The following is a 72,089-nucleotide window of genomic DNA, read 5'->3' as shown; positions in this document are numbered from 1 at the left end:
TTATTTAATGAGCGCCGTTACCAGTTTCGAACCGAGTGGTTTATCTTCAGACGGCTAGTTCACGTTTTCCATTAGATTTCGCCGTTTGTTTCCCCGACGAAATTTCCTTTGCTTTACGTTATGTACATATTTACACACAAAAAGTGCATTATATAGTTTTCTCTGCTGCAAGATGATAAGCAGCACTGGGACAAAATGGCGCGGATTCTTCATAGTAAGTAACCGAAACATCTTCCCCTTAATAATAATTTTTTTACATCACCTAAAATCGTTGTGAGGGTCAATTACAGTTAAAAAGACGTTGTCACATCTTGTTTGGTTGTAGGACACCACCACTTCGAGAAAATTTCGTCAGTTGAGGAAACAAAAGGCGAAATTTAACGCAAAATGTCAACTATCCGTCTGAAGATGAACCTGTCGGTTCGCAACCGGTAGCGGTGTTGTTTAAAAATAAATAAATACCATTGTAAAAAGTGGCTGGTTGGCGTAATCTTCTTTGTTAGAGTCAACCTATATTTTGGACATCGCAACACGCTCCAAATGTCAGTTTCTGACAAAATATATTAATTGAAATCGGTTCTAAAGCTAATACATAACACTTATATCAGATTTGCCTACTCAAAAGAAACGTTAGTATACGAGAGAAATGCAGATGTACTTCGTTCTACCAGTATAAACGCTAACAGACTAGAGAGAGAGCCGGCCGCTGTGACTGGGCGGTTCTAGGCGTTCAGTTCGGAACCGCGCAGCTGCTACGGTCGCTGGTTCGAATCCTGCCTCGGGCATGGATGTGTGTGATGACCTTAGGTTAGTTAGGTTCAAGTAGTTCTAAGTCTAGGAGACCGATGACGTCAGATGTTAAGTCCTATAGTGCTTGGAGCCATCTGAACCAGAGAGAGAGATCCGAGCAGAAACGCTCTTCAATTACTTTCTGAAACAAAACAAGCGCATTACAATCGATCTCAGTCAGCCACAGACCGACTGCCACTCTATTTTTGAAATATTGTATATGGAATAATAATTATATTTCACAAAATTAATTGACGTAATTTATTTAGAGTTGTACTTATTTAACAGATAAGAGCATATTTTGGTGCTTGCCGTGGTTTTTGCGACGATAAATTTAGATAAAATTATGTGGATCTATCCACATAATGCTTCAGACTAACAAACAATGGTAAAGTATTGATATCTGTAGTTTACGCTGGAGGAGTTTACCGATGCGATCACGTTTGTGGTTATGGATATTCTAACAGGCCACGGGATATGTTTAAGTTTGCATTACTAACCTGAGTAATATGACCACAGTACTTAAGAAATATTTGCTACAGGAAGTTAATTACAAAGGGAAAATCAATGTTCAACAGAACAAGCACACATAGAACGAAGTCAGCGTTGCAGTATAACTCAGCAGCTGTATAAAGACACATCGCTACATAACATGGCACACTACATTTCAATGCGGTAACTACTTAACGCAAAGTAATAATATTTTCTCTTTAAATAATAAGTTTTAAGTTAACTAACCGCAGCCCATAAACATGTATTAGTCACTTTCAATAGTACTGTAATTTCGAAGGACGTTATATATAAGAACATGGCCGCTTCTACGTCTACATCTACACTCCGATAGCCACCAAGCGGTGTGTGGCGGAGGGCACAATTAGCGCCAAAGTCATATTTCCTCCCCTCTGTTCCACACGCGGATCGCACGAGGGAATAACGCCTCAATACGAGCTCTAATTTCCCCTATCTTTGGATGGTGATCATTTCGCGATTTGAAAGTTGGTGGTAATAATATATGCTCTACATCATCGGCGAAGATCGGATTTTGGAATTTAGTGAGCAGCCCCTTCCGTTTAGCGCGCGTCGTCTATCTGCAAGTGTGTCCCACTTCAAACTTTCTATGAGATTTGTAACGCTCTCGCCATGGCTAAATGTACCAGTCACGAATCTTGCAGCTCTTCTTTGGATCTTTTCAATCTATTGAATGAGGCCCAACTGGTAAGGGTCGCGTACAGACGAACAGTACTCTAAGACTGGGCGAACTAACGTATTGTAAGCTATTTCCTTTGTTGCAGGACGGCATCGCTTCAGGAATATACCAATAAACCGCAATCTAGAGTTGGCCTTGCCCGTTACTTGTGTAATCTGATCATTCCATTTGAGAGCATTTCGAATAGTCACACCCAGATACTTTACGGATGTTACCTCTTCCAAAGACTGGGCATTTACTTTGTACTCGAACATTAATGGGGATTTTCGCCTTGTTATACGCAGTAGGTTACACTTACTAATATTGGGAGATAACTGCCAGTCATTACACCACGCATTTATTTTCTGAAAATCATCATGGATTTGTTCAGAACTATCGTTTGATACTACTTTCCTGTAGACTACAGCATAATCGGCAAACAGTCTAATGCCGCTGTCAATACCATCAACCAGATCGTTTATGGAAATCGTAAAAAGCAGCGGACCTACTACGCTGCCCTGGGGCACACCTTAAGTTAAGCTTGTTTCTGTTGAAGTCTCCCCATTCAGGTCGTCGCACTGCTCTCTGCCTGTTAGAAAAATTTCTATCCAATCGCATATGTCATCGATGTCATCGGATAGACCGTAAGCGCGTACTTTTTGGAGAAAGCGACAGTACGGAACTGGGTCGAACGCTTTTCGAAAGTCGAGAAATATGGCATCAACCTGGGAGCCGGTATCTAGAGCCTGTTATATATCATGCACAAAGAGAACCAGCTGTGTCTCACATGAACTCTGTTTCCAAAAACAGTGAAGTACTTTTACATAATTGATTTTATTGTTTACATGTGTAGTGCTTAAATTTCATGCTTTATTCTCAGTACAATTCCAGTACAAGTACTTACAGCTCGTTGTTGAAAATATCCCTTGTAAATCTGCTTTATTTTATATCGGGCTCGAGTCCACACTGGATCATTATTTATGTTTTGCTTACACCAGTTAGTTATCGGTATTATCATCATTGCAACTTTACCACGTCATTTATGCTCAAGATGGTGAGGGAGGCAGTAGCTTCCTGTCTTCTTATCAGTGCAACTATCATTACACGCTATAAAATAATCTTCATTGTGGTTGTAGAATAACCGTTCGTAAAGTTGCGATAAATAAGACCATTCCTTTTACTGAAGCATCGAAGAAAATATTACTGAAACCTGTAGCTGTTATAAACTAACCTGAACTGAACACTAAAGTGACAGAGGTCATGGAATATCTCCTATTATTGTGTACGACTTCCTTTTGCTCGACATAGTGCAGCAAGTCGACGTGGCATGGACTTAGCAAGTCGTCGGAAGTCCCCTGCAGAAATATTGAGCCGTATTGCCTCTATAGCGGTCCATGAATTATGAAGGATATTGTGCACGAACTGACCTCTCAGTTAGGCCTTATACGAATTGACCAGAATTGTTCAGAACGGCCCGTTGACTTAACATCGTTGTTTGGGAAAGAGATGTCCATGATTGACTGAATGGTCTCCCAGTAGCCGAACATAACAATTTCCAGCTAATGATCGGTTCTGTCCGAACCCATTCCATTCTATGTAAACACAACCCCCACCATCATGGAGCCACCACCAGCTTGCACACTGCAAAGTTGACAATCTGTATCCATGGCTTCTTGGGGCCTGTGCCATACTCGTCAGCTCTTACCAACTTAATTCGGGACTCATCTTCTCAGGCCACTTTTTACAGCCGTCTAAGGTCCAAACTATATGATCATGAGCCTAGGAGAGATGTATTGCTTTTAGTAAAGGAAATCGCGTCGTTCGTCTGCTGCTGTAGGCCATTAACGCCTACTTTTTGGCGCACTGTCCTACTGGATACGTTCGCCGTACGTCCATATTGATTTCTTTGGTTATTTTAGGCAGTGGTACTTGTCTGTTAGCACTGACAAATCTACGGAAAAGCCGCTGCTCTTGGTCGTTACATGTAGGCTGTCGGCCATTGCGTTTTCCGTGGTAACAGGTAATGCCTGAAATATTTTACTTTCGGCCCACTCTAGACACTGTAGATCTCGGAATACTGAATTCTCCAACGATTTCCGGAATGCAATGTCCCATTGGTCTAGTTCCAACAGCAGTTCTGTAGCGTTCAAAGTCTTTTAACTCCCGTCGTGCGGCCATAATAACGTCGGAAACCTTTTCACACAAATCGCCTGAGTGCAAATGACAGCTTCGCTCATGCACTGCCCTTTTATACCTTGTGTACGCGATACCACGATGTTGTATACGTACATATCGCTATTCCATGATTTTTGACACCTCTGTATATTTGAACTAATAAAGGTCGGCGAACGTTGGAACATTATAATGCCACTGACACACAGGATCAAATGCTGCAATTGCATCTCACAATTAACCTGTTAAACAGCTGGAAAAAGGTAAGAATGATGTAAACTAAATTACTTTCATAAACACAAATATGCTGTTATGTTAGTACTAAATACATACAAAAATGTCTGTGAAAGGTCATGTGTCCCTAAGCTTACACACTACTTAAGCTAAATTATCCTAAGGACAAACACACACGCCCATGCCCAAGGGAGGACTCGAACTTCCGCCGGGACCAGCCGCACAGTCCATGACTGCAGCGCCTGAGACCGCTCAGCTAATCCCGCGCGGCTACTAAATACACACACTGATGATTGAAAACACAGTGATAACTGCACACCGCGAGATTGAGTGCCACCTGGTAACGTTTCCGATATATTATGAGGTACACATGCGGAGCAGAGACGAATGGGGTTTCATTCTAGCGACGATGAAATGAAATAAAATGAGCGTATGTCATCGTTGGCCGGGAGTCCTCTATCCGGGGAAGTTCGGCCGCCGAGTGCAAGTCTTATTTCAGTCGACGCCTCATTGGGCGACTTGCGCGTCGGTGATGCGGATGAAATGATGATGAAGACAACACAACACCCAGTCCCCAAGCGGAGAAAATCTCCAACCCGGCCAGGAATCGAACCCGGGCATGCTTGCATGGTAGGCGAGCATGTTACCACCCAGCTAAGCAGAAGGACTCTAGCGACGATAAAGGCCGCGTATGGCCTTATATCAGTATGTCTGATTGTTGTGGCCCCTGTTCCATCTAGACGCATATGAAGAACGGAATAGCTGGTAGACCGCTCGCGAGCTACAATCGTGGACTTCTGTGGGAAGCTGTTCAGGCCGCTGAAACCACGAGTACGTGAGTAATCACTGCACTTCCACACGTTACCACGGAATAGGGAGTGTGAAGGTTTGCCCGCTCTGTAAAGCGGGATAGGCGGTGGCTTGTGAGAAATCTGACGACAGAGTACAACGCTGGTGCAGGCGGAAGCATTCCGGAGCACATGGTTCAAAAAAATGGCTCTGAGCACTATGGGACTTAGCATCTGTGGTCATCAGTCCCCTAGAACTTAGAACTACTTAAACCTAACTAACCTAAGGACATCACACACATCCATGCCCGAGGCAGGATTCGAACCTGCGACCGTAGCAGTCGCGCGGTTCCGGACTGAACGCCTAGAACCTCTAGACCACCGCGGCCGGCACATGGTTCAGCTTTAGCTGTTTAACACTGGGCTCTTAGTTACTATGTTGACCAGGCGACATCGTCATCACCTAGGATTTCATCGCGCACGGGGTCATTCACATGGAGCCGTGGATCACTGGAAACGTGTGGCCTAGTTGGATGAATACCAGTTTTTACTACACCAGGTCCATGATCGAGTCCGATCGCGCTGTCATCGAGTCGAATTCTGACTGCTTGTACAGGATTTATTGTAAGAATCGAAAGCATCGTGTCATTTGTGGACTAGGTGAACATTATTGTGGACCTGCTATGTTTGATGCCAATGGCTCGTAATTTCATGAAATTGCGTGATCTTGTAAGGAAGAAAACCTGCCAGTGAATTATCTAGCAGTAGGTGCGAGCCTTAGCCTCTGGAACAATCTGCAATCTCTCGCTTTTTCGACGGGTAGAGCATTGTCGGGTGACGACATGAGGGAAATATTTCTTTGGAATAAAAAGATTGAATCGTCCATGGCTTTGTCTGGTGTGTATGAATTTTATCAAAGTGAATGACTGCGATATAGTTAGGTTTGTCTTCCATTGTTTGAAGGTGAAAAAATTAAGTTGAAGCACGTCGTCTTTTATTTCAGAAGAACCATACCATCTTTTACGATCGCTTTCTAAGTAAATGATTACAGTTATGCCAAATACATCCAAGCTGCAGTTTCTTTTTTATGTGATAGTAGCTGAAGCAAGTCTCTCTTGCAATAGTCTGATTACTTATCTTTAGGAACCACAGGCATCATGGCTAAAATTATGTGTCGGGAGGAGAGAAGAGCTTACCACCTGTGCGTCTTGTGCCACGTATCTCCAAATATCTGTCAAGTACCTGATTTATCAGTGTATACAAGTATTACAATTTTAGTGGAAGACGGCTCCATGAAACTATGAACAGCTGCTGCCAATAAGACGCAACCTCTTCACAGAAACTCAGGGGCCTGCGAGAAAAACCTCTTCACCGCAACACAGGTGCGTACGAGAATGTACGTTAGTGACCGTATGAGATACGCCAGGACATCTTATTTGGAGGAGGCATGAAATTGGGTTGTCAGTAATCCAGCTTCCACTAAGTCTGTGTGATGCCTGGACATATACCAATCAGTTTTTAGCAGTTTTACATGCATAACAATTAAACCCATAATAACAGTCGTTGCTGTCACTGAGCGTAGCAGGCTTTTCACGTAGACTAGAGTTTTAAAAACGTATTTCCACAGCAATGTCTGCATACCACGCTATGGCTACGTGGGTGAGGCAATGGCTACAAGAAAAGTCACGTTCATCAGTAGGAATAGCACAGTATCGGATGGCGATCGTGTGAACAACAGTTCACAGTCAAACAACGGTCTGGTTCCCGGAATGAATCTTTCACTATACAACGTAGTGTGCGATGCTTTGAAACATCCTGGCTACTTAAAACTGAGCAGAAAAACTTCTTATCCAAGATCGCAATAAAACACTATATCGTGGATAACCGGTTTCGGTAAACTATGCTACCATCATCAGATATGAAACAATATTAAAAAAAGGTGCTAAAAATTGTTGAACAAATAATGCCGGATTAACTCGTAGAGTAATCAATGACAACATACCTTCGTACAGATTATTATAAACATCTTGTGCCAGATGCATACAAAATTCTCCCTTACATCTCCAGACGCACAAAAAATGACATGAATGATGTGTTGGCACATCACAAGTAAAAGTTAAAATTACTTTCTACACAAATCGCCACAACACTGCATCCCCATAATCAGACGTCATACCTACTAGGACGCTACAAGTCCGACTGTCAACAGCCAAAGCATGAGATGAGCTGACAACAGATTAGACAGGCGTTGCTGCAGCGCATACTTTCTACCAGTAAAAGTAAAATACGCAATTTAAAATAACCATGATTCAAAATATAAAAGTTCTGAAAGCTAAAAACCTTCTTGATGATTTCTTCCTAACAAAACGTACTTAAGACATCATATATATCATTGAAAGGGTACAGTACCGCCCGACATTGAACATAGGTACAACATACTTCATTATTTTTGTCAGAACAACACTTTTTTTTGTAAAATAACTCAATTTCAATTAATACAGCGAAGCCAGATACCAGTGTGAGAAATAATGACAATTTATTGATTTAATTGATCACATGTGCACTCCCTCAACATAAACCCCTACATCCAGTTTGGTGAGATCTGTGAAATGAAAGAATGTATGGTCGTCTGCTAACCACAGATAGTGAATGTGAATATATGATCATCTTTGAGACGATCCTTTGGCCACCTTTGGTGGGACCAAAGAGATGAAATTTACCTGAGCTTTGAGCGCCTGAAATGTGGCTGACCAATACGGTAGCAAGGGGCTCCCCCACTTCGGCAGAGGTGCGAGAGGACCTGAAGAACGGCCATGTTTCGAAACTCTGCCGCTTGATCTTGTGTTGGTAAGACCTGTCTTAGATGTGCTCCGTAAAGACAAAAGAGTGGAGACATGGTATGCATGTGGAATATTTAAGAGTAGTTTGAAATAATAATTTCTCTATTTCAGCAACTTTTGTGGGGAGAATTAAATGTCAGCCAGGTAATATTAATGGGATCGTAGTAATCTTCAGAAGTGACCAACGGTCACAATGAAACCACATGTAGCAATAAGTTGCAATACTTCTGTGTGCTTAAGTTAAGCTGAATTACTAGCGTGTGTACTATAAGTTGAAATATTTAAGAAATAGCGTGTGCAGGACTTGAAATTAGAGGCGAGTACTGTGAGTACTGTGTGAGTCTCAATCTGTGTAAGAGACAAAGGATAAAGAGAAGTACTCATCCATGGTATCAGTTGAGGACTCGTGTGTGTGATGAATATGTTCTTAATATTACTTTGCGTGATATGTTTCCGTGTGACGCTTGATTCAAACTATAATACTCTGAGAGAGAAGCAAGGTGAGTCGGCCGTCTATCCAGCAACGCCACTTGGCTTGCATTGCACAGGAAGACGTGCATATATCTCCAGAGCTCATAGTAGGAAAGTAGAATTACGAAGTGGGGCAGTGTCGTGTGAAACTGGGATAAATATTAATTGAAGTGGGAAAGCTGAAAGTGATAATGTTGTGACTATTCTCTGTGTAGTATTTCATGTTGTAGTGTGGTGTATGTCATGTAATTTAAGTATGTGTGGTTTGCATGGAAGAGTAGCAAGGTACTTTCAGAGGTAGTGGGTTATGCGTGTTCCTTATGTACCGCTCGGTCTGGAGGAAAGTTTCGTGATGATGATTGTGAGAGTCGAAGTGTGAGAAATAATAAAAGATCCACCATCCTGTCCAGAAAGTGCACTGTAGCGTTAAATAATTACGAGACCATAAGATAGAGATTCACCAATGTAAAGCCATACCCACTGGGCGGAATTTCTCATGTGTTATTGTTGTAGGTTATAGAATTTGTGTGTTTAGGTTATAGAATTTATCGGAATAAATAAGATAGTGAAAAGAAAAAGATTGGTGGCCTTGTCCTTCGAATTGAATGTTGTCATGATATCCAGAATTTATAATGTGTGCGCCACTCATATTCAGTGTGATGGGCACGTGTTGATAAAAGCCGTTAAATAAAAAAAAAAGAAAATGTGGTATTGCCAGTGCGTAGTGAACAGTCATAGTTCTGTAAATTACTGATAGTCAGATGTGAGTTTCCGTTTCGTATTATTCATACAGGAGGATAATTTGTAACTTAATTGTGAGTACGAGAGTTCATGTTACTCGATAAATAAGAATGAATCCACTCGCTTGGCAGACCACTCATCTTGCAGGCCTGACTGCTTGATGCCACAGTATGAGCAAGGCATGTGGGTGCCTCTCATCATATTTATGATAAATGCATTATATCATCATCAAACTGCAAGTTCCTTTATGAAAGCCCAGCTAAGTAAGCGCCAACATAAATACTAAGGAAAACTAAATTTTTTAAACATTATAAAAGGAAGTTAGACTGAATTCCAGAAAAAAATTTAGGAAATTATTAAAATACAGTGGTGTTCAACCCAAAGTCTGGAGCTAATGCAACAAATCTTAAAATTAAACTGTTATAGTGCAACACATCATGCTTAGAGCATGGAAAGATTAGGCGATGTGATTGCCTATATCAAGGCCATAATTACTAGTGGATTGCCAACAGAAAGCGGTCAAAAATGTTACAGCCTCCTTCTTAGATTGATTATATGGACGTCTTTAGCCAAATAATACTGAACAAAAAAAACAAAATTTGATCCTGAATCACAACCCTACGGAAGTTCATGCATTTCATAACATAAATATAAATTACGACCTAATATATAGCGATACCTAGGAACATTGCTATGTAGCCAACTTCATCTATCAACCTACAAAAAGGAAATCCAGTGTGGTTGGGACTCTGAATAACTCACAGGATACGCCAGAGACCAACATGGGCTCAAATAATTAATACTAGAATACTTGGAGGCTACCCTTAAAAATCATTCGATTAGCTTATTTTAGGTCGAATTCCAAGTGCGTGAGCATATATTCGCAGGTACTAAAGAGCTAACAACACCAAACACTTGGCACCTGCTTGCAGCAAGGCAAGAACTGCCTTCTACCCGTAGAGCAGAAGGCTATAAAGGTGCTAGAGACCTAGCTATTAAATATATCATTACTCATACGACTTATAAACAGCTACGTAGCTCGAGGTCTACTTCTCAATCACAGAAATAAATTTTAAACAGTACGAGACATTCATTGGCCTACACAACTGCGTCTGTTGCCTTCTATCTACTCCAAAATGTACATAGGATATGAGGAGATATACAATTATGTTTCGATAGTACAGCAGTGCAGCTTAGTGCCTACATTCTTCAACATAAAGTTGGAAGTAATTCCACGACAAACGACTTGAATCTGGAACACAATAACGACCTGGCTCATGTATGCAATAGAACCTTACTGTCATATTTCTAACAAGTATAACGTAGATACATACAAACGTAGCTCGAAATCTCCGTCACGTTAATGTCCAACAATTCCTGAAGGACGAACAGTTATAGTCTGAAACCATTCCACTTCCTAGCAACTGAATATCGTCCTGTATATGAACAGAAGACGGCCAAAACATCGTAAGAAATGTGCCTATGAAATACACTCCTGGAAATTGAAATAAGAACACCGTGAATTCATTGTCCCAGGAAGGGGAAACTTTATTGACACATTCCTGGGGTCAGATACATCACATGATCACACTGACAGAACCACAGGCACATAGACACAGGCAACAGAGCATGCACAATGTCGGCACTAGTACAGTGTATATCCACCTTTCGCAGCAATGCAGGCTGCTATTCTCCCATGGAGACGATCGTAGAGATGCTGGATGTAGTCCTGTGGAACGGCTTGCCATGCCATTTCCACCTGGCGCCTCAGTTGGACCAGCGTTCGTGCTGGACGTGCAGACCGCGTGAGACGACGCTTCATCCAGTCCCAAACATGCTCAATGGGGGACAGATCCGGAGATCTTGCTGGCCAGGGTAGTTGACGTACACCTTCTAGAGCACGTTGGGTGGCACGGGATACATGCGGACGTGCATTATCCTGTTGGAACAGCAAGTTCCCTTGCCGGTCTAGGAATGGTAGAACGATAGGTTCGATGACGGTTTGGATGTACCGTGCACTATTCAGTGTCCCCTCGACGATCGCCAGTGGTGTACGGCCAGTGTAGGAGATCGCTCCCCACAACATGATGCCGGGTGTTGGCCCTGTGTGCCTCGGTCGTATGCAGTCCTGATTGTGGCGCTCACCTGCACGGCGCCAAACACGCATACGACCATCATTGGCACCAAGGCAGAAGCGACTCTCATCGCTGAAGACGACACGTCTCCATTCGTCCCTCCATTCACGCCTGTCGCGACACCACTGGAAGCGGGCTGCACGATGTTGGGGCGTGAGCGGAAGACGGCCTAACGGTGTGCGGGACCGTAGCCCAGCTTCATGGAGACGGTTGCGAATGGTCCTCGCCGATACCCCAGGAGCAACAGTGTCCCTAATTTGCTGGGAAGTGGCGGTGCGGTCCCCTACGGCACTGCGTAGGATCCTACGGTCTTGGCGTGCATCCGTGCGTCGCTGCGGTCCGGTCCCAGGTCGACGGGCACGTGCACCTTCCGCCGACCACTGGCGACAACATCGATGTACTGTGGAGACCTCACGCCCCACGTGTTGAGCAATTCGGCGGTACGTCCACCCGGCCTCCCGCATGCCCACTATACGCCCTCGCTCAAAGTCCGTCAGCTGCACATACGGTTCACGTCCACGCTGTCGTGGCATGCTACCAGTGTTAAAGACTGCGCCGGCCGCGGTGGTCTAGCGGTTCTAGGCGCTCAGTCAGGAACCGCGCGACTGCTACGGTCGCAGGTTCGAATCCTGCCTCGGGCATGGATGTGTGTGATGTCTTTAGGTTAGTTAGGTTTAAGTAGTTCTAAGTTCTAGGGGACTTATGACCACAGCTGTTGAGTCCCATAGTGCTCAGACCCATTTGAACCATTTTTTTTAAAGACTGCGATGGAGCTCCGTATGCCACGGCAAACTGGCTGACACTGACGGCGGCGGTGCACAAATGCTGCGCAGCTAGCGCCATTCGACGGCCAACACCGCGGTTCCTGGTGTGTCCGCTGTGCCGTGCGTGTGATCATTGCTTGTACAGCCCTCTCGCAGTGTCCGGAGCAAGTATGGTGGGTATGACACACCGGTGTCAATGTGTTCTTTTTTCCATTTCCAGGAGTGTATATCGTACATAATGCAGAAAACACTGTCGGAGTAATACCGAAATAAGACATATCCGACTGCGTAGACAAAGCCTTTGTTAGGAAAACACCTTCCTCTATCCATACAATCAATTGGAAGGGATATTATGGGGTATTCAACAATCTGCCATTTATACAGCGCTGCAGTTAGAGATTAACCTTCAAAACGCTAAGTTAAAATATTGGAGATCTAACGCGTTATACACAAAACACTCTGACAACTTAGCTTCAGTATACAACCGGACAGAACTGTCCCCTAACTAGAAGAAGTAAAGCGGACACACAAACACACACCAGCGTCGCTCGAGATCTACTTCCAAACCGTAATCCAAAAGGTACTGAATCCTACAGTTGCATATATGAGGCTGCTCCATTCCTTTAAACAACAAATAGTTGTACCAGGCTATTTAAGAATTTCGTCAAAACCTTTACACAGCAACGTAGCTCCAGGTCTACGTATGATAACATAACGTAAAATGTTCAGAAGTCCTAACCACAAGAGATCTAGATACTACTGGCGCCTAGCATCTGTATGCTATCAGATATTACAATTCACTACTCTGTAAGTGGAAGCCTATAAGTTCGCCTTGCATTTACATATAAGTAATATCGTCACTAATAAGTCATGTACAATGCTCCGCAGGTCGAGCCCTATGTTCGACGCCGTTATACCACAGGGAGCTAAACTAGTTAGAATCTATTATATTACAAGTAAACTGAGTGAAAAAGAGTCAATATTCGATACATCAATATACTTGAATTCTAACTAAGTACTTGCAGTACCACATCTACCCAAATCTAAGTACGATGGCACAAAATGTAGCCAAGATGAAATAACAAGGTCCAAAGGGCAAAGAGAATTTTATATCTGGAGGTCCAAGGGGCAGACAGAAATTTTCATTTTTTTGCCGTGAAGAAACAGTTGATGCATAAGTGTGGAAAATGTGATACGTAGCAGAATCTAATTAAACACACACAGAATTTATAGAATATCTTGAAATATTCTGAAGAAATTGATATCAGCAAACTCTAACTGATCGTTAACAACATTTTCTTTGTATAGTTGTCTGTGGCTGTATATCTTCATGGTTTCTAAAGTATCAGGTGTCTTACCTTTACCGACGTTGTGTAAGACAATGAAATTCTGGTCAATGCCAGTCATATTATGGAATGAGATTTTCACTCTGCAGCAGAGTGTGCGCTGATATGAAACTTCCTGGCAGATTAAAACTGTGTGCTGGACCGAGACTCGAACTCGGGACCTTTGCCTTTCGCGGGCAAGTGGGCAAGTGCTAGAGCACTTGCCCGCGAAAGGCTAAGGTCCCGAGTTCGAGTCTCGGTCCAGCACACAGTTTTAATCTGCCAGGAAGTTTCCAGTCATATTATGCTTACATTCTCGAAGGTGCTCCCCAAAAGCAGTTTTATTGTGCGTAATCGTGTGTTGTCTACATCTCACAAAAAGAGACCGACCAGTTTGTCCTATATACAACCTATTGCATTGCCCACACTCGAGTTTATATACTCCAGATTTTTTATATTTATCACTATTTTTGCCGACGTAATGCCGCAATTTAAACTTTAACGTATTATTAATTTGGGAAGCTATACAGATATCGGATTTGCGAAACTGTCTCCCAATAAAGTGTCTCATCCGCTTTTTCCCTTGTATACCATGGGCACATATTTAGTCTTGGGCTTACGAGCTTTATTACTGTAATTGTTGCTCAGTTTCTGTTTTAATTTAATATGTAAAGACTCAGCTACTCGCTCATTATAATCATTATTAATAGCAATCTGCTTCAATATCCGCAGTTCGTTGGCTACGCTGTCAGAATCCAGAGGAAATTTGAATATTCTATAAACCAAGGAGTTGAAAAACGGACGTTTGTAACGTGGAGGTGACAAGAGTCTGCTCTTATGATCGAATCTGTACTTGTAGACTTGCGAAAAACACTAAATTTGTGCTTCCCATTACTTTTAGAAATTGTAGGATCCAGGTAATTTAAACTTTCATCTTTCTTTAAGTCGACTGTTAACTGAATATTCTTGTGTAAACCAATTAGAGCCGGTAGAAACCTTTTAACTCTTGCATCTTCCCTGATAAGGGCATTCACATCGTCTACATAACGTCGGTAAGACACAGTTCTATCGTTAAATTTTTTTATTAAACAATATATTTTCAAGGTTGTTCACAAAAATGTCGGCCATTATGCCAGTTAGCCAATTACCATTGTGAACTCTTTTACTTGAGGATAAATTTCATTATTAAATAAGAAATAATTATAGGACAATACCGCCGAGCCGAGAGGACTCGCAGTAGAGCAGCAGCAGCAGTTGTCTGATAATTTGTAAATTCATTTAGTCTTTGTTTTTCGTTCACGTGCTTCTGCCAAGAAGTGAACTGTATGTGTGTATTTTACTGTGTAGACTAGTGGTTAGAAGGTTAATCGTAGTTTGTTGTTGCATAAGTCTTGTTAATAATCCTGTGTAGGGTGACTTCCTAGTGTAAATTTTCGCGTCGCCAGAAACTCCGTCCCGCCACTAAGTTTTAATTTTTTGCTAGTGGCAGCACACAGTTTAGAGCAGTGTATTCTAGTTTGAGTATTTATCTCGTGCAGTAACTTTTCGGCAAACAGGATGTCTAATAATCAGCTTTAGTAGAGACATTTACTTCTGTTTAAGAGCTTACGGTGTCAGAGTACAGTGCACAGCAACTTTTAGCGTTACTTTATTCTTGTTGGTATATTTTCAAACTCAGTAGCGCCATTTGAGACCTTATATCTGTTTTATGCACAATACGCTATGTGCTCGTTGTGAACGGACACACCGCCGACAAACTTGTAGCTAATGCTCGAAGTTGCGGTGACGTCGGGGCGCCAGTGACGAGACCTGAGACACCTTTGGTGCCTCTGGAATCCCTTGGTGACCCGGACGTCGCTGCGGCTTCCGATATGCAACATATGACCGGTACGTCCTCACTTCAGAGTGGGTGGCAGACAGTGGTGTCACTGGGCGGAAGGCAAAAGAGGGAACAGGCCTTGAGGCTGGCTCCCTACGTCTTAGCAACAGGCGCGAGGTGCTACCCAGTGTTGACGATAACTCTGAGCCAGCACGGGATGCCTCTCCTGTTGGGCCAGCAGTCGATTTTCCTACAGTCTGGATAAGTATAGAGGGTGGGTATGCTAGTCATTGGGGGAACTACGGAAGCGTCCGATCCCGCCCGTCTGCTTTGACCCATGACGTCACAAATATGGCGGAAACAAAAACAAACACACACACTTTCCACAAGAAGCCTAATGACACTAACGGGACAAGCGCGGGAAATGGGGTGTTTTGGGTGGGGGGCAAACTAAATATAAACAAATTTAGACGCCTTGCGTAGCTACAACGTGTAAGTGAAGACAGCCATGCATGAATACCCACCCACCTCCCCAGGGGTCGTAGCCCCTGCAACCCATAGAAGATAAAGATGCTTCAGTAGCTGATTAGTGTTTTTTGTCTTTAAAAAAAAAATCTCACGGGATAGTACGAACAGATCAGAAAGATAAATATAATAAACTAAAACAGAAATTGGAGGAAACAGATAATTAAAATAAGTAATAAGTGTTTTTAAATTTTAAAAAAAATCTCTCGAGATAGAACGAACAGATCAGAAAAGTAAATAAAATAAGATAAAACAGAACTGGAGACAGCCACACTCAAACCAAACTCCGCACCGTCATGACGTCAGACACGACAACACCCTTACGTCACGGGTCAAAGCCGACGCGTGGGATCGGACGCTTCTGTCGACCCTCATTGGGAGCTCCAATGTTAGGCGGGTGATGGAGCCCTTAGGGAGATATCAGGCAAAGCGGGAAAGAATTCCATTGTGCGTTCGGTATGTTTGCTGCGAGGTCGCCTTATAGCACTGCGACCATTTTTACATAGCTTGTGCAAATCAAATACCAAATTTGGATTATTACTTACTATGCCACAACAGAGCAAATAGTCCTGTCACGGAAAAGCCACGTATAACACTTCTCTCTCATACTGCTATAACCTTAAGTTGGAGGCACATCGTAATATGGAACTATCTTGTTAAAGCAATTGTGGTATAAAGCAACAGAGCAGTGTTAGCCCCTGAGAGGAATTTTGTTATGTTGACCGTGTTGCACCTAACGGAGGTGGCTTATCGAAAGTGAAAGTCAGAATTACGTACATATTCAAACAGTAACAGACAATTATTTACTTATCCACACTGTTCAAAGAATAAAGAAAACGGTCGCCAGCGTAATAGGCATGAGGATGATTAACATTCTTGTTTAAGAAAGTAGGTATGAGTAACTTTAACGGACAAACACAACCTATATTTTGCCACACGTGAGTGCAATGAACTCTGACACCTGCATATGTCAACGTTAAGCTATAGCAGAACAAACTATTTGCATAAATATAACAGATAGTGATACACACTACTATCTTCAGGGCTTAGTCAAACTGATTGGTTTTAATAATATTACTATTAATATTCACTGTAGAATCATAAATTGGACATAGGTTCAGTATTACTTTTCTAACATTTTCCTATCTGGCAAAAAATTGCAAATGTAGTTCACTGCAAAATTATGAACTGAGTCTCTCTCAGCTAAATATTTTTCTGTTTAGAATGAAAGTTAAATGTATTTCACTAACAAACAATTTCTCACTGAATTTTGAATAAAAAAATGTTACTGTTTTCATAGATAGTGGTCTTTCTATTAATTGCTATTTATCATGAGCATAAAGGATAAACTTTGGATCCTATTACACTATTAATATGCACTTTCAATACACAAGAGGAACCCAATATTGTACAGAATTTGACTTGAATAGCAAGAGTAATTAAAACTTTCTATAATTAAGTAACTTTGTACATTTGAACTACTTTCAAATGAAGAGTGGCCCTTAATCTTGACCGCTGTATCAGAGCAAACTAAACATACTTTCAATACACTAGATAAACAAGTACTTAGCAAGCATGAACGTATAACTCTCAACAGTTGCAGTTCTGAACTTTTACCGCAGTGAAACACAAATCTGAGATATTTGTAAGATCCTTCCAAGAAACAATATTAATTTTAGCACTCTCTATTGCCATATTAATTTTAATATGCTTTTAATACAGGACAGCCGGCCGCTGTGGCCGAGCGGTTCTAGGCACTTCAGTCCGGAACCACGCTGCTGCTACGGTCGCAGGTTGGAATCCTGCCTCGGGCATGGATGTGTGTGATGTCCTTAGGTTAGTTAAGTTTAAGTAGTTCTAGGTCTAGGGGACTGATGATAATAGATGTTGAGTCCCATAAAAATAAAAATAAAATAAAATAAAGGACACACGGTAATCATAGTTCAAAATGGTTCAAATGGCTCTGAGCACTATGCGACTTAACGTCTGAGGTCATCAGTCGCCTAGAACTTAGAACAAATTAAACCTAACTAACCTAAGGACATCACACACATCCATGCCCGAGGCAGGATCCGAACTTGCGACCGGACCGGTCGCTCGGCTCCAGACTGTAGCGCCTAGAACCGCACGGCCACTCCGATTGGCCTAATCATAGTTCAAACGGAGATGAACCTGAGAGTTGTTGTGATAAGGAAAAATTCAGTTATAAATTACCTTATATTTGAGCACATTAACACATCACTGTACATGATTATAGTTCTTCTGTTCTATTACAGTGATTCCGCAATGTGGTGAGGAACGCATGTTTTTAGGCGGATTTGCAGGTAGTATTAGTGGACTCTGTCATTTCTTGGTGGCGATGATAGATACCAATCTCAGAATAGTTTTAGCTCTTTATCCATCCATCCGAGTCATTGGAGAGCGTCAGGAAAAGCCTCTCTCATAACCAGCACAATAAACAACTTTTACATGAGTAGTTGATAGTTTAGTAGCTCGCCCCCGACTGACTCTTTGTTCCACCTTTTTATCCATCCCAACCACATTTTGCGCATGCTACGCAGTTCCGTTCCCGAGGGGAGCCACAACAACTTTTACATACGAAATAACTAAGAACCCTAAGTAAAGGTCAGCAGTTTACATAACAGCAACCAAACATAGTAAATAAAACAGAACATTTGCACATATTGACATTTCTACAAATTATTCAACCTCAAAGATAACCAAAGAGATTATATGAGAGCGACAAAACATCATTTGCTCATATTGTACATATTACAGAGATCACACTTCATCACAGTATAGAATTAATGATACACTAATTACAGAAGTTCAACGATGGGATGTTGAACAAAATAGAAAGCTAAATGAATCAACAAAAGGTAAGTAGTGTCTAAGCTATGGTGTTACATCCTCCGTTATGTGGAGGAGGCCCTGCCGGCGGCTTTCGAGTGCACTAGGTGCTACCGGCCGCATGTAGTGGCACATGCCGGCACGAATGACGCCTGCCGCTTGGGTTCTGAGGCCATCCTCGGCTCCTTTCGGCGGCTGGCTGATTTGGTGAAGGCAACTAGTAACGCACGCGGGGTGGAGGCTAAGCTGTCTAATTGTATCATCGTACCCAGAGTTGATCGCAGTCCTCTGGTTTGGAGCAGAGTGGAAGGTCTAAACCAGAGGCTCAGACAGCTCTGGTATCGGATGCGAATTTCTCGACCTCTGCTACCGGGTACAGAATTGTAGGGTTCCCCTTAAAAAGTCAGGCGTCCTCTACGTGCAGAAAGTGACTGCTAGGGTCGCAGAGTGTGTGTGGCGTGCACATGGGAATTTTTATATTAGAAAACCCCTCCCTTTGGGAGCAAAGACGATTTGCCTGTTAAATCAGCCACAGCGACCGCAGAGAATCTTGGTTCTCGCAGATCAGAGATAGAAAAGATTAATATAGTCTTAGTAAACTGCAGGAGCATCCAAGGAAAGGTCCAGAATTAGTGTCGCTCACTGAAGGTTATAATGCACAGACACTATTGGGAATAGAAAGCTGATTGAAACCAGACGTCAGTGACAACGAAATCCTAAGTTCAGACTGGAATGTTTCTCGTGAGGATAGGTTAGTTGCCTATGGTGGTGGCGTATTTATTGCAGTAAAAAGTTCAAAAAAATCTAGCGAAGTTATCACGGATTCTGAAAGTGAATTAATTTAGGTGAAATTGAGTATCGAAGGACGCTCAAAAATGGTGATCGGGTGCTTTATAGACCACCTGGGTCAGGATCTATAGTTGTAGAGCGCTTCAGACTGAACCTGCAGAATATCATTAGTAATTTTCCTGATCATGCTGTTGTAATAGGGGGTGAGTTCAACTTGCCAAGTATAAATTGGGAGTGTTATGGCATCAAAACTGGTGCCAGAGACAGGCAATCATGTGGTATTGTTTTATATGTTTTGTCCAAGAATTACTTTGAGCAGATGGGTAGAGAACCAACACGTGAGGGTAACGTCTTAGACCTCTTGGCAACAAACAGACCTGAACTTGCCGAATCAGTTGCGTAGAGGACGGTATCAGTGATCATAAGGCTGTGACAGCGTCTATGACGACAAGTCCTACAAGGAATGTTAAGAAAGGCAGGAAGATATATTTGCTCAGCAACAGTGACAGGATACAAATTTCAGAATACCTCAGCAGTCAGCATCAAATATTCGGTAATGAGGACGAATATGTGGAGAATAATTGGAAAAAATTCAAAGACATCGTTCAATATGCTCTAGACAAGTATGTTCCGAGTATGATTTTAAGGGATGGGAAAGATCCACCATGGTTTAATTGCCGTTTTAGGAAAGCGCTACGTAAACAAAGAACGCTTCATCTCAGATTCAAGAGAAGTAAAACCCTAGCTGACAAACAAAAGCCGAAAGAAGCGAAAATGAGCGTAAGGAGATCAGTGAGAGAAGCGTTCAATGATTTTCAAAGTAAGACGTTGTCAAACGACCGGAGTAAAAACACTAACAGGTTTCGGTCGTATGTAAAATCAGTAAGTGGGTCAAAATCATTTATTCATTCTCTCAGCGACCACGACGGCACCGAACCGGAAGATAACAGAGAGAAGGCCGAAATACTGAATTCGGTCTTCCGAAGTTGTTTCACCGCCCCTCCTTTCAATCGTCGTACGAACATCGAAACGGCAGATATTGAGATAACCGATCGCGGAATTTAAAAGGAACTACAATCGCTTAATAGTGAAAAGGCTTCAGGAGCAGATGAGATACATATAAGATTCTATAAAGATAATGCGAAAGAACTTGCTCCCCTTCTGGCAGTAATTTATCGTAGATCGCTTGAGCAAAGAAAGGTACCTAACGACTGGAAAAAAGCGCAGGTCATTATCGCTTTTAAGAAAGTCCGTAAGACAGATCCACACAATTATAGACCTATATCGTTGACGTCAATCTATTGCATAATTATGGAACATGTTTTGTACTCAAGAATTAAGACGTTCTTGGAAAATAGACGTCAACACGGATTCCGCAAAGATAGATCCTGCGAAACTCAGTCCCTCTCTTCCTCGATGAGATCCACAGCGCAGTGGAAAACGGCGCTCAAGTTGATGCCGTGTTCCTTGATTTCAGTAAGGCATTTGACACCGTCCCGCATTGCCGTTCAATGAATAAAATAAGAGCTCATGAAGTATCGGAGCAGACGTGCGATTGGATTCAAGACTTTCTTGCAGATAGAACTCAACACGTTACTCTTAACGGAAGTAAATAGACAAATGTAAAGGTAATATCCGGAGTACCACAGGGAAGTGTGATAGGTCCGTTGCTGTTCACAATATATATAAATGATCTAGGAGAAAGCGGTGGATGCTCTTTAAGGCTATGCGCAGAAGATGCAGTTGTTTATACCAAAGTAGCAACGCCAGAAGATAGTAAGAATTTGCAGAACGACTTGCAGAGAACTGATGAATGGTGCAGGCTGTAGCAGTTGGCTCTGAACTTAAATATATGTAACATATTGCGAATACATAGGAAAAGAAATACGCTGCTGTACAGCTACACCATTGATGAAAAACATCTGGAGACAGCGTCTGCCGTAAAATATTCAAGCGTAACTATCCAGAGCGACCTTCAGCGGAATGACCATATAAAACAGATAGTGGGAAAAGCAGACACCAGACTCAGATTCATCGGAAGGATCTTAAGGAAATGTAACTCATCCACGAAGGAAGTGACTTATAAGGCACTTGTTCGTCCGATTCTTGAGTATTGTTCTTCTGTCTGGGATCCCTTTCAGGTAGGACTGAGAGAGGAGGTAGAAAGGATCCAAAGAAGAGCGGCGTGTTTCGCCACGGGATCGTTTAGCTGGCTTGAGAGCGTTATGCAGATGCTAAACAAACTCCACTGGCAGACATTACAAGAGAGGCGGGACTGCACTTTTCAGGAGGGGCAGACAACATATTAATTCCCCCCACTTACATCACTTGTTGACCATGAAGAGAAAATTAGAGAAATTAGAGCTAATACAAAGGCTTACCGACAATCATTCTTCCCACGCACTATTCGCGAGTGGAACAGTGTTGGAGGGATCAGATAGTGGTACCGAAAGTACCCTCCGCCACACACCATTAGGTGGCTTTCGGAGTATGATGTAGATGTAGATGTCTATCAGTTCCAGAATTTCCGCATTACTTAGTTTCTAATGAGTTAGTAATTTATTCTTTATGAAATGAAATTATCTTACGGCATTTATTGGCCGGGATAGCCCCTTCGGGGTTCGTTATGACTTCTATACATTCTTTAAGAGCAATGTTGGCACACAGATTTTTTTATATCTAAGGATACTAATTTTGAATCTTTCTGAATTTCAATATTTTTAAAAATGAAACCAACTCCTGACTATTTTTGACATTGTGTGTTTTCGAAAACATAATATTCCTTTATTTTTTGTGTTTAATAATTTACTCGCTTCGTGATTAGGTGAAAATCTTTCTTCGACGATCGGCCTAATACTTCCGTCTTCTTTCTTTAAATTCATCATTTTTAAATTGTGTTTCTCTCTTTCGTCTAAAATGAAGCAAAACTCTTTAATTTTCTTGTCAAGATTAGAGTCAAATTTATCAGTTGAATTCTTAGCAACACAACAAATGTTGTTTCCAGAAAAGAACTTCTCAGTTTTCAAAATGTAATCCTGGTCGTGTATTACAACCGCAGTATTACTCTTATCGGCTATTGTTACTATAGTTTGGCTATCGTACAAGTTTTTATTAATCGAGGCCAGCTGCTTGAACTGCTGTTGACACACGTTTACTTTCACTTATGTCTGACACGTCTAATGTGATTTTAGTTTCTACAATGATTTATGCCTTACCTACGACACCTACTTGTCATGTTATAGTGCAAACCCTTTTTTAATAAATTAATTTCTGCATCGTTAAAACGCATATTACTTAAATTCTCAACACGTTTAGCAAAAGTAGGCACATTTGCTATTTGGCTGCCTTGATATGTAGCACCTTTTGTAAGAAAGATCTCTAATTCAAGTCTCGGTGCGTAACACAGTTTTAAATTTCAGGAGTTTTTAAAATAACGCGTACTCCGTTGCCAGAGAAAGTTTCATGTGGCTTGGTGTTTACAGTAATTTTGTGTGCAGTCATCATTTACTCCCTGATAGACTAAACACAGCCATCTGTAAAATACGTCTCGAATTTGTGTAGAAAAAACACCGTACAAATCATTACATTTAATTAGTGATTACTGGTTTCGATTTGATAAACAGATCTTCGGATGTTGTTTGTTGTCGTGGTCTCCAGTCCAAAGCCTGGTTTGTTGCAGCTCTCCATGCTACTCTACCCTGTGCAAGCCTCTTCATCTCCGAGTAACTACTGCACCCTGCATCCTTGCAATTTACTTAGTGTATTTATTCATTGGTCTCCCTCTATGATTTTTACTCTTCACGCTACACTCCAGTATGAAATTGGTGATCCCTTGATGCCTCAGAACGTGTACTACCAACCGATCACTTCTTCTAGTCAAGTTTTGCCACAAATTCCTCTTCTCCCTAATTCTATCCAGTACCTTCTCATTAGTTACGTGATCTACCAATCTAATATTCAGCATCCTTCTGTAGCACCACATTTCAAAACCTTCTACTCTCTTCTTGTCTACACTGTTTATCGTCCGTGTTTCACTTCCATACGTGGTTACACTCCATAAAAATAATTTCAGAAAAGATTTCGTGATGCTTAAATCTATACTCGATTTTAATAAATTTCTCCTCTTCAGAAACGCTTTCCTTGTCATTGCCATTCTACATTTTATATCCTCTTTACTTCGACCATCATCAGTTATTTTTCTGGCAAAATAGCGAAACTCATTTACTAATTTAAGTGTCTCGTTACCTAATCTAATCCCCTCGGTATCACCTCATTTAATTCCATTACATTCCAATATCCTCGTTTTGCTTTTGTTGATATTCATCTTATATCCCTCTTTCAAGATACTGTACATTCCTTTCAACAATTCTTCCAAGTCCTTTGCCGCCACTGACAAAATTACTACGTCGTCGGAAAACCTCAGGATTTTCTTCACCCTGTATTTTAATTCTTACTCCAAATTTTTCTCTTGTTTTCTTGACTGCTTGCTCAATGTACAGATTGAATAACATCGGGGATGGGCTACATCCCTGTCTCAATCCTTTCCCAACCACTGCTTCTCTTCTCTTTCATGTCCCTCGCCCCATATAACTGTCATCTGTTTTCTGTACAAATTGTAAATAGCGTTTCGATCCCTGTATTTTACCCCTGCCACCTTCAAAATTTGAAAGAGATTATTCCAGTCAACATTGTCAAGAGCTTTCTATGAGTCTACAAATGCTTTAAACGTAGGTTTGCCTTTCCTCAACCTATCGTCTAAGGTAGGTCGTAGGGTCAGTATTGTCTCGCATATTCTTACTTTTCTACGGAATCCAAACTGATCTTCCCCAAGGTAGACTTCTATCAGTTTTCTTTTCGTCTGTAAGGAATTCGTGTTGGTATTTTGCAACTGTGACTTATTAAACTTTTTCACATCTGTCAGCACCTGCCTTTTTTGGAATTGGAATTATTATATTCTTCTTGAAGTCTGAGGGTATTTCGCTGTCTCATAAGTCTTCCTCACCAGGTGGAAGAGTTTTGTCATGGTGGATCTCCCAAGACTATCAATAGACGTAAGGCTGAAAAATTCCGCTCTCTAAAATACTGGATGCATTAATATTCTGCAGACTGAAATCCATTAACAGACCTATGAAGGTTGTCTTATAATACAGGAGGTATTTAAATTCTGGTTACTGATTGCTTGAGGGTTCTTGGTGTACAATGGTTTGAACAGAGCCCATGATCCGAGATAACGTGTTACCATGACGCGGAAGAAACTGTACAATAGTGTCACACTATTAAACTGTTTACGAACGTAGTGACCGTGAGAGTCACAGTAAGTTAATAACGCTGCTTTACCCATCATCGTGATAAAGTGCAACGCTGCTCTAGTAACCACTATTTTTGCATCCGTCTGTAAAGCGTTCGTCATTGAAGTTTTGAATCATCCTGTAGATTACTTGTCTTACTTTTCATATTTCTAGTGTCACACTCTGTGTTCTAACCTTCCATTATAGTCTTGCAGCTTTAGTTTAGAATAATGTCCCATACCCAGTGAGGATGATTATAACTTACTAATAAGCCGTCGCTGAATGTACGTTATGATTTTTTAAGATAACGTGACATTATTGGAAATTGTAAGAAAAAGAATTTGTAAACAATTATTTGCGTTATGAACCAATAAATGCTTAAAAGGAGCGTTAACTATTAAGAATTTTCTTTTCTAAACTGAAGGTACAGATACGAAGTACTGCGTGAACAACATATAAATTTTACTATGTGATAAGGCAGGTGCTAATTATATGCAAAAGATTATTAACTAATTTTATCTCTCCCTCCAGCTTCTATACGGCAGACTAGAATTTGTTCTCTTAGTTGTGTCGTTTAATTCTCTTCTGCTTATAACGAAATACCTCGTTTCGGTGAGATCCGAATTGTAGATTGTTTCTGTGTAAGTACAAGGTATAATCTGTCCTGGCTCTTGTGGTATACTGTCTTTTTTCCATGAGAAGCAAGCAATTTTATGGCTCCTTTCTGTGTATTAATTACATCCCTACGTATCTTTTTATTTACTCAGACATCAGAGGTAGCTTTTCTTTAATCATGCAGGTACGGTTATCACTCAGTTCTTTGTTTTGAAAGTAGTTAATTAGTAATTTGTATGAGAACGGCAACATCATGCTTCGTTTGCAAGAAGTGAATCGCAGAATGGGAAGCCACCCATGAGCAGTCAATCATCGAGTCTGCTCAGACGGCGCTCGTGCAGAAGCAATTATGTTGTAATAAGCGAGCGAACATCAAAGCTGCCGTTTCATCGTGTGCTGATCGAATACGTGTAGCGCTATAACAGTTAACCAATTTACGAGATCACGTGGAAGACTCTTCGTTTATCTGAAATGACTTCGGGCTCCGCTGTTCACATCTGAATCACGCTGGACAACATTGTGAGTTACGGTGCAGCCTTATTATATCACAAATCCCCTACAATGAATGCATAACATATGTTCTTAACGTGGCAGAAAATTATTGCGGAACACCTGTTGCACTAAAAACAATAATTCGAAAATATGTTGTATCATAAGTGGACTAAAGTAAAGAACATTTAAGGGTATGTGTATAGTATCACACTAAATTAGAAATAACTAGGCGCAATGTAAGTATTTAATCCTGACAGAAGTCATTTATTGGGTCAATAGTAAAATAATTCTATGAACTACATTCTCGTGTTGATTGAACTGTAAAATACAGTAACAATCCCCCATTTCTTTTCATACCTCTTTAATATGGAGAGATGTAAGTTAGCTCTGTCTGTAACAGTTCCCGTGAAAGTCATTCTTCTTATCGATTCAGCTTTGCAGTTATGCCTCCGTAATAGACCTAAACTTTACTACAAGGTATTTATTTTAGTCACAATTGCTAGAAGACATCAATAATTGTGCCTGAGTTCACTTTTGGGTGACATCTTTAAATCTGCTCAAATAAACGGGAAAAATATAAAACAAGTGATTACGTGCCTCCTGTTAAAGTGAGTAAGATTAAATCATTACAGTAAACGATAAATTTCTCCTCTCGTGCTTCAAATGCAAGTCCGTTACTACACCAGGGTGCCACACTTCTATTTGACATATTATTAACACAGTTCACAAAATTCCGTAGATTGTATTCTCAAACCAGTGTGTTAATTTTGTCCATAACTGCTGGTTATTCTGTCTCGTACAGACCTGTGGTGTGCAGTGGTAGGTATCAAAACATTCGGAGGAGTAGATATCTGCAGAGTGGTGGAGGCTACCAAAAACTACGCTAGTCGTGTGGTCGCGCGCGTGTCCGATACGTCTGCAGTGCAGCCAGCCATTGAGGAAGGTAGACGGACGATGTATTTAATTGCGTTTACTTTATGTCTGCACAAAAGCAGATGATGTCGACCAGTGGTTGACGGAAATAGGAGGTCGGCCAGTTTTAACGGAAAACCACTCGAGTACTCATATGGTAGCTATAAGTGAATTAACATAGATGAGAATGTACTTAAAATATCTAGATGAGAAAAGTCCCTTGTGGTCTACAAGAGACTGACGGTAAGTAGGAAATTTACGTGAAGACCTGTACTAAAATTATATTAAGATTGAAAAGTGTCGATATAACCCCGTCATGTTATTGCATGGTGCGTCCAGCGAGATGCAATACTGAGACATCGTACTCTCATACACTTCCACTTACTTGAACGCAGTAGAGCTGAACGGATGGGCTTGTATGGTGTTTTGGTAAATATGGCATTGCGTATTAGAGTTTTTTCTTACTAAAGCGACTAATATTATATCTTTTTCAGCCATATCCACACAACTCACTTCTACCTTCATCGATAACTACTTAAAAATGGATTTCATCTGTAACTGTAGCAAACGAGCATATTGCTGTGAGTACTCACATTTTAATTGATGAGTTCGCCTGACAATATCGAAAGTGCGAGGACTATTCGGTAAGTAAGCTCTCATTGGGCGCGAAATGGAAACAACAGTGAAAATACAATCAAGCTTTTAACAGATGTTTGGGCAGCGTCTCTAGTACGCCCGTCGATCTCGTCATGGCATTCTTTTCAGTTCCGATCACATACTGATCTTGTAAAAAGACTGCCTGGACAAACAGCGTCTCAGGCCAAGTATGAGGGCCTGGTGAGAGATGTCGCCTGATGTCATGCCGACATGCGCTTCTTTCTACATAAGAATTCTCGACCGCACTTCAGCAGCGTTTCCGATGGTAAGTGTTTCATCACCCATAATACTGTTCGTAATTGGCTCATCCTGAGTTTCATCTCCACTCAAATGAACCGCTGGCTATTAAGACAACATTTTGCCACAGACAGTGAGCAGTAGACCAGCGTAGAGAACTCGTGTAAACAACGGACTGCTTCTTTCTATGGCCAGGTTACTCACAAGGTGGTACAACGCTACGACAGATGTCTGAAGTCGGAGCGGATACTGTGTAGAGACGTAGCTGTAAGGTGAGTCTGTTCGAGAAGTAACAATAAATAAACAGTTTTAATTTAGGAAACCTTTTTATTTGAGCTGCATAATTCGATGTCGTTATTTCATTGTTGATGTCGCAACACTGTTGCTATTCCAATGTACTGCAGTAACTCGTAGTTCGGGACATGGTCCACTAGTCAAAGGTATTCAGTTATTTCGTAGTAGCTGCGTACAGAATCGTTGTTTTCACGACATAAGGAAGAGACGTTAGGTTTCTTTCATGTATGTGGCGGCTTCAAGAAGGCAGCTGTAGAGCGGTGGACAAAAATATGAAAGAACCGCAATCACGACTCATTACCGTGCCCAGTACAGAGTAGGGAAACCACTGGCTTTCAAAACAGCTTCCAGTCGGCACGGAATGGAGAAATACAGGACCTGTGTGGTTTTGTAAGGGAATATTACACTATTCTTCCCACAAAAGAGTGCCAAGTTCAGGTGACGATGATGTAGGAGGATGGCGGTCACACTCCCTTCTCTCCAAAGGAGGCCACAGAGTCTCAATAATGCCGAGATCGGTGGGCTGTGGTGGCCAGGGGGAAGTGACAATTCATCCTCGTGGTCAGAAGTCCAGTCATGGACGAGGTGAGCTTTGTGAACAGAGGCCTCTCGTCTTGGAACACAGCGCCACCATTAGGCAACGAACAAGGGTGAGCCTGATCAGCCAAAATGGTTGCTTGATTCTTGTATATAATGCGACCTTGCAGAGTACCTATGGGTCCAAATGAATACCACGGTATTGCTGCCCAAATAATCACCGACTTCCCGCTATACTTCACTCTTGAAAGTTAGAAACAGTTTAATAAGAATCCCTCAACCAAATGACATTCTTTCATTCCTCAATAGTCCAGGTTTGATAGGTTCGGCACCATGTTTTCCTGTTATGGGCATTTGCATAACTGGTGAGTGGGTTCGGAATTCCATCTCTCCCTGAAATGGCATGCTTCCATTAACTCTTGGCGTTGTTTTGGTGCTGACAGAGTTCGCGAGCGGGACATTCAGTTTTGGAGTGACTTTTGCAGCTGTTGTCCTATTATTTTTCCTTGCAATCGTCTTCAATGACCCTCTGTCCCTATCACTCAACACACACTTTTGTCCATGTTATGACTTAGCTGATTATGGTTTACTGCTTTTTCTTGTATGTGGTATAAATCTGGGATTCTGTGTTTCTTGAAACACCAAACACTTTACCATGGTTACCGCAGCAACCACCATACGAGCACCGATGATTTTTTCACGTTCGAATTCACTTACCTTCTACATAATGGACTCATAACTTCACAGAACACTGTTCTCACCGTAAATGGTACTTGCAACACATTGAGGGCATTCCACGGGTGCTGTTTGTGGTCGGATACAACAGCGCAACCTGTAGGATTGGCTAGCATCTGCATTTGTGTTCAAGCAAGCTTTTCTTGCCACACTTCCACACAAGTCAAGTAACTTGTATAACATGCTGTACCACAGGCCAAAGCAAACCAGACACATGGCACTGATTCCCAGCATAGTCACCAAGTCTTTGTAAACGGATTTTTCTATCAGTCGTACAGTTCGTCCATATAAATGTTCTCCTCGGGCACAGAGTTATTCAAGAACAATTGTATGAACGTCCGCATCATTGGGAAATCGCTTATCATCCCAGGTGTTCTCTCAACGGGCAGAAAAAGAGGACAATCGCACGGTGCAAGATCTGATATTCCTGATCTGCATCGCCAACTTTTGTACTTCCTTAGTAAGATTGTCGGCTCTATTTCACTGTAACTGGACACGACGACGAATTCTGGCAACAAACCGCAGAATATCACGGTGTATCTATAAGCAATTTATATGTCTTGCTCAAAAGAAAAAAATTGTCGTGTCCCACTCACATTGACTTTGGAGCACGTTGCCAGTTGTAGCGCCATTTGAGTCGCACATTATGGTGCACTCGTCATCCGCACCACAGCAGAACTGTATCTGCAGGAAACCAGAAACATGTCTTCTCTTCTCACAATGCGTTACTCTCGTTGCGGAAAGGTCTTAGCGTGGGACGACATGTGTAACTTAGTTTCTGAAGTTAATATTTATACTGTCTTCCACGAATTGCTCTCCTATGCCTTTTTTTTCATCTAAGAGTAATACTTGCACCCAATGTCCCCCACAGTGCTGAATCTCTACACTTCCATTAAGTATCATGGAAGTTATCCCTCGATGTCTTACCACGTATCGTATCATTCAGCCCCTTTTCCTTGTCAACGTTCTTCATATGTTTCTCTTCTCACCGATTCCTGGAAGAACCGTCTCCTTTATTCATCTTCTTGGCCTACCTCATTTTCAAAGTTATTTTATAGCACCACCAATCAAACGCTTTGAATCTATTCTTTTCCAGTTTCTCCACACTCCGAGATTCGATTCTAATTGCAACAAACTCAGAAATTTATTTCTAAAATTAAGGTTGGTGTTTGATACTACTAGGCTTCTTTTGGTCAGGAATACTCTCTTTATCTATGTTGGTCTGCTTTATACGTCCTCCATTCTTCGTCCGTCATGTGCTATTTTCCTTCTCATGTTACAGAATTCGTTCACTTCAGATACTTCGTGGTCCCCAATTTTGAGCTTAAGGTTCTCCCCAATCTCGTTTCTGCTGCTCCTCATTACATTCGCTTTTTCCTGCTTACTCTCAATTTGCAGTATGTACTCATTACAGTGTTCGTTCCATTCAACAGATTCTGTATTTCTTTCTCACTTGCCGGCCGCGGTGGTCTAGCGGTTCTGGCGCTGCAGTCCGGAACCGCGGGACTGCTACGGTCGCAGGTTCGAATCCTGCCTCGGGCATGGGTGTGTGTGATGTCCTTAGGTTAGTTAGGTTTAAGTAGTTCTAAGTTCTAGGGGACTTATGACCTAAGATGTTGAGTCCCATAGTGCTCAGAGCCAGAGCCATCTTTCTCACTTTCATTGAAAATAGCAGTGCCATCATGAGGTATCAATGATATCCTTCCACTCTCAGTTTTAATCCTACTCTTGAACCAATATTTTATTTCTGTCATTGCTTCTTTGATGTACTGGCTGAAAAATTAAGGAGTAGGATCATATCCTTGGTTATACGCTTTCTAATCCTAGCACTTCGTCCTTGAACGTGTCTTGATTCATCTTAACTCTTGCTTCCATTATCAAGCACCATGTCAGAACTGTCTCTGGTGTCTTTACCTTTCTTACTTCAAACTGATTGCTCTTCAGTAGCTCAATTTCCTTTTCCATACTTTTGCGTATTATCAAAGTAAGCAACTATGATGTGATTTTAGGCTGACTGATCCATAGCTCTTGCACTGCCCTTCTCACTTTCGGGACTGTATAGAAGATACTGTTCCAAAAGTTTGATGACAGGTCTCCAGATATAGATTTAACGATCCAACATGAATAGTAGTTTCTTTGCCAATTCCTTGATGATTTTAGAAATATTCGAAGGGCTGGCCGGTCAAAGTGGCCGTGCGGTTAAAGGCGCTGCAGTCTGGAACCGCAAGACCGCTACGGTCGCAGGTTCGAATCCTGCCTCGGGCATGGATGTTTGTGATGTCCTTAGGTTAGTTAGGTTTAACTAGTTCTAAGTTCTAGGGGACTAATGACCTCAGAAGTTGGGTCCCATAGTGCTCATAGCCCCTCGAAGGGCTAATTTTCACACTTTCGGCCTTACTTGATCGCTACTCTTCCAAAGCACTGTTGAACTCAACCTTTAATATTCAGTCCCCTACGTCTTCCCTATTGGTTCTAGGCGCTTCAGTCCGGAACCGCGCTACTGCTATGGTTGCAGGTTCGAACCCTGCCTCGCGCATGGATGTGTGTGATGTCCTTAGGTTAGTTAGGTTTAAGTAGTTCTAAGTCTAGGGGAATGATGACCTCAGATGTTACGTCCCGTAGTGCTAAGAACCTTTTGAACCATTTTTCTTCCCTATTGGCTCCCATTCCTTCTCCGCATCTTCAGACAACTGTTCCCCCTCTTACATGTTCCGATGTCCCGCCATATTAGGGTGCCTAATGCACCCAGGAATACTGTCGAATAAGACTATTTTTGTGCTCAGGGAGTTACGATGTGGGGAGGCATATTGTTTCATGGGCGTGCAGACGTCAGATTCTTGGAAGAAGATGCACTCACTGATCAACGTTTCTGCGACACAGTACTATTTCCCACTGTGTGTCCTTTAAGATGTGCATTCAGTCATAACTTTATTCTTATGGATGACAATGTGCGATCGTATTGAACTGCGCAGGTGGAGGACCTCTTGGAATGAGAGAATATTCAATGAATGCTCTGGCCTGCCCCTTTCCCGAACTTAAAGACCATCGAGTACTTGTGGGATGTGTTGGGGAACATGCGCCAACGACCTTGAAGCGGCTGCCAAACGCGCTGGTGAAGGATTGTAACGCCGTATTATAAGAACTCCTTAGCAGCTTTGTGGCCAGCATGGAAGCGCGTTGCAGAGAATGCATCGTCGTCCGTGGTATTCACACACTCTATTAAGAACCATGTCCCGCCGTTTGTAATGTCCAGAGAACCACAAAGAATTGCGGTGACTTCAGTACAATTATTGTCTTTGAATAAAAGTGTCTATAGTGTTCGTCTTATTGCCTGTTTCTTTCAGTTGCCTTCTTTACTATACCGCAGCCCTTCTTCCTGCCTGTGGTCCAAGTTTTAGTGAACTGTGTTACTTAGGAGTGGTGACGTATTATACCAATGTTAGTTTCGTCCTTAAGTTCTGCACCCAGTGTAAAAACAGCATACTGCTCGATTTATAAAATTATAAATGATTTGGTACTGGTATCTGGCTTTCGTGTGACTAGCCACCGCTGACGTCGTAGCAATGATGTCGTGCGTATGTGCCAGTCGACTGTACGGAATCAACGCAGTCAAATGGTTGGCTTGGAGACGTGACAGATTGGCAGAAAGGAGATACAGAGTTTGAGGTTCCCACGAATACACTATGAAATAATTTACCCAATTTGTTTATATTTCCACACGGACTGCCCAGCGTGTGTAAAAGGAAGGATGCGCCACTGGCAGCCACGTAACACGGCGTGTTCTTTACCGTCAGATACCGAAGAAGAGTACCACGCCTAATAAATGATAATGGGCTTTAAAATCGACAAAAACTGCTGCCGTCAGTATAGGCATATCCACTTCGATCAGATGCAAGCCAACGTTTCGAAGGGAACTGCAAGCGATCTTATGTCTTTGTTCCACTTTCGAGCAGGGTTGGCATGGCTATTGACGGATATGGCACGATTAGCTTAAGGTGTGACCGTATGCCCTTCCTGTCACCGGGTTTCGAACACTTGCACGAAGTGACATTTGCGTGGAGTGTCATTTGCACGGAGCCTGGGGCTCATGGTTTTCACAGATACAGGACCGCTAAGACGTCTAGCAGTTCAGCACAGAGGCTGGTGCGAGCCGTCTCGCGCTCACACCACAGCAGCGAGAAACTATGTACTGCTACAGCGTGGCTCATTAACATGTTTCGCGACAAATTTATTTTTAAGGCTTTTGTATTAATGAGAACTCACAATAAAATTCAACATAATGAGAACTGAGAATGAAACTCAACATCTCTTTTAATATGTTGATAATAATAATCGGGGCAGCTAATTAAGAAGCGTGGTATGTCTTACGACTACTGCAGCCTTATGACGACTGTCATTCTTGGACGAAATTTAAACTGACAAATTTATATTTCATTGCCATTTTAATTAAAACGTTAAACATAAAAATATACAATATCAATGAATATCACTTATTTTGCCTTTCACTAAAGACGCATTAGTGATATTCTTATTTCGCGCGTCGGGCGAGTATGTTCTGCCTGTCCCCGCCTTCATCGTAGCCCTGCGAGACTTTCCTTGTTTTCCCTCAGTGTCGTGTGAGCCCGTATGTGCGTCACTTCGTTGTTTGTCTCTCAGTGTCTCGTGTTTGTAACTCAATTTTGACGCACCGTTGTCTTGCGCCGTGATGTTGTCCGTGGCCCCTAGGAACATTCCACCTACCGGTACCGTCAGTTTTAGTTTTTACAATTCCACACGGCATTTCCAGCCAAGTTCGTTAGAAATTCATGAATGGCTTGTGGATACAATCTACTTAACTTCAGAACAGGTGCACACGGCTTACTTCGATTCTGAATCGTTTGTGTTTTATGTCAAGTTTCAGACTCCTTTTACGTCACAGACAGCAAGCGCCTTTCCCTCAACGCGATGGTTCTGACAGTATGTTTAGTCTTGCGATCGCGGTGGCGGAATATACGAATGTTAAGGTGTTTAACCTTTCATCTGAAGTTGATGACGGCTTTCTCAAAACCTTCCTGCTTCCCGTTTGAGGGCATATGGTATATACGATAGAAATGCTGGTCCGCTCAACATCGCTATAAGTTTATAGTGTTATTCTATCTGTGAACATGGTGGTCAAAGGGAATAGCCCCTCTCATCTGCAGGTGTGTGGATACCGCGTTCAAATAATCAACACAGCGCAAGAAGGAGACAGTTTTATTTGTAATGAGAATGGACACACACATTACCCACGCTCTGTCACGATCTTAAAATCCGTTTATGAACATCGTAAAACGGAGCTGGTTCCCGAAGTGCCTGCCATTGTTCCTAATCAAGTTTCTAAGGGGCAACGCGAGCCATTTCCTGATGGTTCTACAGCATTTTCGCCGTTAACCTCGCATACGGACTTTGGCTCTGTAACTTGTGCACTGCCGCCACCCCCACTTCAAAAACGTGTAGACGGAAGCAAGATGGTGAGGAGTCAGACGATTCCTCTTCCCTTCTCCACTCTACTGGGAGATTCCGTAGCAGGAGGCCTCTGTTCAAGATTCGAAAGCGTCCAGCACCCCCTCCGATGAGTCTGCCGAGACCGAGACCACCTCTTCGGAATCACATGAGGATAAACCCGTTCTGGAGCTCCGTACTACACTGATGACCACCCGTTTAACAGCATTCTGACCCACTTTTAAAACATAATAAAGCAGCGATATTGCTTCGCATGGATTCTACAAGTCCAGGACGTGTTTCCGGGGGTACATGACACCACATGTGTGCTCACAGGTCACGAAATTCCCGCAAATTACGAGGTTATGGTTTGGGGTACGCAGCTGCCTCCCCATGTGTTTCAATGGGTACAGATCAGGGCCATCTGCTGGGCAAGACGTCAATGTGAGTTCGCTACTATGTTCCTCAAGACTTCTGTAACATAATTCTGACATCGTAACATGGACAGTTATCCGGTTGAAAGATGCCGTCGCTGTTGGGAAAGACTTCAGGCATGAAGGCATACAGATGGTCCGCAATAACGGTCACGCGGTTCACTGCTGCCATGGAGTCTTCGATTACTATCCCAGATCGCATGGAAACTTAACTCACTGTACCTAATTGGAAAATTCTACCCTCTCTGGTCTGCATCTGTTGACCGGTGCACGTTTCGAGCAGCCATTCGCCTGGATGACGGCGTCTAGAACAAAATGATCGACCTGATGTGGGGAGAAATGCTGTTCATTCGACCTGGCGACACGTTTCTATTCATCCACGGTCAAAGCTCAGTGATGCTGCGCCCACTGCAATCGTAATTGACGATGTCGTTGGGTCAATGCAGGATCAAGTAGGGTCGACAGTAACCCTTGGACGGTGTGCTCCGGAACACTTGCGCCTACACAAGCGAGTACTCTGTCGTCAGATCTGCCACAGATCGCTGCTTATCCTGAGTTGCACAGCGGACGAACATCCGATGCCTTTTGTGGCCGTCCAGTACTATATGGCCTACTCGTTATTTCATCATCCTTCATCACTTTCCGTATACTCTCTCGACAGTAGTACGCGAACAGCCGACCAGATTCCCCGTTTCGGAGATTCTCGTTTCCAGCCGCACGGCCTAAACAATGGGCCCTTTCTCAGAACCGCTTACATCAGTAGATTTTCGCACATGCGGCCCATATCGCCGCTATGATGGCTACCCATTCGTCTCTGTTCAGTTTATATTCTTTTCTTACTGAGTCACATGCCCGCAACACCACGGGGAAGTACTTTGCCTCGCAGTGCGCAGTCATAATATTCTGGCCCATCAGTGAATAACGACGGATTTGCCGGGTATCCGGTGAGTCTGTAACGAATTCCCACTATTTTTCTGAGCACCAGAATGGGGAAAGCATGCTAAAGGCCGCTGGTGATCAGAACCACATCGGAACAAGTGTGCCAGTGGAACATGTGGTGACGGCAAAAGAGATATAGTCAGTTTTAGTTCCTGTTCTTCCCAGGAACCGCACCGTCTGTCTGTGAGAGTGGGGTGTATCCCCTTCACCTGACACTGAATTTCCGCAGGACAGCCCTTTCCCCCCCCCCCCCCCCCCCCCCGCCTACCCGTCTCAGTCGCCTTCCCGCAAAGCCACTACAAAAACAGCGTTTTCAATATGAGGGTGCGGCATCACTAAAAAGGAGAAAACAGAAAGAGGGTGGAAGAGAGGGAATCAGCTGGTTACATTCAGATTCACCCATTGACTCTGCCATGGACTGTGACTTACGGCTTTAAAGGTCACTTGAAAGTAACCGACTGAATTGTTTCGGTAATAACTAAATGCAGGTCTATATCTTCTTACAGTGAACGTGAACAGAATTAGTTACGAGCTTACAGTTGCGGAGCTGCGATAATTTATTTACGATTCAAGTGCAGACGTGATGTTTCGACAATCTTTAATGTGGCTCCTCAACTCTCGGCTGGCACTGCGTTATTTTTGCTGCGCTTTTCGCAAATACGAGATGCATGGATCTGTCAGTATGCGACTCTCGTCAGGTATATGCAATTTACAGCTACTTCCTGATTCTTTATGCGGGCCACTGTTAGTGGTAAATGTGATGTCCACTTGTTTCACTGATCACTGTGCCATAACTGTAACTTTAAATCATGTCCCGTGACCAGATAAACTATATAACCTCCTGCAGGTGCTGAGTATATCTCTCTTAAACATATGTCTCTTAAAAGACGCTTCCCTTGAGAGTATCGTTTTAGGGATTTGGACCTGTAGCTTGCGTTTCCAGGACCGTTATCCTTCCCTTGCCGAATGGTGATCAGAGAATGCAAAACCGTTGCTCCGGAAAGCGTTAGTACGCTACGGCGCTGAGAGGGCGAGAGAGCTCCGGCAGACCCAGAAGTTTTATTATTCCATCTTAGGACAACTTTATGGAAGTACCAGACAAGCTCCCTTACGGATTATTGACGTCTGCCACGTTAAGGCGAAGCTTCTTCAGTTCAAGAGACAAAAAATGCGATCAAAATCCACTAATTTTTACAGGCTGAATTGCTCTCCTTATATCATCTTATCCGGTTGCGGGCGCGTCGGAAAAGACCATGTTCACGTCCCTCACTCACACGGATGCTCACGTACGGACATCCTAACGTGGCATTTCCAGAGTCATCTGTAGTTACTTTACCGATCTTTATGACGTCCGTGCTACTGGTGTTTATTTTATTTTACACATCTAGTTTTGCATGTCCAAACTGAGAAGCAAACCTCCAAGGTCATGGAACGTGTCAGCACATTAAAATTACAACAGTAAAGTAATAACAGATAAGATATTTATGAATCCCCCCCATCCCAAAAGGAAGACAAGCTATCACTTTATGTAAATGCAATCAACAACATGACATAGGGATCAGCTTAATTTTTAAGAAACTCCTCGACAGAAAAGGAGGAGTAACCTATGAGGAAACTCTTCAGTTTAGATTTGAAAGCACACGGATTGTTGCTACTATTTTTGAATTCTCGTGGTAGCTTACGGGTTCAGCAACATACTGTTTGCCTTTCTGCGAAAGAGTGAAGGAAGTGCAATCCAAATACAGATTGGATTTCTGCCTAGTATTAACTTAGTGAAAGCTGGTAACTCTTGCGAAGAATCTGTTAACAAGAAACGACGGTAAAGAATATATATATTGAGAAGACAATGTCAGAATAGCCAGACTAATGAACACGGGTCGACCAAAGGTTCACTGAACTTACACCACTTAGTGCCCAAACCGCCCGTTTCTGAGCCGAAAATACCCTTTCAGAATGGGAAGAATTACACAAAATATAATAACATACGTTATAAGCGATTGCAAATAAGCAAAATATACTAATTTTCTTGTCAAACTATCACTTACTTCAGATACCGCTCTAATTGTAAAAAATGGCAGCCCGTTTCTGAGCCACAAATACCCTTTGAGAATGGGAAGAATTACACAAAATATAATAACATACGTTATAAGCGAATGCCAATAAGCAAAATATACTAATTTTCTTGTCAAACTATCACTTACTTCAGATACCGCTATAATTGTAAAAAATGGCAGCATTAAGTCTTCGAACAAGATTCTGAACTTGGACTTTCTCCGACAGTTTACTGTCTGTCTGAACACCCAGAGATTTGAACTGTGAAATTAAAACCTCAAGTTTTACTGACTTGTGTTTTAGAACCTGTAAAACTGAGTCTTATTGTGATTTCGTGTTAGTTTATTTTCTAAAAGCTATGAACTTTTGTCTTGAACTGTGATATTTGAAACAGCGCTAAAGCTGCACACATCACCAAGTTAGTATCATCACTAAACAGAAATATTTCAAAATCACTTGTAGCACTAGAGGGCATATCATTTACATACATAAGGAACAGGAGTGGCCCAGCACTGTAATCCCTGGAACACCCTCGCCCTCTCCCTCTAACCTTGCCCTACTCGGACCCCACAGCGTAGTCATTCTGAATACTGTGGAGAATGACCTTTATCAATCTAAGAAATGAACCAATTGTGAGCTACTCCCCGTATTCCATAGTGGTCCGACTATTGGAGAAATATTTTGTGATTACCACAACAAAACACCTTCGTTAAATACAAGTAGATGCCTAGCGTTCTATATCTTTTGTTTAATCGTCCAGAATCTTACAGAAAAAATAGAATACAACACTTTCACTTGTTAAACCACTTCTAAAACCAAACTGTACATGTGATAGCAAGTTATATGAAATAAAGTGATCAATTATCCTTACATCACAGCCTTTTCAATTGCTTTAGTAAACACTGGTGGCATCGAAACGGGTCTAAAATCGCCTGCATTATTCCTTTCTCTACTTTTATAAAGTGGGTTTACTATTGAGTATTTAAATAGTTCAGGAAACTGACCATTCCTAAAGGCAAAATTACAAATGTGGCTAAGTACAGGGCTAACATGGGCAGCACAGTAGTTTCATTTGTGGATACTTCATCATACCCATGTGAGTCCTTAGTCTGCATGATTTAGTTATTGACTCAATCTTCCCCTTATCTATATCACAGAAGAGTAATACAGATGTAAGTCTCGGAATGGCATTTTCGAAGAGAGTATTATTATACCCTACAGAAACTAAGTCTTCATTTAATTCACCAGAAATTTTCAGAAAGTGATTGTTAAGACATTTCCTTCAGGACTGACGACATAGTTTTAATTGTACCCTCTGAATTAGTTATTCTATTGGCGTGCCACACACTCTTTCCATTCCTAATAACATTTTAAGCACCTTACAATACTGTTTGTACTGGGCAACTATAGCTCCATTCTCATTGCTCCGAACATAACTTCCGCTTTTATGTACATGATATCGTTATCCCACTAGTCAAACAACCACGCTTCCTTTTACTGCTACTGCAATCTAAGAAAAAGCGACCTTAAAAGAGCATGAGAAATGTGTTAAGGAAAGCATTATATTTGTCATCTATGTTATTGGAACTATTAACATCCTGACCACTGTTGTTCCTTAACGAGTTTTAAGAAACTCTCTATTGCCGTTGGATTAGCTTTCCTACATAGTTTGCAATTATACACTCCTGGAAAAGGAAAAAAGAACACATTGACACCGGTGTGTCAGACCTACCATACTTGCTCCGGACACTGCGAGAGGGCTGTACAAGCAATGATCACACGCACGGCACAGCGGACACACCAGGAACCGCGGTGTTGGCCGTCGAATGGCGCTAGCTGCGCAGCATTTGTGCACCGCCGCCGTCAGTGTCAGCCAGTTTGCCGTGGCATACGGAGCTCCATCGCAGTCTTTAACACTGGTAGCATGCCGCGACAGCGTGGACGTGAACCGTATGTGCAGTTGACGGACTTTGAGCGAGGGCGTATAGTGGGCATGCGGGAGGCCGGGTGGACGTACCGCCGAATTGCTCAACACGTGGGGCGTGAGGTCTCCACAGTACATCGATGTTGTCGCCAGTGGTCGGCGGAAGGTGCACGTGCCCGTCGACCTGGGACCGGACCGCAGCGACGCACGGATGCACGCCAAGACCGTAGGATCCTACGCAGTGCCGTAGGGGACCGCACCGCCACTTCCCAGCAAATTAGGGACACTGTTGCTCCTGGGGTATCGGCGAGGACCGTTCGCAACCGTCTCCATGAAGCTGGGCTACAGTCCCGCACACCGTTAGGCCGTCTTCCGCTCACGCCCCAACATCGTGCAGCCCGCCTCCAGTGGTGTCGCGACAGGCGTGAATGGAGGGACGAATGGAGACGTGTCGTCTTCAGCGATGAGAGTCGCTTCTGCCTTGGTGCCAATGATGGTCGTATGCGTGTTTGGCGCCGTGCAGGTGAGCGCCACAATCAGGACTGCATACGACCGAGGCACACAGGGCCAACACCCGGCATCATGGTGTGGGGAGCGATCTCCTACACTGGCCGTACACCACTGGTGATCGTCGAGGGGACACTGAAAAGTGCACGGTAGATCCAAACCGTCATCGAACCCATCGTTCTACCATTCCTAGACCGGCAAGGGAACTTGCTGTTCCAACAGGACAATGCACGTCCGCATGTATCCCGTGGCACCCAACGTGCTCTAGAAGGTGTAAGTCAACTACCCTGGCCAGCAAGATCTCCGGATCTGTCCCCCATTGAGCATGTTTGGGACTGGATGAAGCGTCGTCTCACGCGGTCTGCACGTCCAGCACGAACGCTGGTCCAACTGAGGCGCCAGGTGGAAATGGCATGGCGAGCCGTTCCACAGGACTACATCCAGCATCTCTACGATCGTCTCCATGGGAGAATAGCAGCCTGCATTGCTGCGAAAGGTGGATATACACTGTACTAGTGCCGGCATTGTGCATGCTCTGTTGCCTGTGTCTATGTGCCTGTGGTTCTGTCAGTGTGATCATGTGATGTATCTGACCCCAGGAATGTGTCAATAAAGTTTCCCCTTCCTGGGACAATGAATTCACGGTGTTCTTATTTCAATTTCCAGGAGTGTATATCACATTTGTTTGAGCGCAAAACCTTTTAGTGTTAAAATTTGTGCATCGTGGCCTGAAAGGCCAGTCACCCTTTTACTAACAGAAAGCCTATATAGTAATGAAGGATGAATAAAAATATTGTCTGTGTCTGTGTTACTGTTCCCTTGCAACGTGGCTGGAGAAAATACAGTCTGCTTCAGATTTAGATCTTGCAACATCCTGTTGATTGCACAATCACATACATTATGAATATTGAAGTCACCACATACAACTAATTTCTGGTACTTCCTATAAAAAGAAACAAAAGCCCTCTCTAACTTGGGCAGATATGCTCTGAAGTCAGATTAGGGGACCTATAAATAATAACAATCAGAAGTGTAGTTTTACTAAATTCAACTACTCCTGCACATCATCCAAATACTTGTTCAGTGTAGTGCTTTGATATGTTAACGGGCTCATATGGAACACTGTTTTTTACGTACATGGCGTTCCCCCAATCCGCAAAGAATTCCTTGAAAAACAGCCAGCTAATCTGTATCTTCGTAATGGAATCCCCTGAATTGTCAAATTATTTATGTTGTTTTCTGATATAGCAATAAAATCTGAGTCAACATCTAAAAGCAGTTCACTAACTTTACCTCTAATACCTCTCATATTTTAATAAAATATGCTAATTCCTCCACTACTTGGATACTTGACATCATTTGAAGGTGGTTTCTTTGTTAGAGAGCCTTCCTTTAAGTGGGGCTACTTGCCAGCTGACTTCAAATTAAAAGAGGTGCAGCGCTAACACCAACTATTACAGGATTTTTCCGATGAATGGTCCCACAACACTGTCACCTATAGGCATTGCCAGCCTCCCCTTCCCAGACCCATTGAGGTGCACGCCGTGCCTAGTGAAACCTGATCTATTGATAGACACAACTGGCACCACTCTAATATAAGCCATGCCCTCCGCCGTCAGTGCATTCTCAGGCTCCATACTGATGCGATTATCCCTGATTCATTTACTCCTTACCTGGATAGCGTGGATATTCCTGCATTAAATGTTGAATTTCTAACTGACTTGACTCATTATTGGTTCACCACCATAAAAATCGCTATGACTCGTGGTGTTCCTAAGGAATATTATGTACGTTTTTGTCCTCTCACGCCACTAGTAAATGTGGTGTTACTCGGAAGTTTGATTCCTGCCTCATTTCAAGATTGATAACATCATTCTAATTCCGAACACAGCTGGCGGACAGACATTGATAAATTTCGCCAAATCACACTCTTTAATTTCTATTACAAAATTGTCGCCCTGGCGGTTAATAGCCTTTTCTCCAGAACGCTAGAAGAAATTCTTGAACTTCACAGAAGCTATGTGCCAGGACGCACGATTTTGACTTTTGTAGTCAAAAGTGGGACGACGTCTGCGTGGCTGCAGCCACTTTTGTTCCTGGAGCCTTACATTTCATTGATTTTAATAAGGCATTTCACGTGGTCAGTCTTAGTTTCTTGATACAGGTGCTCGAGGTGACAGATCTCAACCAGACTGCGTTTTCACTGGTATTCAAACATGTGTCATGGTGAATGGACAACTAACTCTCCAGACCTCAATTCCGCGGGGCTTTCCGCTTTTTGTCTTGTCCCTAGAAACTCTGCTTCGCTGCATTGCTGGTCAATTATGTGGCTAGAAGATATTGGGAGAAGCCATCTCGGTGGGAGCGTACGGGAGTGATGTGGTACTGCTACGTCATACCGACGACATAGCCTTGCTCAAGAGCATATTAGAGTCCTTTCGTTCTCTCTGCTGGGCCCTTATCAATTAACGGAAATGCACCCCGTTACCATTGCAGGATTCTCATCAAGTCGGCACAAATCGTTGGTGATAACCGTGGTTCGCTGCCCCATGAAAATGGCTGCACTCAATTGGTGGTAGGTGACGGATCGATTTCAATGGGAGATTCAGGAACACGAACGCCGTTCCCTTAGTCTTCTTCACAAAGTACGGATCTTTAATTTGCTACATTTTAAGTAAAGTGTATAATGTTGCACAGGTAAGACCCGTCCCCTTGGACGGTTGGGACTTCCCAATAGCAAAGTACAGTGTACAGTATTGTTTATACGGCGTAACTTTTTAACATGTGTTTGAGCTACCCATTCCATTACATCTCACTTTTCTGAAAGATGGTTCTCCTATAGGGTAGTCTGAAACCAGAAAAACAGTGTGGTTTCCCCTGTACTCCAAATGGAAGACCCTCTTCGTGGTATAGGTTAATTCAAAATCTGATTCCGACCAATGGATGCCACCATCGCATTAGTACGACTGGTCTTAACTAAACATGTGATCAGTCTGATGTATCATCACCCAGCTGTGACTCTTGCGCACGAGAATAATGGCACTGGATTCGCAGACAAGTGGCCATCCATAGCTGATCAGCTGAAGCTGCTTTCTCAATTGAAATAGTTCTCTATCCGGACTTCTCCATTTACCTTCGGACAAAGGTTAATTCGATCGTACATCTCCTCGGAGACTACTCCACAATGTAGTTGGCTTTAACACCGACCACAATTGCCACTTTTTTCGCCCATAAATGGTTAACCAAGTTATCGTTTTTATTTGCAAGGTATTTGATTGTTATGCTTTTTTCCCTTGTTCTGGACACGCTTCTCGTCATGTTCTTTGTAGAGAAAAAGGTTGTTTTCTTTTAAGACCCAGAATTGCGTAATTTATGTGTTTCAAGTTATATTTTCCAAAAAATACAAATAAAAAATATTAAAAAATAAAATAAGAAACAACAGACCGGCTCCATGTGAGGGACCAGCACAGTGCTAGGTGGGGGGGGGGCGGAGGGGGAGATACTGTGGTGGAGCCTCGAGTTCCGACTCCTGCCCACCTTTTTCCACCCAGCCTGTAGCTGACTGTGTCGGTTCTTTCTTGTAAAGTGACAGAAGAAACTGAGAATTGAGAGAAAAAGAGTCATAGTTTTATAATGAAAAGAAGAGCTGGTAGAATGGTGGACTGACTGATTTTTAAACATTAAAGATAAAAACGTGATTAGCGCGGCTGAAAACATGCAGAGGACTCGGGTTCGATTCTTGGCATTGCAGCGGTTTTTCTTTAGCGGGGGACTGGCACGTGGTGCACTCAGCGTCATGAGGCGAACTGAGGAGTTATTCGAGCGATTAGTAACGGTCCCAAAGTCAAGAATCTCGACAACGACCACTTCATACTGCGTCCGACGACTCCATTAACAGAGGACGACACGGCGGTCGATCGGGCCCCATTAAGCCGTCTACGATCCGAACGAGGGACCTTTCCTTTTTTTTACTTCTCAAAAGACAATTTCACATAGCAGTACATGAAGTTGCATGTCATTAACTAACCAGACAAGCATTACTGACAGGAGGCGTGTAATGCTGTCCGAGGAGTCGAGGTTTTCCCTCTTTTCGAATGATACAAGGCACAGAGTACACTGACAGCCCGATGAGGCGTTTAACACACTGTGTGTACAGAGTGTAGGTCAAGTAGGTGTTGATTATGTGATGATACTGTGACGTTTTTGGTTCAAAAATGGTTCAAATGGCTCTGAGCACTATGGGACTTAACATCTGTGGTCATCAGTCCCCTAGAACTTAGAACTACTTAAACCTAACTAACCTAAGGACATCACACACATCCATGCCCGAGGCAGGATTCGAACCAGCGACCGTAGCAGTCGCGCCGTTCCGGACTGAGCGCCTAGAACCGCTAGACCACCGCGGCCGGCGACGTTTATGGTACCACAGTTATGGCCCAGTAATCACGGTTAGCGGAAATATACAGCAGAATGTTCATTTAACGTTCTCGGTGAGCAGGTGGTGACTTTCCTCTTACATCCTAATAGGGGATATGTTGCATTCTAATATGATTACAGCCGTGATTATGGAGCTGTATGCCTACGTTCCTAGTTTGACGAATGCTCGTGCATTCTATCGTACCTTCACAGCCTCACTAAAACACCCGACGTGATCGCACAGAAAATTTCTGGAACTATTTTCAACAGCGGATGGAACTTAGCAATCAGCTTTCCCACAAGTTGGTAGATCTAAGGGCTCCAATCAACAATGAGGATCTTCAAATGGATGAAACAGGGCATTTTTATAATCTTACAATAAGTCGCGTAATGAAAACAATATAGAAAATCAAACATGTTTTATCTGTAACATTAAGCTACACTTTCCAGCTACTTCTTTACACAGTCGTCTCTCCTACAGACGTTTTTCGTACCATGGTAGAAACATTCCAACACGCTCATCACAGGAGGCAGCTCCCTGTGATTTCAGCCAGTTCGCTACTCTGGGTTGAAGACAAAATGTTGTCCTTATACCCAGCGGTTCATGCGAGCGAAGAGATGAAAATCAAAGGGAGATGAGTCCTTGTTGTCTTGTGGGTGGTCAAGCTCTTTCCATCTAAAATGCTGCATTAGTGCCTTCACTGCACCTGCACCTACTGAGAACTATCGCCAAGAAGCAAACGCAAGACAGTGACGCAATATGGGATGCATAATATCAGGCGAAAACCCTCAGCAGGACTTCACACTTGGCATATTTGCGTGCTCACTGCGCGCTCAGGACTGAAAAGTCTGACGTGATGCGATAGACATGCATACCAGAGATATTACGCAATACATTTGCCCAAAGTTCCATCGGATTCCCACTGAGATTTTAATTTCACGACCGATCGGAGGTTGAAAAAAAAACTGAAAATAACTGAAAAAAATAACTAAAATAACTTGTGGATTTTTTTCCTCTCCAAACTGAGATTATCATCGGGTCTAGAAGTTGTGTTACATGGAATTAGGACAAGGTGGAGAAGAGAATTTTTTTGTCCTCTGTGCTTATTTTTGGTAACAAAAGTAATCCTCTGACTCTGCTTCCGTTACTGCTAGACGAACACATTATCAATAGAGGCTCTAGTATTACTGCTGAGCAAATACATGTCGCGCGTCAGAGATTAATAAAAAGATCCAAATATACCCTCCTGTTCTAGAAATAAATATGATATTAATCAGCATAAATTGATTGCAACAGATACATTGCCGAAAAACATAGTACACCTGGGCGATGACATCGATTATGACCCGAAGACGGCATATTTCAAAAGGAGGTTGGTAGATGTACCGGTAATGCTTTCCACATCGTCCGGCAAAAAATAGCGTTGTAGCACAGCTACCAGTGCACCATCTATTTCTAACCTTTTACAGGAAACTATCACGATCAAAAGGCTCAGTATGGTGCAAACGTGTGAAGCAAGCAGGCAACCAAGCCACGGAGACGCACTCGTGATTCCTACAGCCAACTGAGCGAGCTTGAAATGGGTCAAATTGTGACCTCCCGACTAGCGCGATTGTCCTTTCGGAGAACTGACGCATAGGTACGGCGTGCTGCGTCAGTCGTAGAGTCGAGCAGAAGTCACATAAATATTCCCACACCTGTAGACGAGGTTCTGGACGTCCACACAGCACAGAAGCCCTTCATGATCGTCGAACTGTAATGGCAGCAGCGGCAGATCGTACAGCTACCACAGCACACCTAAGAGGGCTTGTGAGCCCAGACGTGTCAACACGAACTGTTGCGGATCGATTATTAGCACTAGGACTTGAGGCACGCACGCCTCTAGCCCGCCACGGCATCGATGAGCAAGACGTGGTGAGCGCTGTCTCGTACGTGAATTCGTCGAAGACACGTTTACCTCCCCACAGACCTTATGGTCTGGGGTGCAATAAGCTACAGCTCTTTTTCGCTTTCGTTGTTTCTGACGCAGGCGCTAACCAGCGCTCGGTCTGGGCAGAATGTTGTTAGATCCGTTCTTTTGCAGTTCTTGCAACAGAAAGGTGATGTGTTGTTCGAACACGAAAATGCTCAACCACACACTGCCCGTGAAACTCACTGTGCTCAGCAAGACGTGCAGCAGATTCCATGCCCAGCACGATCTCTTCCTCAACTCCAATCAAGCACGTATGGGATATAATGGGACGAGAGGTGAATCGTGCGACTCGTCAAGCTACAACTCTTACAGAACTACGTGAACGGATCGAGCAGGAGTTGCGTAAGGTATCGCAGGGTCATCTGTACGATCGACTGGATATCAGAGTGACCCCCCAAGAATTGGTGTCCTTGGAGGCTACACCATGTACCAGTATGAGTGTTTGAGCATGAGTCGATACCTGGTACCTCGGAATCGCTTGTGTTGTAAATGAAGTCATAACATGTACTCCTTTTGCACAGTTGTAACAACACATCTTGAGTGTACTGAAACCTCTAAAAGGATGTACTAATTTCTCTTTCGGTAGTGTGTAATAAAATTTAGACTGATATCAACAAAAAGTAGGTTTTTTAAGGTATTTATACAAGTTTCTGTCCCATGCCTCAGAAACTTACTTCTTGAACTGCTGTACAGTAGTGCAGTGCCCTATACAGTTATTTTGTGAGACAGATGATGATTGCTCGTATCGTGTGGAACGCGAGATGGCGGCGTCAGGAAAGTGGGAACGTCGGGATCGTCCGACAACCTCGTTTGCAGGATCAAAGCCGCAGTGCCGACCCCCGTAGCTGCCTCGTTAGCAGGGAGGCCACGCCGGTTTTCGGCGGTGCCACCCCGCTGCTCCATCCCCGCTGCCGCTCCGTACGTGCACGGATTCCCTCCCGCTCTCTGCCTGCGTCTGACAGCCGTCCGTCTCCGCTCCCCACTCGTTGCGGAATCTCCTCGCATCCACCAGCAGCACTACGTGACGTCCGATGCACTCTCGCTGTATCGCGACTACTGACACAGCCACGCACTTTTTTTTCTGCAGTGTACACTGGTACCTATAACGCAAATGATAAGTATTAAAATGATATCTGAAAAGCATTTTAATTTTCTCCATTTGTTGTAGCGGTAGCGGAGAGGAGGGTGCACTGAAAGATTGCCTTTAGATGAATAAAAAATAGTAACAGTTCCCTTACTGAAAAGGCAGCTGACGAAACACTTGAAAATAATAACGGGTGGTTCCATGGGAAATGGTTTATCGGTATCTTTTGCAAGACTCAATACATAAAATTGAGTAATTCTCGTAGAAGCCGACACATTATAAAAATAATCGAACCTGGGATCAATGAAGGACCTTAGTTTACGTACACCTGCTGCAGACAAGGTTACTGCTTTAGATTAATGAAAACTGAAGCCTTTTTGCGTATCTACTTGCACTAATGACAACGAATTGTTTTCTAGATATACTCAGCTTGTAGGGGTAGTTCTTTCGGTATACACAAGCTTGTTTCGAGGATTATATCTATAACATCCTGTAGAAAACTTTCTGTTTTGACAATCGCTTCACGATAGAAAAGAGAGATTTTCTCATCAACGAAGGACATTTATCAGCCTTGATCAGTTCCAATTTAGGTTACAAAGTGGCGGCAGACATTGAAAACGTTTCTTACTATTTGGAACGCTGATATGCATGCCTACAGCGGCTACAATTGCATACATATCGTCTCTAATAAATACTTCTGCGTAAGGTACTCTATGTATTCTCATGTTAACGGTTGTAAGGGAACCAGATCGTAGAGGAGGAGGACAGGTGTAATGACGCTCTATAAAGTCGACTGCAATATCGACTATGGATTCGTGCTGTAATCTCTGTTTAGTACGAGAGATAACAGTTAGAGGTACCGGCGTTTTATGGAGGTAGGTGTTACACACATTTGGAAACACTGTGCTAAGAGCTTAAGTATCGAACACTTGTACACAGTGGGAAGAATAAACTGTGTAGGCCTAAACAGTAAGGCTGAACAGAGTAAATGCACACCTAAGTCGTTTTCATGGGTGGATAGCTTTTCGTTTTTTTCTTTGAATTTACGTAATTTGTACCTCTAACAAGGGCCGTCAAGGAGTGGCGGTAAAATGTGCTGCGATTAAGTCTGCTTTTTCGGTAAGGATAAGGAGAAAACAGATAACCACCGTAAATGTATCCACGTTGCAAAGGATGTTCCCTTGTTCCATAACTCGGGATCTAAGGACATAACTGAGTAAATACTTATACAGAAGAGCGGATATGCAAACGGGATAATCTCTGACGATAAGATGTTAGTATATTGGAATTGTAGTGTATCTACATCTGTAATAAAATAGATAAAGAGCACTTTCACTTTTAAACAGACACTATGCTGCAGCCCTGAACGAAGATACTGTGAATACAAGAACCTGGAACGATTATCTCTATCCCTTTCAAGTACTGACAGAATATTTTACGTATGTGACTGAAAACAAAGCTAACTTCGTATCGTGAGAAAGTACTTCTTGCATCCCATGACACTTGAAATTATTATGTACTAAACCTTGACTATCTTCGACAGATTTGCAATATCACCTGCAAATGAAAAGGTAAATATGCACTAGTAGGTAACACTCGTACTGCAAAAAATGTTTAACCCACAGCATTTGCTTTTAAGATAATCACTTTAATTATATAGCCCGGTCTAAATTAAGGAACGTTCTTTAGACGTTTGTCTGTTCTATTTACGTTGTTAACATTCGTCGATCAGGCAGTGAATTCTCTATTCCTCTTGCTATTTTCACTTATTTTTATATGCCGCACTGTACCAGTTCCATCTTCCACGCTTATGAATCATTAGCTCTGTCACTAATCAGCCTAGTGGTCTCAAAAACTACTAATTCGACGTTAATATTCTACGTTATCTATTATTTTTACGTGTCAATCCCTCTAAGATCCCTTCCTAACTTTCAGGTGTCCTACGAAGGTCTCACCAACATATTTATTTATATATTGCGCATGTGATTCTCGGTAACTTGCAAATTTCTGGAAGATACTTTGAGAGGTGGCATGAGCCCCCTCTCATATTTCTATCTTACGATTCTCCTCTCTAGTTGCATGCGGTGGAGGGTTGCTTTTCCTTAACACGCGTACTTCCCACGCAGCGTCTCTCGTCACCCGGGTGGGCCGGTGACAGGCGGGCTCTGTGGAACGGGAGAGAGTTAAGCCGACGTGTGTGAGGCAGTCGAGTGAATGCTTTTCAGACGCCGACATTGTCAAGAGACACGCCCGCTGGGGTGTGAAGTAGCGGCTGGGCTAGAGGTTCCGTTACTTCAGAGAAACTTTGCGAAAACACTTTCTGGCGGGCTACCAGCGAGGCGTGGGAATGACTTGTGTACCCACGCAGTTGTGGCGGGAAAATTCCCGCACTTTCTGCAAAATCAGCACAGAAATTGGCGCCAAGAATCTCCATTGGTGGAATGGTAGTGCTCCGGCAATGGAGTGGAATTTCCGCCGGTTTTCGAGTTGCTGATTGGAACGTAACCACGGCCACTGTCGTGGGGGCGGGAATGTTCGGTGTTCGGCCTGTACGGGTGCTCTGGGTAGTCGGCAGTCGCCTTTCGGTCGAGGACGTCGAAGCAGCCAGCCCTCGCCTGCGGTACGCCAGATCGTGTTCTGGGAGATAAGAAGACTGTTGGTAATGTACGTCCGCAGCACCGGCAGATAGGGATTTTTCCTAGGTGATAATCAGAGCTCAGCAGAGCGCGCCTGTTCATCCTTTTCTAACTGTGTTCAGTTTCGAGTAACAGCAATTACTATTGGGTTAGCTGTGTGTCTCTCTTGAGATTTGAGTGGAAAGGAATTGGCTCCACATACCACTTCGTCTTAAACCTCAGGATCTAAGTTAGGGACAACTTCACCTTTATAGTGTTTGTATGAATCTCCAATTTTAGCCAATTTGATGATTTATAAATTTCCTGTGTTTCGTTTACTATTCTGTGTTTAAGCTTAATAAATCATATTGTTATTTTGAACAGAACTTTCATTCTGTTAATCGATAGAGCAACCCTATCATTCCTCACTATGCTAATGAAACCTTTGTTTATTTAACTTATGTATCAAATTAAATTATTGCAGGTGCCAAACTCTCTTCTACTCCACTAGCAGGGTTGATTAGAGTCAGTTCGCGTATTTTTTTTATCCTTGTGCAACAGCAAAAGTCGGAGTTAGAATAGGGGGGGCTTAGAGCATGATTTACACATGTGGATTCTAGTAGAATTTAGTGATAAATACACTACTAGCCCCGGCACCTCGCATAATATGGCGACCCTTGGCCTCGGATCTTTCCTGTGAATCTCTGATAAACAAACAGGATTCTTAGTAGGAACATTCAATTTTTTTTCTCTCTATTTTTTTTAATGATTAATACCCAAGTTTTTTTTGGTAGTTCCGCGTTTAGTTTTAAGTAGCGGCGCATGACTACAGTTTTTGTTTTCAGTGTATATATTTTTTGTTCATTGTTTTTTTTTGTGTTTCGCTGATGTGGTGTCTGTACCGCATCGCACTTTGTCGGATTTGTGTGCGGTTTCTGTACCACATCAAATTGTGTTTGTGATTACAGCGTTGGAACAGCGTTGTTGAAATTTTATGTTTATGTGTAAAAAATATATGGAGTAGATTAATTTTATTGTGCATTTTAGATGAATTTGTTTTTATGAATGATAACGAGAAGTAAGGCACGACTATTATCGGGCGAAGCTAAAACAAAAGAGGATAGCATAATGGATAAGGGGCAGTTTACTGACGGGAATAGGTTCGGAGATGAGATGGGCACATTTTTAGCAGGACAGGACGCCAGGGGCATTGATGAGGAAGGTGATTTGGACGCGATCTCAGAGCAGCGTTGCGGCCGTGATTATGATAGTGAAGTAGAGGATGAAACAGAGACAGGCACACAGGTCGAGACGGTAGCAGAAGTTTATAGTCAAACGAACGAGTGCAGACAGAGGCCAGCTCGGTCACGTCAGAGCTCTAGCGCCCAGGTGTCCAGAGTTACATCGCCCATGTTTGAAGAGGATCAAGAAGATGACGTAAACCCAATACTGAGCTTCCTACGATCAATGAAAGAAGAAGCTGACGAACAGCGTAAGAGGGAGAAGGAAGAAGAGGAGAAACAACGTAAGAAGGAGAAGGAAGAAGCTGACGAACAGCGTAAGAGGGAGAAGGAAGAAGAGGAGAAACAACGTAAGAAGGAGAAGGAAGAAGCTGACGAACAGCGTAAGAAGGACACGGAGGCAATAATTTCGCATATAGGGGCAATTCGTGGGGAATTATTAACAATAAAGAAAGAATGTGGAGAAGCAAAACAAATGTCAATGGTAGCACAAAAAGTAGCAGGCCTTGCCAAAACTGCAGCAACAGGGGCAATGAAAGTCGCGGAAGCAACTTCTAAACTCGCAGGGCGCTTGCGACGTACAACACAATCCCACTCAAAATCCCTAGCATTCTTAAAAACTCAAGGTAATATCGCGGTTGCGAACTCCACGAAACGAATGGAAGAAGTAGAGAGTCGGATAGCAAAACTAGAGCAAAACGGGCACACGAGCACTGCGCGTTCGGATACCCATGATGGAGTACACAGAATTGTGTCTCCGAGGAAAAGCCCGCCGTGCTCTAGCCCAGTGACAGAGTGCGGAACTAACAATGCACACGCAGAAACAGCAAGTAATAGCTCCAACAATTATAGCCCACTTAGGAGAGTGAATTCTGAGTGCCACTTCCACTGTGATACAGAGGTTGCACATCACAGTTATCAGCAAGATAGAACAGGACACTCAGCAGACGTGCAAGTATCGGAAACGAGTGACAACACCAGTGCGAGGATCAGACAGGATTTTGATCACAATCACTTCCTGTCGATACTGAAATTCCAGAAGTTCAAAGAAAATGGAGGGTCGATGCATCCGAAGAGCTGGGTGATGCAGTTTACAAATTCATTACCGGCATCATGGCCAACCCAGGCAAAATTAGAATTCATGTGTGGACACATCGAAGGCCAAGCCGCGGAAAAGATGCGGGGTGTGGCAGTGACGTGTCGGACTTATCAGGAATTTGTTGGTGCATTCCTGCGGACCTACTGGTCAAAGGAAACGCAAGATAGGATTAAAGAGGAAATAATATTTTGTCCTGAACTGGAAGTGTCCGGGCATAGGAGCGCAACCAAATTTCTTGATGATTTACTCAAGAAGAATCAATTTTTAGATAGTCCATATAGTAACGGAGAAATCATTAAATTTTGCTTTTCCAAATTGCCAGTTAGGTACCAACAGACACTTGTCGGCAAGTGTGGAGCTGACATAGAAGCATTCAAGATTCTATTGCGCGAACTCGAAGTAGTCTTTGATAAACAAGACGCAAAGGACAGGAAGAAGGGGCAAAGTAACAAATACCACCGGCCAGGAACAGAAGACGACAGCAGATTGCATAATCGCACTGGTCAGTTAGGAAACCAGGGTTACGGAAGTCAAGGTTACGCTATTCAAGGTTATGGAAACCAAAGACACGGAAACCAGAACGTCAGGGAGCAGGGTCAATCTAGACAAGGAATCTGGGATAGAAGGAATAACGAACGGCAAAGCGACCGTAATTGGAGAGAGCGAAACCAAGGACAACGGTGGAACCAGGAGATTGAAACCAGACCCGCAAATCCTAATGCACGTCAGAGGAGGGGGAGCCTAACTAGGGATTGACGCCAGACTAGTGCGAACACAGGCCGCCGGAATTTCGCACGTAATCTCGGACCTGGCCAACTACGGATGATACATTACGAAGATTTATCAGAAATCCTGCTCGAGGAACATAAAGCAACTCCTCGACATGATCGGCAGCCTCTTATCACAGTAGCAATAGCTGAAAAGAGTCTGAATGCGATAATAGATAGTGGAAGCTACATAACAGCAATATCTGAGGCAGCATACAAGAGGTGCTCTCAGGAGATGGACTGGCCTGTCCTATCGGTTAAGAAAACCAAAATAAAAGGGGCATTAGCGGGTAAATGTACGGAGGTCACCCAACAAACAAGACTGGAATTCTCCTGCCAAGGACACAAAATAGAGTCTAACTTCTGGATCGTGCCAAATCTGGCGATCGACATGATAATAGGAACGGACTTCCTAAATGAACATGAAGCGATAGTTGATCTAGGACGAGGTGAAGTGGTTCTGAGGAAAGGGAATCCCGTCCACATTAAGTTCGACGATCAGCTGATCCCAGCTCAACTACCGTCTAACTGTGTTCGGATAAACTATGCGTGTCTGAAAGACAGAAAGGAAGAACAGGACGACGTTGCGGATAGGGGAGAGGACACGGATGAGAATGAAGTCGGAATAATGGGAGAAATAAAGGAGAAAATAGGAAAAAAAGTGGAAGCAATAAAGAATATAAGGGGCGAACACCGCAAAGAACTTCATAAATTACTAGTAGAACATGCGGAGGTCTTCCTTCCCAAGACAGGATCAATAAAGAACTTCCAATATGAATTTCGTGTACGTCCGCACAACCAGTTTCGTGTGCCACCCTATCCAATCCCCTTGGCATATCGACAGAAAGTAGCAGCTGAAATCACGCGAATGCTGAGTGAAGGAATAATTGAACCTACGGCTTCAGCCTATAATAACCCGTTAAGAGTAGTCGAGAAGGCAGATGGTAGTATTCGTTTAGTCTTGGACTCGCGACAAATTAATACCATAATAGAACCCGAAACAGACAGACCGGAACGATTAGAGGAACTATTACAAAACTTCCATGGAATATCAATCTTCTCATCAGTTGATCTAAAATCGAGTTTCTGGCAGATCGAGCTCCATCCAAATTGCAGACAGTACACAGCCTTTTTAGCATTTGGAAGATGTTACCGGTTTCGTCGTCTACCATTTGGTTTGAACGTTTCATCTGCCGCATTCATTCGGGGGCTGGACGGCATACTAAGCGATAATTTGAAACGTCATGTCACCAGCTATGTGGACGATTTGCTGATCGCGGAGAAATCTTGGGGAGAGCACAATGCGGTCCTCGGTGAACTCCTTGCGACATTCAAGGATTACGGAGTGACTATCAATATTGAAAAATCGAATTTTGGGACGTCCTCTGTCAAATTTCTGGGACATATCATCACGGGTGAGGGCATTGCGCCAAATCCCGAAAAGATCGAAGCGATTGAAAAGTTCCCCATTCCTACGACAAAGAAGCAGTTAAGGGGGTTCTTGGGGATCATAAATTTTTACAACCGCTTTATACATGTCAAAACTCAGAGCAGTCCTAGGTTGCATCAACTTACAGGAAAGAAGATTCCTTGGGAATGGGATGAGGCAGCCGAATCCGAATGGAAAGCATTAAAATTCGCATTATTACAAGCACCCATCCTATCACACCCTAATTTAGCAGAAGAGCTTTGCATAGTAACGGACAGTTCATACTCCGGTCTAGGTGTCATGGTGTTCCAAGACTATGTACATGACGGAAACAGGGTGTGGAAGACAATTGCGTTTGCTAGCAGAGTACTAACCAAGAGTGAGAGGAATTACTCAGTAACCGAGTTAGAGGCGCTGGCTATTGTATGGGCGTTTGAAAAATTCAGATACCTTCTGTTTGGTCGCAAGACGAGGGTCTACACAGACCACAAGGCACTCGAGTTCTTGATGACTGCAAAGCTTAATCACAGGCGGCTCATTAGGTGGGCATCATATCTGCAGCAGTACAACTTTTCGATAGAATATATCCCCGGCAGTCAGAACATTATTGCAGACGCCTTATCACGGTCACCGATCGGATTTGAGCACAACAAGGAAGAAGATCTGGAGGAAAATCACTACTGCCTTTTCTATATGCAGAAAGTAGCCTTTGAAAATTTTATTACCTGTAGTATGCAGGACATCAAGAAGGAGCAAGACAAGGACCCTGCCCTAGTGTTATTGAAACAGAAATGGATAGACAGAAGACACGCCACCATCAGGCAGTTCTATCTCTTGCGGAAAGGCATAATTTTCCACCGAAATTATGCCAATGACACTGAATGGGGGGTATGCATCCCTGAACACCTAATAAACAAGGTTATATGGCATACTCACCTCAGCTATGGACACTTCGGACCACGCAAGTGCAATCTCAAGCTAAGGACCATGTGTTACTTTCGAAACATGGAGCGTCGAATTCGGAGGGTACTGTCGGTGTGTAAAGACTGCCAAAAGGCTAAGCACACCACTGTGAGCATGCAGGCACCATTATACCCAATCGTACCGACCAAATTAAGACAATTAGCAGCAACAGATTTGATGGGACCTTTGCCAAGAACAAGAAGAGGATATACTTACGTATTAGTGTTTGTTGAGCTAACGTCCAAATACGTTACCTTTACGCCACTGAAGAGGGCAACAGGACGAACTGTATCACGAGCCCTAATCCGGGATTTCCTACCACAGGTTGGTCATGTGAGTAGAATCATTTCTGATAACGGGCCACAGTTTAAGTCAAAAACATGGAAGGAGACGTTGCGTCGATGTAAAATTGATCCCATTTTTATATCTTCACACCATCCGAGCTCGAATGCTGCAGAACGGGTTATTAAAGAACTCGGAAACTTGTGCCGGTTGTACTGTAACAAACAGCACACGACATGGGACGTTTTCCTTAAAGACTTCCAGGAGGTGATCAATGAGGCACCCCATGGGATAACAAAATTGGCACCCATTACAGTACTGAAAAACCCGATTCCTAAGGACTTGATAACCAAGGTCGTAAACTTCCCACCAAGGGCGCGAACGCAGCACCAAGCCATAGTGGATTTGGCTCTCAAGAGGATACGGGCTGCAGCAGAGGTCAGGAAGAGACGTGCCGACAGGGGAGCTCGTCTACGACACTTCCAAATTGGACAAAAGGTGCTCGTTAAGTCTTTCCGACTTTCGAACAAACAAAAAATGAAATGCCAAAAATTCTATTCTGTTTACAACGGCCCGTACCGTATAAGGAGAGCAGCTCACCACAATGCTTATGAATTGGAGACGCTGAAAGGAAAGAAGTCCATAGGACTCCACCACATATCTCACATAAAGGAGTTCGTAGAATAGTAGTAGTGTAAGAAATGTACATAGTAGAATAGGCAAATATATGAACCTTTGTTCGGGGAACAATAATCGCTACATTAATAGATTAAGATTGCTAAAGTATTAACACGCTGCGTTGTCTTGCATAAGAATTTACTGCTGCTATCCTCTTTTTGTTTATGTTTGCGATCTCCAATGTCGATGGAGTAGGAGACACTACCTTTTCATGAGCAATGTTTTTGTCCTTTCCTATCTGGTGTCCATGTTAAGGGATAAGGATGAGTGACGAGACGTCGCACAAACGGGCGCATACAAGAACGTGCTCTTAGAAGCGTTCTGAGAGGTCGTGATACGCTCCATAGCGGCCACAACCAGTTCGTGAGACGTTCATACCAATGCTTGCAGGCACGCGTCAGTGCACTGCACGATTGTGGTATATTGCGCGATTTCGAGGGTGAATATGGGCAGTATAGTTTTTGCAGAGCTGCGCCGGTATCGTTGTCTTGCAAGTCGGGGTGAACCTGTGAGCATTTGACTCTAATGGTGCCCTAGACGAGAGAAATGAGGGCATAAAAGCCTACCATGCTAATGTGCTGGTTGGGGATTTAGCGTGCTGCTCGTTTTTGTCACGGATGAATCACCAAGGAATTGTACTTGGATATTCGTGACATACTGTGTAGCTGGCGTGTGTTGGGTGTCTGAATCCTCAACAGGTACCAGTCCTGGCTTGGTCATATTACATTGCTTCTGGAAAGGTGTACTTCGATCGCGAAAACCGCTTCACATAGAGAAGGAAGTTGCAACTATAAATTTATTGTCGTGTATAGCCATGGCTAACCCAGTCTCTGGAGTTTCAGTGAGGCGTAATGAAAACTCGGAGGTCATGTCGTACGGCGTGCACATCACTGTCGTCAATAGCGGCGAGCAGCAAGACATCTCAGCGTAACAGGAACTATGTAAGGGTATTGTATAAGGTAAATAAAAAAAAAAAATAAATAAATAAATAAATAAATAAATAAAATAAAATAAATAAATAAATAAAGGGAAAGTACGATACTAGGATAAGTTAAACTGTAGGATTTAACAATAACTAGATTAATATTGTGGGGGTTTTCTACCACAAGTGTGGCGCGCGCCTGTTGAGTTGCTATTTTTCAGGTCACCAAACCACAGACCCGAGATGGAGGGACGACGGGCGAGCGAAAGTAGCGTAGTTGCATGTTCTTTATAGCACAGTAAAACTTAGACCTGCATAACAACATAATTTAATTAAAAGACGTAGAATGTAGATCGTTGGGATATGGTAGTTAATTCTTGTAGCATGTCTACTGTCGATCTATATAATTAATAGTAATATTAGTGCGGGCCCGCACATTTAGTTGTTCATCCATTACAAAGCATCAGTTATCACACACCATGTACTTACTGAGATCGGTCTCTACACGTATATCAAAATAAATTATTTCCATGTCTAGATTAGATGTTATAATGATTGCCATAGATTAATAACTATAAAAGTAAAATAAGAGTGTCTGAAATGACAGACCATCAATGTTTCATTAGGTAAATTTATTATAACATAGAAGGTCATGGGAAAAAGTTAGGCATAAGACTTTTGTAAGAATTGTACAGATGACGAGGAACGTGGCAATGCAGAGGCCAGCCAGCGCAAAAACAAGAGGTCTTCGGCTACCTGCTAGAGGGCGAGCGTCCCGTCCTACACGCTGACAGTCACCCGGCTGCTTACCTGAGGGATTACACGGGACCCTCGCCCCGCCACAAGCGAAAGTGGGGCTGGCCGTTGACCCTGACACGCGACAGCCTGCTAGCTCTCCGGACGCGGCAGCCGCTTGGAGGGATTCCCTGCGGCAGACCACGTTGTCGTGAGTACACGAAGAACATCACATATCGTGTCAGAACCTGCGCCTCATGTGCCTCAGGACAGAAAGGGACGCTCTATACTCACCTGTTTGGGTTTTTACAACTCACTAGCATTGGCCGATGTGCATACACAAAGCAGTATCGTGCCACACTAACAAATGTATGGTCTCATGTCTTACTTCTCCTCTCTATTAGAGAGCAGTTTTTAACAATAGTCGCTCCTAGTTCGATCCTGTATGGATGACCTCACACACTTGTGGAGTCACTCCACGTGCCATCATCCCTCGTCGAACTGCAATATTGGGAAACATAAAGTTCTGTCCAGCGAGAGAAGAGACCTAGACTAGTGATGTATCCCAACGAGTAGACCTCAGAGACAATTAATCGACGTGAGGAGAGCCTATCACTGTGTCTTCCTACCATACGGCCGTGATCATATGCGTGGGTCTGACTACAATCTCAACAGCGTACTGCAAACACTCCAGAACTCCCTATTGCTGTTGCCACAACGTAGCAACTACAACCGACGTTTAGCCTTATGTGATGTCAGTACAGTGGAATCAGTGAAGTGCCACGGATATTTCTAACAATGTGATTTAGTGCCTCATTCTCAGCACAGTCGTGAACTTTGTGCAATGTGCACGCACAATTTGATGCCCCATGAACCTTGTTTTTTTGTTTTTCTTAAATTTCTTTCTCTTATGTTGTTTCTGTAATGTATGTTATACCTAGTATACGTTTGTGTTTTACACTGTAATTCTTATTACAGATTACTGTATTGTTCTCCACATCATGTTTTTTTTGTATTTTGTGTTTATTGTTGTGTGTATGCTAACAGTGTGCCTGAAGTCCCCATAAACTGAAGCAGATACCACCACTGTCATTGTGAATGGACCATCAGTTCAGGGAACATTTTGTAAAGGTTATTCTTGCTGCAGGGAGACAGAATGAATCGGAGGTTGTAACTAGATTCTGAAAACTCACAAAGAGATTGTTAACTTAAATATTATCATGTGTGAGTGAGGTCAGGTTAGTTTAATGATTAAAATTGTTGTAACATCTTGGGCATTTAATTGCGGAGCACTCCAACTCTGATTGTAAAGAATAAACTGCTCCATATTTGGCTCAGATGCCCGGGCCATGTTTAGAGCGTGAATGTCTGCGTGAATCGGTGTTTGGAAGGGGCTCCCTGGGTATGGATGTGTGATGTGAGTGTTAGTGTTCCATATTAAGAAGGTGAAGTTGGCTACATCATAAATAATCCTCCCTCTATGAGTTGCATTTTTCAGTTGCAATGATCTTTTTTATAGAGTGCGGTATGTGGAGTCACTTTGTAAGATTGTTCTTGGGCGATTGACTCACTACCTTGCTCCTAAGTGAGCCAACCGCTCACCAATTACAATCTAAAATGGCGTAGGGGCAATGAGAGGTGGCATGAGCCCCCTCTCATATTTCTATCTTACGATTCTCCTCTCTAGTTGCATGCGGTGGAGGGTTGCTTTTCCTTAACACGCGTACTTCCCACGCAGCGTCTCTCGTCACCCGGGTGGGCCGGTGACAGGCGGGCTCTGTGGAACGGGAGAGAGTTAAGCCGACGTGTGTGAGGCAGTCGAGTGAATGCTTTTCAGACGCCGACATTGTCAAGAGACACGCCCGCTGGGGTGTGAAGTAGCGGCTGGGCTAGAGGTTCCGTTACTTCAGAGAAACTTTGCGAAAACACTTTCTGGCGGGCTACCAGCGAGGCGTGGGAATGACTTGTGTACCCACGCAGTTGTGGCGGGAAAATTCCCGCACTTTCTGCAAAATCAGCACAGAAATTGGCGCCAAGAATCTCCATTGGTGGAATGGTAGTGCTCCGGCAATGGAGTGGAATTTCCGCCGGTTTTCGAGTTGCTGATTGGAACGTAACCACGGCCACTGTCGTGGGGGCGGGAATGTTCGGTGTTCGGCCTGTACGGGTGCTCTGGGTAGTCGGCAGTCGCCTTTCGGTCGAGGACGTCGAAGCAGCCAGCCCTCGCCTGCGGTACGCCAGATCGTGTTCTGGGAGATAAGAAGACTGTTGGTAATGTACGTCCGCAGCACCGGCAGATAGGGATTTTTCCTAGGTGATAATCAGAGCTCAGCAGAGCGCGCCTGTTCATCCTTTTCTAACTGTGTTCAGTTTCGAGTAACAGCAATTACTATTGGGTTAGCTGTGTGTCTCTCTTGAGATTTGAGTGGAAAGGAATTGGCTCCACATACCACTTCGTCTTAAACCTCAGGATCTAAGTTAGGGACAACTTCACCTTTATAGTGTTTGTATGAATCTCCAATTTTAGCCAATTTGATGATTTATAAATTTCCTGTGTTTCGTTTACTATTCTGTGTTTAAGCTTAATAAATCATATTGTTATTTTGAACAGAACTTTCATTCTGTTAATCGATAGAGCAACCCTATCATTCCTCACTATGCTAATGAAACCTTTGTTTATTTAACTTATGTATCAAATTAAATTATTGCAGGTGCCAAACTCTCTTCTACTCCACTAGCAGGGTTGATTAGAGTCAGTTCGCGTATTTTTTTTATCCTTGTGCAACAGCAAAAGTCGGAGTTAGAATAGGGGGGGCTTAGAGCATGATTTACACATGTGGATTCTAGTAGAATTTAGTGATAAATACACTACTAGCCCCGGCACCTCGCAACTTTAGTTGTCCAAAAGATAGAAAATTTGGAAATTTGTGGTAAGGTCTTAGGGGACCAAACTGCTGAGGTCATCGGTCCCTGAGCTTACACACAACTTAATCCGACTTAAACTAACTTACGCAATGGACAACACACAAGCCCATGCCCAAGTCATATCAAATTGTTCGCCTATACTTCCACTGAGACAGTGTGATAGGTTGTAAATATCTCTTTTATTTAGTTATTTTTGTTCACTTCAATATTTTTGTTTCTATAGTCGGTTTGCATGTCAAATCCGAAAAAAAAAATTGCTCCGGACTTTCCAAACCACACACACACACACACACACACACACACACACACAAATACACAAACACTCTTATGTCTATTCAAATTTCACGCTTGTCGGATGAGCCACTTTGAGGAAACAAGTCAGTTTTCCTTTAACAACTTCATGTAACGGTTGCGAGCGTTAGTTACTTTTGAGATTGGAAGTGGCGAGTTGATGTTGAACAAGCACGCCTTTAAGGCAAGAAAGATGCTATTATCAGCACCTCACTGAGTTTGAACGAGGCCGTGTAAAAGGGTTACAAGGAGCTGAATGTTCCTTCTCCAATACTGCAGAAAGACTTGGCAGGAACGTAGCCAGTGTACGTGGCTGCTGGAAGCGGTGGTCACGAGAATATACAGTCCCAAGAAGATCGGGCTCAGGAGGGTCACGTGACACTACCTACAGGACAGCAGAACGCGTTTTGTGTATGGCTCTGGCCATCGTATTGCATCTGCAGCAACAATTTCGTCAGCAGGTAGCACCATGGTGACACAACGAATTGTCACAAATCGCTTACTTCCAAGACAGCTACGAGCCAGACGTGCAGTAGCGTGCGTTCCACTGACCCCAAACCGCTACCATTTGCACTTCAGTGGTATCAAATGAGAGTTCATTGAAGGCCAGGCTGGAGGCTTGTTCTAATGAAAGCTGGTTCTGCCTCGGTGCCAATGATGGCCACGGGTTAGGTAAGAGGTAGTTTGCTGAGGGCCTAAAACCGGGGTGCGAATTCGTATGACAACCGGAGCACTCTCATGGTTATCCCAGGCACCCTGACTGCAAGTTTGTACGTCAGTCTGGTGATTCGAACTGTTGTGCTACCATTCATGATCAGTTTCCAGAGATGTTTTCCGAGAGGATAACTCTCGTCCACATACTGCTGTTTCAACGTAACATGCTTCCTTGGCCTGCTCGATCACCAAATGTCTCCAATCGAGCACACATGGAACTTTATTGGACGACAGTTCCAGCGTCATCCCCCAAACAGGCATCTGGCACCTGGAAACACATTGCACGCACGTTTGCATATTTGCAAGCTGCATGTTGTTGGTTACACCCGTTATTAGTGTACCAGCATTCCACATTTGCAGTACCCTATCTCGTGCTTATATTAACCCGTGATCTTGCAGTCTTAAGGGGCTCCGGAACGCCCTATACTTACAATGTTAAAATAACGCTTATAAATTACATCTTTCCTCACAAAGTATTTGAGGTAGGAAGTTGAACTTTTTACAGATTATTTATTGGAATATGGGCTACAACTTAACACAGGGATTTTACAAAATTTTAGTTCAGTTACTAAAGATGATTTTTTTCAATTGTAATGAAAATTCACAACATTTTTTTGCAATTTTTTATTTATATATTCAAAAATATACAGTTTTTTGGAAAAAGGCTGTGTTAAATTATGCAGAAGGTAATGTGTAACATTTACTGAAAGTTTGAAACAAATATGTTTGGAAGATCCTTAGAAAACATGTAATTAGTATGAGAAAATAAGTTTTGGGAATCGAGCGACAAAGATTGGATTAACTTTTTAGTGCATTCCAGGTCCATAGGATGGATTATCTTCATCCTCTGCAAACTCCTCCTCCAGCTTCCTCTTGTTCCTCCTCCTGTTTACTCTTGCTTGTATTTCTAGACTCTTTACAGCCCTGTCTGCAGCCCGAAGGCGTTCCTTGTCTAAAGCAAGCATCGCTCGTACCATGTTAGAACCTATCTTCATTCCCATATTTCTAAATACCTTGCACCTTACAATGTTGCCATCATTGAAAGTCGCAACAGCTTCATACACACCAAAGTGAAGTGTTTCTATTCCAACAAATACAGTCTTGGGGATTCTCGACCATATAACACTATTTACACTTTCATTGGGGTATTGAGTTTTTCCGTGAATACACTTTTTCAACAGTTCAGGTGCTGCTTAGTCTCGGAAAATAGGTTTTATCACCTCCATTATTGCATGAGGCAGACTATGCTTATGAGTGTACACTTCACCAGTTAGCAATCCTTATATTTACACCAACTGTCTTCTTCTTTGGGACACAAGCTATGTTGGGGATTTTCATCGTCTTTATTGTTTACAATAATAACACATACCTTTGGCTATCCAACATTTCTCCTTTTCTTAAAAGCCTTCAGAGGATTTCTAATAACTTTACTTTTACTCATTATTATACTTCAACAAAACAGAGACTCAAGAAACAGAATTAACTACGAATATTTTCGAGATAACGACAGAGTAAATAAACATGAAACAATCGACAATCACACCACCGATATATATTGAACCATCACAGGTTAGCCACAACACATACTTTATATCACATCACTAAAATGTACCTGATGAACACGGACGTTAATAATAACACCATTTGACAGCAGTTTAACAGCGCCACAGTGGGTCACGCCCATGTAGAACACATTTCAAAAAAAAAATTTAAAAATAGTTGTAGTCTTCGGAATTGAATAAATTATATATCTATTAAAAGGTAATAGTCTGCAGATTCAGAAAACGCAAAAGAGTAAAAATTGAACTTCTCATGATTTTGAGCCTTTCCGGAGCCCCTTAATCACCTAAATATGTTTCCAAGAAAAATGTGTTCCCGAAATATCGTTATTCTGTATCAGTTATTTTTCAACGTTGCGGTTTCTTTTCTGTCAGTGTATAAACAAATACTTCGTCACTATTATGTATATGTAAAAACTGCAGCCAGGAATGAACATTTGTACCAAGGCCGGGATTCAAACCAGGGAATCCTGTACGGACTACCCTGGCACTAGTTTCTAAATTTTATTGATGTTATTGATGACACTTCCTGGAGACAGTAATATCGGATGAAATATATTTCTTTATATTTCAGTAGCTCTGCTCTTGGGAAGGCAATAATATATAAAGAAATAAAGAAATGCAGGAAGCAATGTTCCTGAACGCTATGATAGTGTGGCATCTAAACGAGCTTTGCTGGTCAATGAAAATGTACTATTTACAGGACGTTGTGTTCAGTGTCAACACACAGTCACGAGACAATGTCGGTATTATTACTCACCAGGAGCACACGGCGAATGCCCTCATCCGACTTTGGCAGGAACTTCACTCAGTAGAAGAGGAGTCAAAATAAGTGACATTTGTATCGCCTTATCCGTAGATATTCGACTATTTCTAAAAAAAAGGACAGTCAACGTTTTTAAGATATCTTGCATGTAATGCTTGTATCTTTTATCGGACGGTGTTCTCAGACGAAATGGTGGCTCAGAAGTTAGCGTCGCGGCTTCCTAATCTTTGTTTTTTCTTTATTTTATTTTTGTTGTTTTCATTTATCTACCCATGTCCGTAGAAAGTTACTGCACGAATGTACCTTATTAAATGAGAGAAATTATGGATGTTATATTTGTTGCAAAATTACAACTGGATTTCACATTAAGTGTCATACATTTACTAAATGACGTGTGTGTGTTTGGTATGTTGAGAGAGTACAGGCTTTTTAAATTCTCAGATTTTTATATTTCATTCTCATATCAATTCATATAGTAACTCTTACACTGTATTCGTACGTCGATTCTTCTGGAAGATTTGCTGCATTCTCTTGAACGTACCGATCGTAGATACATCCCAAACACAGATACTTCGGAAACCACGAGCATCGCGTGAAGGCAGGATTGCCACAGTGATATATCTAAAAACAACAATATCAGAAATTGAGTCCGCCTTCATGCAAAACACTTTGTTATTTGTTTATATCTTTATTTTCCCAAACTAGTTTCGGCGTCAAATATCACCATCGTCCGTGGGTTTTTTCATCTAAAACATGCAGAAAATAGTATGGTTATATAAACAAGGTGGCAATTTATTACATTTTTACTATTTGTTTTTTGAAATATAGATTTCTATGGATACTTTAATACTAAATTATTTATTATATGTTACAGCATGTTTTTGGGAATTATTGTCGCTGTTTGCGATATATTTTCAGTGTGCTTTTTTTTTACTGAGCGAACATCATGTCATCTGCAACTGTATGAGCGGCTGTTAGTAAACAAAGTACTAGAAGGTTAACTACGTATGTCAGCAATTTACACTTGGGGTTGCGGTAGTGTTGTGGAATCCAGTTATTTGCTGTGTCCTGAGCTGTTACTTAGCTATTCGTGTACTCACGTTCGTTGAATGGTTTGTAGCGGATTCTATACAAATAAAAACAAAACTTCCGCACTTCGTTTATAATCTAGAATATTACGCCATCTTGTTGTTCGCTTGTGTCGCGAGAGGTGTATCGCATGTGGCGAGAAAGGCTATGAAAACTGTAGAGCGAATTACGACGACTTCTGTTCCTTATTTATGTGTCTGTGTGTGGTGGGGTAGTGGTTCTTTCGCGTGTGTGTGCGCTCTCTGTTCTGTGTCCTTAGTCAGTTCTCTCAGAGCGGTAAAGAGTGTGTTGTTGCAAAGTGTTGTTTTTTCTTTTATTACATTTTTCTCTTCGACTATAGTCTTTTGTATGTAGTAATTTTCTTCTGTTGTTAGTTGTGGGTATAGATTGTTGCTGTTTTTCAAACTGTGTGGATCGTTTTCGATGTTAGGGGGTTATGGTTTTTGTTCATTAGATATTCCACAGAAGTTGAATGTGTGCTGTCACTCTTTAGAGCTCTGATGTGCTGTGTACCTCGTTCGGAAGTTTCTGCTTGTTTGTCCTATGTATTCAGTCTGACAGGAGTTGCAAGTGAGTTGATATATTCCAACGTTGCTGAACTTGTCTCATGTTTTCTGACTGGTCTTAGTCTTTTCTGGACTGTATTGTTTGTTCTGAATGTTACTGGGATCCCTCGCTTTTTCAAGGTGTTTCCTATTCTATGTGATATTTTGTTAATGTATGTTAGTGGGTACCATCTCTCTCTTTTTCCTGAAGTGGTGTGGTCTATTTGTTGTCTGTGTGTACTGCGTGTTTCAGTTTTACCTTGTTGCTGAGTTTGTTTATGATGTCTGTTTTGTAGACGTTTTCAACATTAATTTGTTTGATTACATTTAGTTCCTGTGTGTAGTTTTCTGGATTAAGAGGTGTTCTGTTTATCCTGTGGAACATGTGTGCGAAACTGGCATATTTATGCACAGTCGGGTGGTTGGATGAGCTGTGGATAACAGTGCTTGTGGATGTGGCTTTTCTGTAGATGGAGAATTCATGTTGGTGGTTGTTTCTTGTGATTGTAGGCTCCAAGAAATTTAGTTTCTTGTTTTCTTCTATTTCCATTGTGAAGTGGATTTGTGGGTGTACTGTTGATGTTACTGTGTAGCTCTTCTATCCTGTTACGTGTTTCATCTACAAGACATATCGGTACCAGGAGATTATTTTGTACCCTCCCTGTTTTACAATGTTATTAATATTGTGTTCTGTATATAGTCCAAGAAAATATTGGATAAGGTTCCACTAATGGGGGACCCCATGGGTAGCCCATCTTGTTGCAAATAGTTGTTGTTGTTGAAAGTGAAGTAGTTTTGTTCTGTGATTAGCCTAAGAATGGATGAGATTTCATTTATTTGTATGTCTGGGAATTTCTTGCATTTTAGCTGTTGTTCTACAATGTTTATAGCTTCTTCTGTGGGTATGTTTGTGTATGTGGATGCAATGTCAAAAGATACCAGTTTTGCTGTTAAGGGGATGTTGACATTCTTAATTTTCTTTGTTATGGCTCCTGTGTTTTTGAGGCTTCTGTTGTTTGTGTATATGTATGTTTTCTGTAGGAATGTGTGCATGTGTCTCCCTAGTAAGTAAGATTGGGCTTTTCTGAAGTCAACTACTGGCCTGACTGGAATGAGAGGTTTGTGGACCTTTGGCAGGCTTGTTAAGAGCGGAGCTTTAGGGTTCTTTTGTGTCATTCTTTTTGTGTGGTTCTGTGTCAAGGTGTGTGATGTTTTTTTTTAGAGGGTCTTTACGTTTCTTTGGTATCTTTGTGTTGGGTCACTGGTTAGCTTGCTTGATTCATTCTCTACCAGAAATTTTTCTGTTTTCTCAATGTATTCTGCCTCTGTTATTAGGACTAGAGCATTCTCTTTGTCTGTTTTGGTGATATTGTTACATTTCCTCTGTTACTAGCTCTCTTGTTAGGTCTGGGTTGAAGTCTAGAGTGTTAGTTCTTTCATGATGTCCTATGATGTATTTAGTCTCAGTAATAATATTTATTATGGTCTTTTGTGTTATGTGGGTGATGAAATACAATTTTGGGCCTTTCACAAGTACCTTTTGTTCTTCTTTTGTGAGTGTTATGTCAGTAAAATTAATCAAGCCTTCATGGAATGTGTGTTGTGTGTGTGTCTCGGTTTTAGAGCAGTTTTTGTTCATGAGTTTATTTAATTTCTGTTCTTGTTTCTGCCATTTCTTTTGCGTTATTGACTATGAGCGGTGATTTATTCTTTATATTGTGTCATACAGTACTGAGGAGCTGGAGATTTGATTTGCTAATTCTACATGTAGTTTGTATAAGCTGACATTCAGTTTTTGTTGTTTTGAGCAAATTTCATATTTCAGCCAAGTTCTTTCAGCTGTTCGTTTGGCACACTGTGCTGCATGTGACATGTTGTTTACATTAATTTTAATATAATTAGGAATGATGTTGGCTGAGCGTATTTTGTTGTACTTGAGGTTCAGGTTTGTTTTTTTAAGTTTGTTGAAGAGCTTTACTGGAAATGCCTGGCATGGCGTAGAAACAATAATTTTATCTTGGAACTCTTTCATTTGGTCCGTGTTTGCATGTAAAAACAACATATCAGAAACTGAGTCCGCCTTCATGTAAGACACCTTGTTGTTCGTTTATTTCTTTATTTTCCCGAACTAGTTTCGGCGATAAATATCACCATCATTAGTGAAATTTTTTATCTAAAACATACAGAAAATAGCATGGTTATACAGAGTGGCACATTATTATATTTTTACTATTCGTTTTTTGAAATATAATTTTCTATGGATACTTTCATACTGCCCTATTTATTACATGTTACAGCATGTTTTTGAGAATTATTGTAGCTGTTTGCTACATATTTTCTGTGCGCAGTTGCAGGTGACATGAAGTTCGCTGAGTAAAATACGGCAACAAAAAATGGGCACAGAAAATATGTCACAAAAAGCGACAATAATGCTCAAAAACATGCTATAACGTACAATAAATAAAGTAGTAAGAAAGTATCCATAGAAAATTATATTTCAAAAAACGAATAGTAAAAATGTAATAATGTGCCACTCTGTTTGTATAAACATGCTATTTTCTGCATGTTTTAGATTAAAAAAGCCACTGATGATGGTGATATTTGTCGCCGAATCTAGTTTGGGAAAATAAAGAAATAAACGAATAACAAGGTGTTTTGCATCAAGGCGGACTCAATTTCTGATACTGTTGTTTTTCTGTACAAACACGGACCAAATGGAAGAGTTCAAGAAAAAAATTATTGTGACATATCTACCTATGAATCTCACTCGAAACTGCAACGCCATTGACGTTGAAGTAGGTTTCATATATTGGCCAAAATTTCGTGGCCAACGATGCATGACGAATCACTTTTCCGAAAACTGAGGCTTGCAAATAATTATGAATCAAAATACGCGACAGGAATTTCACCGAAAACAATTTCAAATAATTTTCTGATACATTTTTTTTAATTATTAATCTTCTAACGGAAAATATTCATGTAGTAATCTTCTACAGACAGTGGTATATTAATGAAAGACAGAAAGAATAGTAGTAATCGGGTTTCAAACACGATGCGCAAACTTAAGAAAAAAATGTTCAAATGTGTGTGAAATCTTATGGGACTTAACTGCTAAGGTCATTAGTCCCTAAGCTTACACACTACTTAACCTAAATTATGCTAAGGACACACACACACACACACACACACACACATGCCCGATGGTGGACTCGAAACTCCGCAGGGACCAGCCGAAAACTTAAGAAGTCGCGACGCTAATCACTGTGCCACCGGCTCCTCTGAGGTACTCACGTGGTAAAAGGCGCATGAGGTACCTCGAAAAATTTGAAAAATATGGCCTCGTTTTTCCAGAAACGGTAGAGTATTACTTCCACTGAGCGAAGTTTCTGGTAAATCGGTTTGTGGCACTTGCCGTGTTCTCCCCGCCAGTGTTGTTTAAAACGAATACCTTAATTCAGCTTATTAGCTTATTAGAATGTTTCGCAGTGGAAATAAAATGAGACACATATAGATATTTTGTTGCTGCCGAGCCACTGTATCTTGCACAGTATTTTTAGCGACCACTGTCGCCGAAACGCTGCGTGCCTTGCGAGCCGGGGCAAGGTATCCGGCTGGTGGGTGGGCAGAGAAGCCGCGCTGTGTAACGGGACGCCGGAGGCAGCGCCGCCTGCCCGCGCTAGTAATGGAAGCGGCCAGCGGCCAGTGGGCGGCGAGCGCCGCGGCACAAGTTGGCCGGCGCCTGCCGGCAGCTCGGGACTTGTAATTCGAGCGCCGCCTCTCCGGCTGAGTGCGAGCTATCGCTGTACAACACGCGCAAGGCCGGCCGTTCCCAGGCCGCGCCGCGCCGCTCTGCAACACACTCTGTCCCTACACACGTCTGACACGCACTCACACACGAGGCGGGTTGGTGGGCGAGCCGTCGCGCAATAAACGCACCTGTCTCTGCGCTAGTAGTATTCCCACACAAACTCAGCCTAGTCGTTCTGTGTGCCACATATGTGTGTAACCCGCACTGTCTGAAACAAAACATTTCCATATTCTGCACCATTACGTTCCTAGCAGAGAATGAGACGGTGGTCGGTCGGGCCCGACTAGCCTGTCTAGGACCAGAACGTGGAACTTTAATTTTTCTACTTCATCATTATGTTACAGGGTTCCGTGTGTTACAACAACATTTAATTCCACATATACTGCCATTAACTCATTATTAATGAAAATTTAAGTCACGATTTATGTAATTTTGATTTGATTACAGTGTTTCTGTCTCTGACAACTCATCTGTATGCATCTCATAATTTTTTGTAGGATAAAATTTTCGTCTATCCAGCTATATTTTGCTATTTAAATAGTAGTTTTATGTTTCAAGTGGGAGCTCCTAGTTGATTATATGCAGTGTGATTCAGTTATCCTCAGCGCTGTCGTTTTATGCAACCCGAAATGTTATATCTGGCCTTCGTAAACCACGTGTGAGGTTCTCATATCCCCTCGATAGCTAAGCGCAAAATATTAGTCCCACAGAAAAAAATGTAGAGGACCTTTTGTATGAAATGTAATTTAGTTAAATTTTGTTCCGAGGTATGTTTTCCCTAGTTTTAGAATTATGCAATAGAAACGTACGAAAGTGACCTTGTCACACTCAGCCCCAACGGTCAGAATTTTGAGTATGATGTTCATGACACGACCTCCTACCACTGTACAAATATTTGCGACTGCACGAATTATTTCCCACATCTGAATTTTTTGGTCTTCACTGACTGTCCTTATCACGCTGCCTGCTTAGTTGAGCACATACACGTTGTGAATCTGAAGTTTGTGTAAATATTACTTGACAGTCTTATGAATCTGAACAGCAAAAACTAAGAATTACACCGTTCTATTCGTCTGGCCTTCTGACTACAATACTACTGTCCTTTTAAGGGTCAAGCAAAATGTTCAAATTTGTGTGAAATCTTATGGGACTTAACTGCTAAGGTCATCAGTCCCTAAGCTTACACACTACTTAACCTAAATTATCCTAAGGACAAACACACACACCCATGCCCGAGGGAGGAGTCGAACCTCCGCCGGGACCAGCCGTACAGTCCATGGCTGCAGCGCCTTAGAACGCTCGGCTAATCCCGCGCGCCGAGGGTCAAGCCTTGAATTGTCAACGCAGTTCGTTTCAGCGGTACATTCACGGAAGTCGCTTTTCGTTCATTACACACATGGGCAGTTTTAAATTAATAATGTTAAGGAAGTAGCCGACTATTCTGGTAGCGAAACAGCCCTATAAATAGAAACCAAAGAAGGACGAATATAGGGAGCTGTTCCTCCGCTTCGAGATTTTTGTACCGTGGTAGGAGGGAGTGTTTCGAGGAACATCCTAGAAATACTGATTTGGAAGAGATGACTTTGGTGTAGAGGTGCGTTTCAAGGTCACTTCCGTACGTTTTTCTTGAATAGCTCGAAAACTATGGTCTTCAGTGAAAAGTATCCCAGTACAAAT

Source organism: Schistocerca nitens, chromosome 1, assembly GCF_023898315.1.
Source record: "Schistocerca nitens isolate TAMUIC-IGC-003100 chromosome 1, iqSchNite1.1, whole genome shotgun sequence".
NCBI lineage: Eukaryota > Metazoa > Arthropoda > Insecta > Orthoptera > Acrididae > Schistocerca > Schistocerca nitens.
This window is presented reverse-complemented; position numbering follows the sequence as displayed.